General features: G+C 32.8%; 1 protein-coding gene across 1 annotated transcript; it reads right to left on the bottom strand.

Annotated features, from left to right (window-relative positions):
• Positions 1-32432: 32432 nt before the first annotated feature.
• On the bottom strand, positions 32433-54402 carry LOC129225921 (chaoptin-like). The gene is made up of 4 exons (XM_054860453.1): positions 54226-54402; positions 41835-44644; positions 33539-33954; positions 32433-32823 (listed from the first exon to the last, which is right to left on the bottom strand). The coding sequence occupies exons 1-4, from the start codon at positions 54400-54402 to the stop codon at positions 32465-32467; spliced, it is 3762 nt and encodes a 1253-aa protein (XP_054716428.1). The 3' UTR covers positions 32433-32464.
• Positions 54403-72089: the final 17687 nt, after the last annotated feature.

The following is a 72089-nucleotide window of genomic DNA, read 5'->3' as shown; positions in this document are numbered from 1 at the left end:
TCCCGGGGGTTGCAGTCGATAAAAAAGTGGTCGAAGGAAATAGAGTCTTGGCAGACGACAAATCAGACGCTACAGGCTTGCTTGAGGTAGGAATTGGACAGATTGCAGTACCATGTTCATAAAAGAAAACAACTTCAAAAAAAAAAAAAAAAATGTACTCAAATTTAGTTTTATCATTTGTTTGAACTTTATCATAATTCAGTATTACAGATCTGTATTTGGATAAGTTCGTGCGTGCATTATTGGCCGAGAGTTATTCAATAAGGTGCGAATTTCTCGCATAGTTTGCTCCATTGATTGCATTGATTGAAGCGGAACAAGCACGTAAGATTCGTGACGGTTAACAGTGTCACGGTTGTTGCGAATGTCGAAAGGCTCCTGTGTGTCATCATCACTGCAATGAAATTGTGAACATAAATGAATTGGCGAAAATAAATTTCCTTAAAAGGAAAATCGATCGTTAGCATAAAGGCAATAAATTTCGTCCTAACATAGTTTCAGCTTTTAGAATCTTGTATTCAGTAAGTTACTATCCTATAGCCAGGGCTAAGGCAGAAATACATGAAATACACCGCCAGCTCAGTCAATTCCAGCCGAGGACTGCAGTTTCGTGCTCATCAGCCCAGCATAGGAAGTGACTGAGCTGTAGGTGGAAAACCTCCTAAGGAAGCCAAGAGTGCCATGCAAACTAGTAGCTAATACAGAATTAGCACTGATCAGATGAGTGACCGAAGCAATGGTTCGGTTCAACTCTAAAAGTTAGTCAGTTAGGCCTATTGGTGCGTACCCAGGGGTCAGTTTGGCAAAACTGAACCGAACCATTGTTTCAGTCACTCGTCTGGTCAATGCTAGTTCTATATTAGCTATCAGTTTGTTTGGTACTCTTGGCTTCCTGAAGATGTTTTCCACCGCCAGCCATTGACTGAGCGGGCGGTGTATTTCATGTATTTTAGAATCTTGATTTAGCCTTTAGTATCCCTCCACGCTGTTAAAAAGAAAAAAAGTACCCTTGGCGCCCGAAGGGTTTTTCATTCCCTTGGCAGAAGATTCTAGATAATGTTTGTGGCTCATGTCAGTAATTTAAACGTTTCGTGGCAAATAAATAAAACTGCGAGTAAGATTTAAATACAGAAAGAAAATATAAAGGATGAGATGACGCAGCTGGGCGAAAGGGTGAACTCCCCCTTAAAGCCCTCTCTGCAACACTCAAGAAAAATGTCTTTGCGCCATCGTATGTAGAAAAACTTCAAAATGTACTTCTAAACGTTCTTTGGTGAAAAATTTCAGTTGTTTCCTAAATTTTTAATGAGCAAAAAGAATATGCTTTGCTTGAGCAATAATAAGACAAAAAATTAAGGACGAGGAATATATTCCACTTCTGCTTCAAAGTCATAAAAGAAATAACAAATTCTTAAAATGTCAGAATATTTTTTTTCTTTGTTATTAATGATGAGATAAAAAGATACTTACCAGTTACGCTTCCATCGCCTGTAGAGGTAAGCAAAGGTGGCCGTTCCGGCAAGAAGCCCGGCCGAAAGCAAAGCAGCTTTAAAGTAGTGCATTATCTGAAAATATATAAATGTTACTTTATGTATATTTCAACCAAAAAAAAAAATGCTCATGCAATAAGAATGTGATCTATTCAGCAAAAACGTAGTCGTTTACCCCTTCCCCAAAAGAACATTATTTTTCAATTCGTCACTTATTTTAATGCTTACCTTTTTAGAAATGTAAAAAGTAATTTTAAACGTAGCTAATTAGCACGAAGAGATAGTCATAAAATAATATATCATGCACTACTTGCTAATTTTTTCTGAACATTTAACAAATTTCTTTAATAAGTGTTAGTGTACGCCTTTATTACAGTTCAAAAATACGGCATTTACTTTATTGTTTAAAAATGAAAAGCCAACACCTAGTTTTAGATTCCACCACGTGGGAAAACAGCACCTAAAAATTCAATGTAGCTATATTTTTAAAATAGTGAATAAATTAATTTCATTGTTTCTGTAATTATCGGAGTGTTCAGATAATTTTCAGGAGTTAATTTTTATAGCCGGAGATCTGCAAATTTTTATTCATTTCAAGTTAATAGAAAAATAAATTGTGGACCTAACCCTGCTTCCTCTTTCGTCAATTAAATTGAGTTGGAAAAAATCAAAGCATGGGTATTATTTTAATGGTATTGCTTTATGCAACTTTAAATGACAAAAATTAAATAGTATCCATAGCGTCATTTCCCAACAGAAACAAATATGATCTGGACCGCACACTACTTCATTGTGCGACTATTAAATTATTTATGTTTTTTTTTTTTTGATAACTCAAAATAAAAAAAAAAGAAAAGAAAAAGAAAAAAAGGTGCTTGTATTCATGTACATGCGTAATAACTAAACGTAGGAGAATAACGTGTGTAAAGAAAAACAAATGTAATATAATAATGCCTTAGAGGGAGCAAAAGAAATATTGTAGTTTCTCCCTTAGTCTTCCCCTCGTGATCCAATACAAAAAAATCCTTTAGAAATTTATTCCTTCAAATTTCAACTTTTCATTCAATGAGGCGCTAAATACCGAAAATAACACCAAAATGAATTCAGATTCAAAACGTCATTTTTGTCGCCAAGTTGGCGACAGAAACTTGGCGACCCATAACTTGGCGATATGTCGACAGCATTATAGTCTACATTGAAATTGATACAAAGGAACTCAAAATTAAGATCGCAGATATTATCCATGCGGTTAGTTTGTTATACAAAATGGTTTCAAAAAATAAAATCTTACCTCAATATTCAATTGAAAAATCACAGAGAAATCACTTTTATGTTAGCAACTTGAAAGTTTTTCTCCAAATGACGAAGAACGATTCTTGAGAACGAAATATTGTTGGGGTAATAATTGAATACCATTGTTGTTTCAAGAGTAAAATGTTTATTATATTGTTCATTTTATCCAACAATGGGAATACAACTATTTGTTGGTGAGGTTTTGCTAAAATTTAAGAAATAAATGAAAAAAATTTATTTTAAAACATATTTTTAAACATTTAAAAACACCTTTAGATGTCAAAATTTTCAAAAATTGAAAGGAAAAACATGCTCCACTGTTTCCTCAATTTTAAACATTGCTTACAAACACAGTTTTTAAATCTTAACCGCCACACAGTGCGGCATAGTGGGCAAAAATCCACCGAATACGCGGGTTATGAGCTGGGATCTTCTATTATGGCTGAAAATGCGGCAAAATTCTTCGACTATTTCGTACTGGTGCTACAATTTTGAATTTCTTAACCCCCTAAGCGCTGCAGAGCTCAGAATGGACCCAAGTCGCGATTTTGAAAACTAAAAAGTATGACCACATTTTTTCCCTGATATGTGGCTCAATGCTTAGTATAAATCGAGGAATTGGATGATAAAACACAACTTTTTTGATCGCTGCCGGGTGTTTAGAAATTTATTTCCACCGTATAAGTCATTAAAAACATCATTTTTCAGGTTTTTCGGTTGAAAAAATGGGTTTTAACGGCCTTTACACATCTCCCGCGCAAAAACAAATATATATTTAAATTCTAAACCACAAGTTTTCAATAATTTTCCAAAGTTCAAAAGGTAAAAACCTCCCTAAAACACCAAAAAATCGCTCAAAGTCCGAATTTCAGCTCGAGATCCTACCATTGCCTGTATTTGGATAAAGACCTTTTCATTTAGAATTTCCGAATGCTTTTGATGTTTTTAAGAAAATTTAATGTATTAAAGTAACAGTTGAGCAAATGTGTATACGCAAAATTAGTATGTTTGTCAGTTTCCCCGGAATAATCGTAATATTTGAATTGTAACAGGTATGTTCACTCTTTTACGTAAGTGTTTTGTTGGAATTCTAACTTAAAATGTAAAAACACATGTTAAAATTTTAATGTGTTTTAAACTAAACAACTAATGCTCAGATGAACCCTTTTAGCCCCAGTTTTGTTCCTAACAACATCATTTATAGGTTATAATACAGCTGAATTTAAGGTAGGGCTGAAAGGATTAATGAAATTATATAATTTTACTTGACTCTATTTAATTTAAAAAACAAATATTTACAAATATATGTCCATTAGCTTTCACTTTAGAAGTATGAAAAACAGTAAAGACATGTTATTGTAACTTAATAATAAAGTTTTATTGAATTTCTATTAAAATTTATGTTGTTTTGTTGGTTTTACACGCAGAAACAAATTTTTAAAAAATGTAATTGACATAATTTGTTTAAATACTTATTTATGTAACAGAGGACAAAAAGAGTGCACATTCCTGGTACAATTCAAATATTATGATTATTCCGAGGAAACAGACAAACATGCTAATTTTGCGTCTACACATTTGCTCAACTGTTACTTTAATACATTAAATTTTCTTAAAAAAATCAAAAGCATTCGGAAATTCTAAATGAAAAGGTCTTTATTCGAACACAGGCGATTTATTCTCAAACATATAAATGTATACATGTAAAATAAGCTGTTTGCCGCTATTGCACAGATGTATTCTCGTGGACAATGGTAGGATCTCGAGCTGAAATTCGGACTTAGAGCAATTTTTCGGTGTTTTAGGGAGGTTTACCTTTTGAACTTTGAAAAATGATTGAAAACTTGTGGTTTAGAATTTAAATATACATTTGTTCTTGCGCGGGAGATGTGTAAAGGCCGTTAAAACCCATTTTTTCAACAGAAAAACCTGAAAAATGATGTTTTTAATGACTTATACGGTGGAAATAAGCATTTCTAAACACCCGGCAGCGATCAAAAGTTGTGTTTTATCATCCAATTCCTCGATTTATACTAAGCTTGAGCCTGTGAAGTATTATGTTGCAAACCGCAAATTCACACGACAATTTTTTGGTTTTCTATTAATTTTTTAAATGTATCAAGGATTTTTCGGACACCCGGTATAAAGCCACATAGTGTCATAACAAATACGGCACCCACTCCGTCTCTAATGAGTCGCTACATTTGGTTCAAACATTTTGCAAAATTGCTACATTTGGATATCTTTGACTAAATTTTGAAACTAATGCTTTTATGATTTCGTTTAAATATTTTTCAGAGATTTGCAGGGTGCAATGCCGTTATTGAGAAAAATTTCGGCACCAAGAATACCCTCCTAATCATGGTATTAAATGAGTTTTAAAAATACAGGGTTCATACACTCCTTTTGTGAAACGATCAATTCGTTAGAAATCAAGCTGATCCTTCTCTTATACACTAGTGGTAGAGCCCGTACAAATGGAGAGTGGCTTCAAAGCGTGAAGGTTTTTGGTTTTTGAAGCTAATTTGATACTGGTTTAAGCATTGAAGGATGGAGTGAAGATAAGGGTAAGAGGCGATTATCAGGGAGTTTAACCAGGTAGAAAAGTGGAAGACTCGATCGGCATTTTTCAAACGACAGTCCACTCATCAGGCACACCAGGCACATGTGTCGCCACCATTAGCATCCCCGTCAGTAGAGTCAACCTTTTAGTTGATTCAACTCATCGGGACATTGCCAAACTTTTGCACTACACACGAGTAAACTAGTCGAGTACACTCGGTTCAGTTTTAGCGTCATGAAGCAGCTTTTTGAATAAATTCGGCCAATTAGAATAAAAGTTGATTCAGCTATATTGTCTCGTGTGGACAGAACGAAAAAAGTCAGTCAACTAGTTGACATGCCATTTTTTCGAAATGTTGTTGCAACTAACCAGTTGTGTATGGAAGGCATAAATGTTGTTAATTGTTAGCGTAACCAAACTGCCAATGGGAATGGATCCAACTCATGCGCATTGGATAACTTGAAATACCTTTAAAATTAATTTGAGAGTTAAGTGAGACGGATGGCAATCGTCTTTTCTTGGGGGATGGACACCAATATAGTAGGGCAAGTGGGGGTTCAAGCCCTTAATAATTAGAAATTTCTTGCTTTTAGAATTTTTTTTTTTTTTTTGCAAAAATGTAAAAAACATTTATTTTCCAGCCATTAGTGAATAAGTTATAAAAAAAACCGTCAAATTTTAATAATTCTAATCTGTACTGAAATCGGTTTCTATGAAGAAAATGTCCTGTAGACCATAGGGAAAATATCTGAGCACCCCCTCTTAAAATTTTGCATATGGGCGCCCTTGTCTAGGGGTCAGAGTAAACTGACAGCGCACGGGGAGATTCTGGGCTCGAGTCCCGACTCAGGCACGGATGTACTTTCTCTCCTGTCCTTGTCCTTTCTTCGTGTTAATATGTTGGTCTGTGAATACTTTTCTACCCTATTAACGAGTCCTTATGTCATGTGTGTACTGTGGGATTCAGATTTCATACCAAATTACGGTACATTTGGAGAAATGTAGCAGCGCACCTCAAATCGACATCCAAACTGGCTCAAGAGGACAACAATAAAACAGTGAGATGAACGAAGTTTAACATTGAAAAAATTAAGATTTATTTGAAGCAGTTAAGAGAGTTTTAAACTCTGAAGATTAGTTCAAAACATAGTATCACTGCACAAAAACGGAAAAATGGAGTACACGAGGTGTGACAATAAAATAACCGGACTACGCTTGCGCTAGCCGTTAGTTTTGCTATGGACCAGTAGAATGTGGATCAGTAGTGTACTATAGATGACTTATATCAACGCCTCCTATATCTGGGGAGATATACCTCCTATACCAGATATAGGGGGCGTTGCTTAGATACTTCCAGTGTGGGGCACGTTATTCCGTCACTTCTATGTAGTTTTGTTTATTTCACATTCCTGTTTGAATAAAACGTTAGGTCGAAGTGCCACGAGTTCGAAAAGCTTAAAAATCGAATAGCGCATAAATTTAAAATTCCACGTGCAATTAAAAAGAAACTCCACCTGAATTTGTGAAATTGTTAAAAGAGGTGTTTGGCATGTCCCGCAATTCAATATTTGAAAGGCGCAACAAGTTCCCAAGAGCTATAGATGTTGTTGAAGAGGAGAAACGTTCCAACCGAGCTGTGACAACAATAGCGGATGAAAACCTATAAAAAAAGTATATGAAATGTATGAAATGCATTCATTAATAAATCGGGGGGCACTGCAGTGCCCCCACCAAGTCGAGCGCGAAGCAAACACTGCCGTACCATCCTTTACTGGAACCATTTCTCTGCATTTTCAGGCCCCTATTTGAGAACCTTCTGATGAGACCAGAACGCAGAAATTTTCGTCATCCAGTAAGCTATAATCACATACTTAAAATCCGAAATTTCAAGTCTGTAGGTCATTTAGTTCCGAAGTTAAGCGAAAGCAAAGTTTCGCATTTATGACACTCACTCACTTATGATCATCAAAATAGAACTAGTACTTCCCATAAACTCAGAGAGGTGAAATTTGGTACAGAGTTAGGGTTTAATGGCCACATAAAGGGAAAACTATAAAAACTAGGATAATCGAAGATCTGGAGTGACCCTGATTAGAAAACACAAGAGCCCAACCAAACTATTAGAGATCGACATACCGCCTTTACAAAAAATATTCAACTTGGTTGGCCGCTTCATTTGATGTCAAAAATCGAAAGTCTGAAGTATCTAATGAAGAACCCTCAGCTGCTCTCAGCTGTATTCGAGATATGGTAATGCCCCCGTCTACTATTGGTACATTAAAAAATCGACTGTCATTGCAAAAGTCCAGCGTAGTGGGACACATCTTCTAATTTAATTTAGCCTAACTTTAGTCTACTCGAATATTACACAAATTAAATGTTTCTACAAAAAGAAGTGAAATCCCACCAAAAACATTCTGTAAAAAACTAGCCAAGTCTCGATGGAGCTGTTTGTTTACCTCTAAAAAGTAATGAAATCTAGACAAACTCATGACAAGTCGAAGGTTCCTTACTGCGATTTCTTTATTGTTATAGTTAATGTTGTGTGACTTGGCCGTTAAAGGGTACACAAGGGTACAAAACCAGGTGCTCCATGACACGATTGCACCAATCTGTCGCGAGAAGAGTTACCCATTGACGATGGAAAATTGCCACTTGGAAAACGTGTAAACAAAATTGACTTGTACCCACAAACGTATAAAGAATGTTTAACGGCCAAGTCACACAACATTAACTATAACAATAAAGAAATCGCAGTAAGGAACCTTCGACTTGTCATGACTTAGTCAAAATTTCATTACTTTTTAGAGATAAACAAACAGCTCCATCGAGACTTGGCTAGTTTTTTACAGAATGTTTTTGGTGGGATGTTTTTTCCCCCTAAATATTTAAGTACTTGGGATGACATTTAAGTGCCGAACGCAGTTTTTAACATTTACTGTATTGATCTCATACGAGGTTCGTTCTCTTGATTCCCACCTCCCCCTCTTTTTAAAAATTTGGAAATCTTTTCAAGATTGCTCGACAATTTTAATGGGGTGGTTTCCTTCAGCCAGAAGTATTATTTTTAGTCATTGAAATAAATAGAATGAGCAAAAAAAGAAAAAAAATACATGGACCTAGAAAATTCTTTTATTTTCCAAACAGTTTTTTTTAATTATTTTTTTTTAATGTCCGAGTTTTCAAACAAGGCGTGGTCTTTATGACGTCACAAATGATGCACTTTGCCGCATCTTTCTACTACGTTTCCACGTTATGATAACCAAGCAGCGAATTAAAATTGCGCTCTACGCTTGCTATCAACCATATCGTTGCCAATGCACGTGAGTAAAGATGCGAATTAAATATTTTGGACCACAAATGGCAACACTGAATTGCGTTTCATCATTTGTGATGTCATCGGCAGAAGCGTTAAACGATGAAAGAGCACCGTTTTAAGTAATTTTTTAAAAATATTAAACTTAAAGAAATTATTTAAAAAATGTCAGTTTCTATGTTTTTAAGCATGCTCTTTCCGAAAAAAATACTTTTAAAATTTTGGAAACGATCCCATTGTTCGGTAATATTTTTTCAATCATTTAAAGGTAGACGCTTATCCTTCACTCATAAAATTTGTTTGTAATACATTTCGTTGAAAAAGTCAAAAAATAAATAAATAAATAAAATAAAAATAACATTACTAACAGAATCATTGTTCGCCACTTGCGCAACTTGAAAAATGGCAAAAGCTTTGGTATTGATACATATTTTTTATTCGCGCTTGCTTATTCAAGTGTCTGAAAAATTATAATTTTCTTTTCAAAGTTTAACATGGTCTAAAAAGAGACTTACAGCTTTCACGTGTTCTCGATAGTGAAGAAAATAAATGTGAATAATTTTTGTTTAAATTTTTATGCAAAGAATTGCGGAATTCTGAGGCGTTTTGTTCAAATTTATTAAATCTCAAATACATATCAACTTAAGCTGATTAATTTTATTCAAATTGACTATTAAAAGTTTCATTCAAAAATGTATTTCAAATTTTGTAACTCAGATTGTTGTTCAATTTCTGGTAAACTTTGAACGAAAAAACATTAACAACATTTTGAAGAAAGTATGACTCGAACGTAATTTAATGAGAGACTTTCAGACATTACAGAGAGACTTTCCGCTTTATTATTAGTATAGATATAGAAGAAAGTAACAAAGGCGCATATATCAAAAATTTGATTTTTTTATGGATGCGTTAGAAGTTTCAAATAATCTACAGGAACAACTTAAAAACAAGAATCAATTTTACCATACTTCACTATTTTAAGATTTAATTAGGAGGATAGCTTAAGAGGTCACGTAGCTTCCAGAACTATCTTCTTAAGACAAATTTTGCAGCACAACGGTGCATGGGCGCCCATATGCAATATTTTGAGTGGGGGACTCAGATATTTTCCCCAATGTTTAGCAGGATATTTCCCCCATAGACTCCGATTTGAGGACAGATTAGAAATATTAAACTTTGACATTTTTAATAAATTATTCAGTAATGGCTGGAAAAGAAATGTTTTTACATTTTTGCAAAGAAAAAAGTACTAAAAGCAAAGAAGTTTAAAAATCTACCGGGGAGGTTGGTGGGCTTGAGTCCCCCTGCCCCCTATATGGGCGCCCTTGCAACAGTGCATTTACGATTTTCTTAAACATACACAAACTATCGCTTTACTGCGATACATTTGTTTAAGTGTATAAATAAAGTTGAGCGAAATTGCCATAGACCTATCGGAAATAACAGTAAATGTTCTCAAAAAAGGTATGAATTTGCTTTTTTTAAAAGGTCTGGTCTTTACATGCTGAACATGTCATTGTCATATAGTCATTTAGAGTAAATTTTTAGGCCACTATTTTTCTATTTCTAACTTCTCCACTCCTATTTTAGTAGCGTTATTACTTTTTTAGGCACAACACAAAATAAGAAACTCCTGTAAAAGTTTATGAGAAAAGATTTATGATATGTATCTTAAAGATTTATAACATTGATCTTAACCTGAAGGTATTTTGTTAATACCATCTCATTCAACTATTTCTTATTTTTGAATGGTTATTTATAACGTATTTTAAATCGTTATTTTTGTGGCATCGAGCCTAGTTAGTATAAAATTCTTTTTTCTCCATTGAATGTATTCAAATATACGAAATAATAATAATCAAACACGATTAAAATATATTTTTAAGCTTTTCGAAAAATTTTGAATTATGTGAAGTTGTGTCTTTGAATCATGTGAGAAATATTTTTAAACATAAACAGTTTAAATAAAAGTGTTATAGCTATGATAGGCTAAATCAGTTAAAAATTCTAAATGTTTAAAAACTTCCTAATTCTTCAGTTGCATCCGAAGATTTCTATAGTTATCGTATTGCATTAAATATAGGCTTCCAAAAGTTAAGAATAGATCGGTAAATACATCGCTCAAACACACACACCACTGCAGAAAATTGGAGCTTCTCCATTAGTGACGGAGTATTAGGTTTAGGGATCCGTCGCCGCAACGATTTAATTTTACCCCTTGTCTTGCACATGTAGGAGGCTAGTGGAGGGACAGGGCAGAAATGAGGCTCGATAACATAAAACTGAGGTGAAACTTGCTCTTAACTGTGAAATTCAAAAAGCTTAAAATTCACTTGGAAAAAATGTGTTCTGTAAAAAATATGGGGTCGATGTGGTTCTATTTTGTCTATCACTCTTCAGAGGGTATTCTAGTTTAGAGGTTCGATTTTGAGGCGATTTTGCGGGCGTAGTAAAAATAAAATGCAACCATTCTCTTTATCAATTTTTTATCAGCTTTTTATTGATACTTGAGAAGTATAAAGATGCATAATATTGGGGAAAAAATTCAAAATTGAAATCAGTAGAAGCCGGCAAAGTGGGGACTCAGGAAAAAAGGTTTTTACTGGTGGACAATATTCCAATCCTCCTGGTTATCTGAAACATGAAATTAAGGTAGATTCTTATTAAACATGGATGTAAAATTATCTGGACGTAACCGATTTGGGAAAAAAAAAAATTTTGCACAAAACTGCGTCTTTTTGAAAAAAAAAAAAAAAGGAAATTTGGCTCATTTTTTCAACTTTGGTAATTTTTTAAAAATAGTAAAAAAAAAAAAAGACAGAAACCCCTACGTGGAGACACTTTTTATAGTATTAATAAAGTCTGCCGAGTTTCGAATAAATCGGTGCACTAGAACTTTAAATATCTTGTCAACCATGGTGAAAAAAAAAAGTTTCGAGAAAAACGCGTTTAAAGTTTGCAGTCGCATTTTGGGCAGTCTGAGTGGTTTAATGGTACGCTGTACTCATATTTTTCTGAACAGCCATCCCTGCCTTGTACATTGTTTCGTCCTATACCTCAAAAGCTGCATTTTTGGCAGATCTTTCAGCCATAAGAGCAGTTCTGCCTTCTTTTGAATCTTTGGAAGCTCGTACCTCATTGATCTCGTTTGCTGGCCTTTTCTTTATCTTAAACTAACTATAACTCCGAAATCCTCTTAGAGGCTTATTCTTAAAGATCTAAACTTTGAAAATATGAAAAGAAAAAAAAAATGTTTTCATTTTTTTTTTTTTTTTTTTTTTTTGAATTTCTAGACTAGACTCCCCTCCTTGAGATAAGAATTTGAGAAATATGCTCTTTCTGTAGCCATTGTGTTGTCAATTCAGATTGGCTTCCGGAAATTACATTTTTTTGACATGCTTAGCGTTTGGTCAATGGGTATATTATGAGTAAAAAGAGTGTAATTACTTTTATGTCAAGTAAGTCCTTACGATTTGCGACATTCCAATTCTAAATATTCCTATGTCTAGGATCAGTCAGTTTTATCTCCACGCTTGCATCGGTTATTCCGGAAGATGAGCAGAAATCGATGAAAAGAGGGGAAAAAAAGAAAGAAACATTCTACACAAAGTCGTTCTCACATCCTCAAGGCGTAAAAAATAACGATACGAGCCATTGACTGTTTCCATGATCGTTTGCATAGAAAATAACTGAAAAAAAGTGTTTTTTCCTCGATTCTTCTTTTGGATTTGGTGTGCTTGAGACTGTTAAAAAGACGACTCCCGTTTCATTTGTTGGATTTGCACTTTATTTTAATGATTTATTTAAATATTGCTTTTTGGAGAATGCACTTGCAATGAAGTACACTCTTCTCATATTCATGAGTACGGGAGATTTTTGAGTAATTTTCGTAAATACATTTCCATGTTACACATTCACAGCAATAAAAAACAGTTCTTTTGATTTCCCTAATGGCATTGCTATTCCATCATAGGTAAGAACTTAGTTTGTGTTTTATTGAAATATGTTTCTTTTTTTTTTTCGTTTTTGTTTTAGAAAGAGGGCGGGGGGGGGGGGGCAGTACGTTTAATCAAGGCTAGTGTTTTGAGATCCATTCTTAAGCAAGAAGAGGAATTAAAAACATTTTTAATGCAACAGGTATTTGAAACAGATTGAAATAGTTCATCAAATTGGACATTGTGCACCATGAGCGCAACATATTGGGCAATGGTAACCCGATTGGTCAGGCACTGGGCTCATGGGTGAAGAGTCATGATTTCGATACTAGTTCCGTAAAAACCATTTTTGTATGCTACTGGTAGTAGATGGACGTGAAATCTTTCGGGATCGCTCCTTCAAAAGTTATCATTATAATTCAAAAACACTGGATCAGTCCTCTCACAATACATGTCATATATCTTACTTCACCACGGTATGTCAGGTTCAGATATTAAGGGAGGAACTCCAAACTGTGCTGATGCTTAGTGTGGGACCTTCCCTGGTGCCACGCACTACGTCTGCAGATCACTGCCTACCTTCGAACCAAACGATACGGGGGGGGGGGGGGGGCTTTCCGTGAACCCATTGTCTGATACTTAAAGCTACGCGCTAATATGTGAGGTGAGGTGGATAAAAGTACTGGATCTTTCTTCCATGGTCACATCCAATTAAAAGTCTTAAAATAGAGAACATTTTCTAAGTAAAGGGATAGCGACAACTCAATCGCTGACTAGTGCTATTACGTCGACTCCAGATAGTAAATTGCTGATATTAGAACAAAAATATCCCCGAGCAAGAAAACTTTTTAGAAGAGCACTTTTTCTTGGAATAGTCTTTTCTTTTCTTTTCTTTTTTTTTTTTTGTTTCTAAAAGTATTCTTTTCGAATTTCACGATCTCACAATGCAATTTAGCAGAACATAGAAAATGTCATGCCTCGGCATAAAACCTTTCATTGAGGTTTTTGGCAAGAATCCGATTTTTACCCTGATGGAGATTTTTTCTGAAAGTGGTTAGTAAATACTTGCGACCTATAGTGGGTTGACTTTTTGGTCCATGAAAACGAGGTATAAAAGCTTAAGGTTGGGAAAATGAATCCTTCAGACAAAAGTGACGCTGCAGGATGTGAAGTGTGATTGCCAAAATGTGAAAATTCAAAGACAGGGGAAGAAGTGGTATTTGATGTTGAATCAAAAACAAAAGTACAGAGGGCAATAAACACTTTCAAAGAAGCACTAATCTCTAAAAGTATTTTTACGTCTCAAGAAGTATTTCCTAAAAATTCACGATTGCAAAAAGCAACCTTTATATTCAATATGGATTGCAAAATTATATCTCTCAAAAAAAAAAAAAATACTCACTTTTATTCGTGTAAGAACCAAATTCTTAAAAACCTAAAACGAATCAAGTTTTTTTTTTTTTTTTAAATTAATGCTGACGTAGTAATATGTTTGCCTTTATTGCGTCAGCGCCATATTGTATGAATTCTACGTGAGAAGTGGAAACGTTACTTGTAAGGCAGTAGGGAAAAGCCCGCGGGGTGCTTAAAAAACACTGCATGTTATAAAAAGAACAACTTTGTGATGTCAAATGTCAATGTCTTTGTGATTGTCTTTGTCAAATACGCCTGGAAACAACTGTGTACTGTACGTACTATTGTGGGGCGTTATTTATTTTATACCAAGACCCTCCAATCCCTATAGTAAATCAAGAATTTAAAAAGAAATACCGATAGTTTTGAAGCAATGTATAAAACGAATGGTTTTGAAGAAATAAATAAGAAAAATATTACTTCAAGAAAAATATTTGCTTCAAAAAAGAAAAAAAGAAAAAAAAAGAAAACATACATTTTACTTATCATAATGTCTTCAGGAGTAGTTTAGTCTTATTTTCCAAAAAAAATATTGAGAGTGTTTGCAAAACTGTACCTAACTACCAGTTTAGATATTTTTCTCGAAGTTAAAGCAGCAGATGGTATTTTGTTCACAATATCACATTGCATATTGCATAAAATTATGTGGTAAGTAACAAAAACTTAGCCATATAACCTAAAGGCATGTCTTTTATCTGTAAAAATAGTAAAATCAGCAAAAACTTTTGCGGAAAAAAAAAGTAAATTGAAATATTTGAAAAAACGGATAAATGAAGCCTTCGATAGAAAAAAAGTGCTAGAAGCCATTTTGTGTTTTTAATTTTTATTGATTTCAATGCAAAAAATCTACAATGATAGGTAATAAAATTTAATGAAACACTTTGTGTCCCATGAATTGCTCATATGGTGTTTTCGATTGAGCATTTTCTTCATCAGTATCTACTCCAGTCATACTACTATCTTAAAAGTTACTGATAGCTAAATCTAACTATGTGAACTCCCTATCATCAGGTTTTCGTCACCCAAAATTCTAGAAAATATTCTTGATCAGCTACTCTATATGCAAATGATTTTTCGTAACGAAAATGACCAATACTCCAATGGAACCTAAGGCTTTTTATGCGATCTAAAGCTAGCGATAAAGACCAAGTTCGTAAATGGCTTTTTTCATTAGTTTCTTTGAGGATGGTTCCTTGTTTCGGAATGGCATAGCTAAGAAGTTTTATACAACATGTCGGAGTTGAGCTTTGTTGGGTCTTAACTGTATCACTTCAAAAGAAAATTTCCGATAATGATAAAAGTTGTGAAGAACTTCTTTAAGAATTTTGCATTATCGTTGCTTAAATGTGTGGTACTTACTCTAAACTCATCATACTTGGACGTAATAGTTATCACAAAACATTTACAGCCCATTTCAAAAGTTTTCAATGAAGATATTTCAAAATTTCTAAAGAAAAGTATAAGAAAAAAACCCTCAAAACGATATTTTTTGTTTTCTGCCAACGTATTGATTAGTCATACGCACAAAATAATATAAGTTCGTTTTTCACATCAAACGATTGGGATGTGTTTTGCTTGTACGTTATTGTTTCGTCTATGTTTAAAATAAAAGTCTTAGGTAGGTTAAAGGAAATAATAAAGTCAAGAAAAATATTGACTGATTAGTTAAGTTCTTATCGATGTTGTCAAAATAATAAATGGAGATTACTAAGCGGAAGGAGGAGCAACATCAAACTGACTAACGGGGTTAGAGACAGGGAATATAGTTAAGTAAGGAATACTGGAGAATGTCTAAGAACTTTTAAAGTTTTTTTTTTCTTCCGTAAATGCGTAAAACACAAGTTTTTTTTTTTTTTTAAGTTTGGAATGATCTGCATAGTATATTAGAAATAAAGTCGTATTTTTGTTTTGATGCTCTTATGCATTGTGTATTTTTTTTACACATTTTTTGGAGCAGAATGCAATACTAACAGAGTAATTGAATCTGAGATTTCTCAAGTATAACCAGTGTTGCAGTTGAAAGAGCGATCTAGACGGCACGCGCTATATATCGTCGTACGCTCTCCAATACAGCACTAAGTATAACCTCATATCAGCTGTACACTTACGACAAACCTCCTTCTAGAAAGTACACACCAACCGCCATATGCTCTCCAATACGGCACTAAAGTATAACCTCATATCAATTGTAACTTTCAAATAACCTCATACTAGAAAGTACTTGCCGTATACCGCCGTGCACTGTTCAATACAGCACAAAGTATAACCTCATATCAGTTGTAACTTACGGTTAACCTCATACTAGAAGGTACACACCTTATACCGCCGTATGCTCTTCAATACAGCACAAAGTATAACCTCATATCAGTTTTGCCTTACGGCTAACCTCATACTAGAAGGTACACGCTTTATACCGCCGTATGCTCTCCAATACACCGCTAAGTTTAACCTCATAACCGTTGTAGCTTAAAGCTAACCTCACCTTATAGAGTTGCTTGCACTATTGCAACGACATTTTCCGAGCTAAGCCTATACAGCAAAAGATAAAACTCAGTATTTCCATATAAGCGTCTAACTTTAAAAAGAAAAAAGATCATTATCGATTACCAATATCTAACTATTACTTAAGAGCTAGATGATTCCACTTCATGCTTTCTTTTGACCTGGTGTTCTTTGTACGTATTTTTCTGCTAAGTCCTACAACACAAATAATTAGAAAATATAAATTAAACCTGCACCACACCACGCAATGTAACAATTGAGCTAAAAAAAAAAAAGTCTAGTTATCATCACAGATTTCTGAATTAAGGCTCAAGTTTCTCATTTCCACGATCATGCAACCAGAACTAATAAACATGCAAATGAACGAAGTTCTTTTCTTAAGTGTTGCATAATTAGTAAGATTACTGTATAAACGTTGTCAATGATGTTAAAGTTCTCAGTCTTTATCTGCATTTTTAACACTTCATTCTTCTTATTAAGCTAAGTATTAGTTTCTTGTTACAAGAGATTATTTTCTTAATAAAACATTAAAGAAAATCAAAACAAATGTGTTGAAAATTAACTATTAAAAGTCTTTGAGCCGGGTTTAGACGAGGTGCTGAGAACCTTTTTTTCAATTTTTGTCATAAAATAAGCTTAAGTTTAAGGAATATTTTAGTTTATCGACCTTCGAGCCCCCCCCTCCCCTTTTTTTTGAGGAATTATTTTAGATCTTTATTAAAAAACAGAATTAGCATAAAAGAATATCCCGGTTTTAAACATTTATATTTCATAAATTATTACACTTAGCACTATAAATGATACATAGAAATAAAGATAAACTGTGAAAGCATTTTTTTCACTCAAAATGTTCGATGTGTGCGTCTTTCGTAACGTTACGCACTTCTATAACATGCATTTTGGAGTGTTTCAATGTCGTAATGATACACATTTGCGATCTTTCATTTATTGCAATGGTGGTGTATAAACACTGTCTTTGACGAAACCTCATTAAAAAAAGCAATGGGTTAGGTTTGGGGATATGGCTGGCCAACATACAATCTTGGACAGTTTATCTTTATTTTTATGTATCATCTACAACTGCAAAAGTTTATGAAATATAAAATTTTAAAACCGGGTTATTCATTTATGCTAACAATGTACTTTAGGAGACACTACACAAAATTTTCATTTTTATATGATTATCATTTTCACTTATTTTTTTCATTGTGTGCATTATATTTTAGTTCAATATTGGTTTATTCTTACCACCAAAAATTTGTTGTGGTAAAGCCTTTATCAATTTTACACTGGCTGACAAGAAGTACAGAAAAGTTTTCCCACATTTTCAAAACTAAACAAGTTCGAATGTTACTCACAATGTGTCACAACCTAGGTCTTTTCTTCACAGCTGAAGAAATTCAATGTTCTTACTTTTGTACGAAACGTAGGTATAATTGAGTTCCACGAATTTGATCCCTTATTGATTTGGAGCCTAAGTGCAACTGAACGTGGGGACCAATAGAAAATAGCCATCTTGGGAAGCAAGATTTCATTAGAAGAGCATGAAAACTCTGTTACAGTGCTTGATGAAATAAAGAGAAACCGTACTGGCATTCTTTTGGGATCAACGGTTTTATCCAAAGGAAAAAAAATCATTGTATGACTCAACATTGAGAAGTGTTTTAAATACTAATTCTGTTGATAAATATTTTGTTCAATATAGAAATGATGTGTAATGAAATTAAACAAGAAGTTCTGTCCAGAACTAAACTAGCCTACTTTCTGGTATACCAATATCAACTTTCTAGTAACTGATTAATATTCTCAAAATTAACTAAAATTGCAAATTATTTCGAACATAACATTTTAAACTGATTTCTACAAATAAAGTTTGCCTTACCCACCTAAAGAAATAGATGCGTTAAAAATAAATAACCTTTTAAACAAAGCAACTAATATATTATTTTCCATTTAAAAAAATCTTTAATCGCTTTCAAAAATAATTAAAAATAATAAGCTCATTAAATTAAGTACATCAAAACAATTATATATATATATATTTATATATATATATATATATATATATATATATCTTTTGGTTTTCCATTGTTGCCAAGAATTATTTTAAGAAAAGAAAAATTGTACTTTCAAAAAATAAACAAACAATAAAGTGTCAAATGTCAAATAATTTTCATTATTTAAAAAACAATGTCTGGCGCTTATCTTTATGTTAACATAAAGGATTGCAAATTTCTCCGTCAAAAACTGAATACATAAATAAAACTTTCGAGTGAAACTAAAAACTAATTATTCAACAATAATTATTTCACAGTAAAGACCATAACTGCGGAGTCCGAGTCAGAATCGGGGGTCGAATATTTTTAATTTAAGGACTTTTTTGATCACTTTCTTGCAAAGTCCGCAACTCTTCCAATGTTTGCGGAGTCGGAGTCGAAATGTTTTTTGGGATAAAAGAGTCAGGAGTCGAAGACGTTAAATTTTCAAGAGTAGGAGTCAGTCCTTTTCCATCCGTTTCTAAATTTTTGCCAATGCTACGGAGTCAGAATCGGAGGTGTGGAGTATCTTTGAAACCTCGGTTTAAAACAGAAATTCAGCATTATAACTGATTACACAACGTTTCATTTGTCCAATAGTTAAATAAGTTCATTTACTAGTTTGCTTTCACCACATCTTATTCCCTTCTCTCCAAATGAAATAAGATCTATCAATAAAACTATGTACGCCATAAAATGCTTTAAATTGCAAGGAATGAGATGGGCTGTGCTTGTCATCCGCATGTCATCTGAGTCCATCCCACTTAAAATCCTAAACACAAGATCAACGGGCAAATGTCCAAGAGGAAGGCCGAAAAATACATGGCTGGATTGTTCGGAAGGAGACTTCAGAACTATCAAATCCTCAAATTGGGGAGAAATCAAACAAAAAAGAGATCCAACTGGAAGAAACTTATGAAAAAGGCCAATACTCACAATGGGTTGTCGAGCCAGTAATGATGCTGATGATCAATAAAACTGATGTTCTTGTCTAGTTTATAATACTGTGATTTAAATGGTGTAAAGAACTTTGGAAATGAAATTGTGCTTAACACGTTGAAAACCACTTACTGGTGAGGCTTGAATTGGAAGTTTATCATGTTCACCGGATAGCGTTTAACGGATTATCTGTTCGAGTACATTAGTGAGATTACCCTAATCGGTCATAATAATTTTTTTCTTTTCAAATAACTTTTTTTTTAAATTTTTTAAAGGCATTTTGAAATATAACTTCCGTTTCGTTCGCACATTAAAAAAATGCGTCATCGTAATATATCTGTGGAACATAAAGTGAAACTATTATGCTTAGAAATATATTCAAAAAATTTAACAGAAAACACTAATACCCGCATAAAATTGAATAAAGTAGTTAAATCTTCACCTTGTGTTGAGCAAATAACATCATAAAAGTGATACAACATAAAAACATCCCCTACCTATTTCATCCATTTAATATGAATTTTAATGTCGCATGCTCAACTTTTCCGCCTTCTCGTGAGCAACGCCTGCTAGTGGTTGCCGTTCTGAGACAACCGCAATTATGCTAATGAATTGAGTTCGAACCATTTACACAGATTTCAGGCGAAATCCAATTTCCCCCTTCTACCCCTTTACCTAATGGATATGCAAATTAACACAATCCCCTCTTTCCGCTTCTTTGAACTTTTACCTTAGGCTGGAAACCAATTCCACGGATAAGAGTTTTGAAATTAAGTCTTCACAGGCGTCTATTTTTCTTCCGCCATTTTCTTTCTTTTTTTTTTAATTCACCGCCAGTATTTAAACTATCTTCAGAATAACGAGTTTTGCTCAGTAGACCGTTATAAATGAAGTCAAACAGACAAGAGGTGTCTGAAGGATCTGATTAAATATTTGACGTTTTAGAATAGATCCAACTAAATAGGAGTTTTTCAAAAAAGGCATTCAATTCCTACTGTGCAAACATATTTTAATTTCTGTGTGGTAAATTCACTTTAGAATAAACTTGCAACATTATGATGTTGTAACTTATTGAGTACGGTAAAAGGTTAAAATGATATTTCATAATTAAATAATTGAATTAATCCAATTCTTTTTGATACTGGGATATTCAAGTATGTTTTCAGCCCGCTAAACGTTCCGATGCTTTGCTCACAACCGATAGCATTTTGTATAATGATTTGGTATCTATAGAAATTCAGTAAAATTTTCATTTTGATTCCTTGTGAAATATTTTTTTTTTTTTTTTACAATCACCATGTGGCACATAAAACAGTGGAATCCGCTTAATTGGACCACCGGTTAGTCGGACCAGCCACTTATTCGGACCAAATCTTAAACAACCAAAACCAAGTCCCATTACACGAGCCAATATTATTCAGATCAAAAATCCGTTTAATCGGACCCAGGAAAATGAAAACAATTTGGGAAAAGTTTATAAACAGTCCGCTTGAAGTGAGTTTCCAAGTGGGTCAACGAACTTAGTAGTTAAGTTTCAATTAAACCCTGTAATATGTACAGGAAAAAAATGGTTTACGAAACTTCCATTGCATGGCGGCATTGTTCCACAGCAAAGATCAAAATTACAGTGAAATTTAAAAAATTTTCAGGTTAGCTAGCACGTTCAATAATGTGAAAATTTGTTCAATAACTTTTTTTAGTTGCAAAATACGTAATTTACTTTTCAATGACCGATTAATACTTTTAGCACTTAATTTTTCACTCTCGCTTCTGGTTATTGCATTTAATTGATACTGACTAGAAGAAATAACTAAAAGCGAATCGGTCTGAACACGTTGTAGAACCAGTGTGAAAAGATTGTTCGCTTCAGTTTAATTTAATTGTGGCGTAAAAATTTCGTTAACAGCAAATTTTCTTCTTTGTATCGAACCAGCCGGTTATTATGACCACAATGGTTCCGTTCCAATGTGGACCTTTTTACCGGAATTGACTGTTTTAGAATTCAACACTGTAAAAACGATTCAGAAACGTTCCTGGAAAATAATAGGCAGTTGATGTGCCCAATTTCTTCCAGTGACATATCTTGAAAAAATGAGGAACGCTTTCCACTAAAAACCAGTAACCTTTCTGAAATTAACCTTGAAACTTTATGAAGAAGTACGAGATCTGCCCTGTTAAAGCCAGTCATGTCTCTATAACCTTCTAGAAAAATTAAGTAAGTTTAGTGTAATTGATTGGAACCTTCCTAATTTACCAAGAAGGCTCCATAAAAATCAGAGCGCCCACGGCCAAAGCTATGCAAGAAGGAACCAAGCATATATCTTGCCTGCAATTCCTGCCTTGCAAGGACTTCAGCTATCCATTGACATTTTCGCTCGCATTGGGAGCTTAGTCAATCTGAACAGGCCGTAGGCAACCTTACGCCGATACACTTAATAAACACGCTCATTCATTCTTTAAACTGATTGCTAAAAATATTTTCCACAACAATGAAAAGTCTGCACGCGTGCAACTTGTAGCGATTCAGGAACCTTTTTTGTGATAATACTTGTTTTTACGGGGAAATAGGCGAAAACGTGTGAAATCCCGAGACGTTCCACGGAAATAACCAGTAACGTTTCGGAATTTTTTTACAGTGAACAAATCAAAAGTATTTTCGGATATTCACATTTTTGTCCATTTAAGACAAGTAACATAAAGGGCCAATTTGAACCAGATGTTTATAAGGTTTTTAAAATATCTTTATATTTTGAAAATTATCTCTTAAAATTTTACTATTTGAATTTTTCAATCTAATTCGCTTTTGTCTTCAAATTTTATGTTATCCATTCAAACGAAGTAATGTATTTTAGGGTTGTTATTCGAACAAAGACAAAATACAGTCGCCTCATCCGACATGCTAAAAATTTTCACACACGTGCTGATTTTTTCATTCTTCTGCAGCCTACTTGCGGGACAGCCTAATTGAACTTTCTTTTTACTATCTCCAGATCATGCATAAAAATAACTTAAACTTTCTTTTTACTATATCCAGATCATGAACAAGTCACAACGTATGATTCCCACAAAACATTCTTAATATAAGCACTTAAAAGTATTTTCGAATATTTTCTTTTTTGCTCATTTTAGACAATTAACACAAAGGGCCAATTTTAACCATATGTTTATAAGGTTTGTCATAATTTTATATTTTCAAAATTATTACTTAAAATTTTATATTATCCATTTAAACAAGGTAAAGTATCTTAGAGTTGTTATTCGAACAAAGACAAAATGAAGTTGCCTCATACTGTGGACACTTGCTGATTTTATATCTCTTCTACAGCTACTTGGTGGGCAGTCTAACAGTTCATTTTCTAATTATCTTCGGCCAGATCATGCACGAATCTGCAACGTCGGCTTCCCACTAATTATTCTACCAAAGATTATAGGAAGACCAGAGTCTGACACGCTACGTGCATGCACGGAATAAGAAAAACTAGGTATAAATACTCTCATTTAAAACTGAAAGGATACAATATTGTGTTATCTTTGTACTTCCGAAAATTATTACGTAGCGAGTTTACATCTCTTTTGAAATTACGTGGAGAGCTCCGCGGAGAACTGTCTTAATATGTATAGCCTGGAGCAAAGGAGGATCAGAGGGGACATGATTCAGTTGTTTAAATTTATCAAAATGAATGATGATAATGGATTAAGTTTTTGCACCGAAAGCAAGACGAGGGGTCATTGTTTTAAGATATTCAGATCTCAGACAAACCCGGAAATAAGGAAAAACTACATCTTTAGTAGGGTTGTGGGCAGTTGGAACAGCTTATCGGAAGAAGTGGTAATGAGCAAGGGGGTGGATAGCTTTAAAAGGGCCATTGTTCTTCATTGGGGACTAATAAATTGACTAGGATCAGCCTAGCTGGGCCAAGAGCTTGTTGCTCGTCGTCACATTTGTATTTTTTTCTTTGCAACAATACGTGGAAAGAAGTGGATTAGCAGACTGGATATTGTAGTGTAACTAAAGGCAACTAAGTTGAGCATTTTTAGTTGAACATTTTGCACAATGTGCCACACATTGCACATTTGTTTAATTAAACTTTATTGGAAAAAATACTTGCTGCATTTATCTTTTAATTCATGTATCACTTGTTGCAATATGTGTATATATATTTTTTAAAGTTTCTACTTCAACATGTAAATATGCTGCAAATGTTGCTTTTTGTCTTAAACGAATTAAACGTAAGCATGTCAAGTATTACTTGGGAGTGCTGCTTTCTCAGTGTATGAAATACAGCTATGTTTTGTGTGTATTTTTCTATATTAATCTAACTTTGAAGCTTCTCGTTGAAAAATAGACATTATGGATAATGACTCACTCTGGCATAACACCATCCGTTTTTGTTCACCCCCTGAACAAGTATTCTGTTTCTGTGAATACTTACAATGGGTGAGTTTTTTTCTAGAACTTCTCTGAATTCTTTAAGGCTGCAAATGAAAAAAAAAACGCATTTTTTAAAGTAATTTAAAAACTAAAGTTTGACAGAGAACTTATTCTCTTTCCTTCACTTTGAGATTGCACAATAACTTTAAAAGAAAAGTTAACAATGAGTAAGGAAATAAAAATTTCAATATCAGGCGTTCGAAGAAATTTCTAAAAATACTATGAAGTGAATATACATTAAACTTACTCGGGGAAAAAAAAACTCTTCACGCTATCAAAAAAGCCTTTTTTTTTCTTTCCAACATAAAACGCTTAAATAAAATGATCTCTAAAACTACACTTTTATCCGACTATTTCCCTGACTGCTTCTTTTTGGGGCTTCGAATTTAAGGTATGAAAAGCCATTATCGAGAAATAGATACAAACTTCAAAAATTGTATTTTGATGTTTTTCTTTAGAATATTGGCTCCGCTTCAAAATATTTAGCTAAATATGTTTTCTTGCCGGAAGTTTGATCAGTTTATTATGAGGATAACAGTTAAAGAGTTAAATTTGATCTCGTTCTTATTATAGTATGTTTATTTTTATGCAGGGAAATGGTGAAGGATTTTGTTATTATTATTACTAATACTTATAAAAGAGTTTTTCTATGGAAATGGCATGCTCTTATCGCTGTAATATGAAAAGAAGACTGCTAACACCGACTAAATATTCTTTAGAAATATTAATAATATTATTATCTAACTGATGCTTAATCCAGATCAGTTAAGCCGAGCAAATTGTTGTAACATTAATGTATTGTATGATTATTTTTGCGTTACATACAGCAGCCATGTTTATGAGGTTCAAATAATTTATTGTTAAATTCCATGCAATATACCAGACAGCCCGGTTATCAGCTCCAGGGACTCTAGTTTCGTTCTTATTAGAACTTCTCTGTTTGGAATAGTGAACAACCAAACTGGAGGCAGATTTCATCTCATTAAAGCTGAGATTGTCAACAAATATCAACAAACTGGTAGGTAAAGTGAATTCATCTCCCCTGCGTGTGCAGCATGGTGCGGTTTTACTCGTGAACTGAAGGCAAAGATTGGGTATTTAGCAGTAAGTTACCGCCCCTGAGCCATGTCTAAGACCAGAACTGCATGCAATATACCATTAGCCCGGTTGTCACATCCAGTGTAGTTTTCTGCCTTAGCCCTGGCTTAGGGGCAGTTAACTTACTGCTAAATACATAAGCTTTGCCTTCAATTTACTAGTCGAACCGCACCATTCTGAACACGCAAGGGAGATAAATTCACTTTATCCACCAGTTTGTTGGCACTCTCAGCTTCAATGAGATGACGTCTTCTTCCAGCTCGGTTATTCGCTATTCCTGACTAAGGACTTCTAATAAGAACGAAACAGCAGTCTCAAAATGTGATAACCGGGCTGTGTAGTACATTGCTTGTGGTTCTGCTTCAACCTTGGCTGGCTGTGTAGTACCTTGCATGAGGTTCTGCTTTAACCTTGGCTTATGGGCGGTAACTTGTTAAATCGCTTCATTAAAATTGAGATATAAAGAAAGATTCAACTTCATAGAGGCAGTGAGAAGCAAAGGGATGTAAGTGGACTTTTTCAAGTTTTAAATAAAACGCGTTTAAAGTTCAGATCCTAGGTAGGCTTTCAATGATTTTTTTTTAAATGTTGCTGTATATCAGCACCTTTCAGAGTTACTAGTACTATATCTTGCTCAATAACAGAGAAGGGGTTCTCCTACCATTTACTAGTTATCTCGATATTTTTTTTTATTTGGCACTTGCTTTATCTTATATGAGGCAGTGAGAAGCATCCCTTTGCTTCTCAGTGCCTCATATAAGATGTTAATTTATAAACTTTAATTGCATTTTTTGCAAATGCAATTGACAAAAACATATTATATTAGTTTTTGCACCCATAAAAGCATTACAATGTTCAAAAATTAATTGTAACTAAATTTTCACACTTATACTACACACGTCATAGGAATACTTGGGAAATTTTCACAATCTACTGCATTTTATTTAGCTTCTAGTAAGCATTTTTTTCGTGGGAAATCTGTTGATAAAGACATCGAACTCGCGATCTAAGAGTTCAGATCTCGAGGTTCGTCACCGTAAAATACTCATCAAGCACATGAAAGTAATTGCACGTTATTTCTGGGGATTCGAGATCGGTCCCCAGAAGTTTCTTTAAGCAAAAGGGAATGGAGATTTCCTTCCCATTTTCGTACAACTTATCCTAAACTGTGGAAGTAAGGATAATTGGTTTAGTATGTTTTGGATGGTAGCTTATGAGCCTCTAGGTATCTTTGAATTGTCAGGACGGATGTACTGGATGCTTGTGGAAAGATGTTTAAAATGTAATGAGTCATTGCCATTAATCATATAATTTTTCATTAAACTTTATATGTATTTGAACGGAATATCAAACCAAAAAGTTGCTCTTGAAATGCATTTAAGGTAACGGCACCAGTAACAGACAAGGGTCCAGTAACAGACAGCCGTAAGTTTGAATTTAAATAATAAGAATTTTAGGCGGGTAAAACTAATGTTGTTGTTGCACACGGCTACGGTACAATCATCTACTGCTATCAGAGTGAATTTTATGAGCCAGTTGGTAGTTACAAAGCAATGGTGGAAGGTTATGCACAGCAACCACGAAGTCTTCCGTTTTTTCATGTTCATTTGAATCTAATAAGTTTTCAGATCTAAAAATAAGGAACTTTGGCACATTTTGAAGAGAAAATGGGAATTTTGTCAATTACCCATCCTTTCATCATCCTATCTGTTACTGGGTATCATCCGAATTGTGGGTGTCTGTTACTGGGGGTTGTACCTTTTTTTCGAAATGGAGCAAATAAAAATAGGAATAACTAATTCAGAGGATGCAGAAGCAGCCAAACGTTAGGTAAGATGTAGTTGCAGGAGAAAAAATAGTTTTATAAATCTAAATACACTAAAAAGTTCAGAAATTTGAGTTAACCTGAGAGCGATGTCTTAAGCATGTCTGTTATTGGTGCCGTTACCCTATTTTGCCGCTTGTTTTTTAGCAATTTTAGTAATACATCATACATTATTTCGACCATTTTATTATTACAGTTGTATTAAATATAAAACTTAGTTTTATTTTAGTAAATATATTTCAGTGAGTCCAATAATTACACTAAAAGTTTATATATATATATTTTTTTCAGTATTTTAATCGGGTACTCCTAACAGTGAAGGAATGACTCTAATTCATTTTTTTCAACATTAATTGCTTAAAATGTTTTTTTCTGAAGCGAATTATAAATAATAAAATTTTTCTATATACAATTCCAGAAAAGAATCTTTTGGACGTACTCATTTACAGGGCTGCAATATTTTTCATTAAAAACTCCAAATAACCCAAAGGAGAATGAGAAAAAGGTTATTCGTTTTTTACTCATAACTGTGAATGTACGTTTTTGAAATACTTAAACATATTTAAAAAATGTTTAATGTTACGTAATACCAAATGCTACAGTTTTTAACGATAGCATAATTAAGCGAAAAACAACTGACATTTAGTTTATTTTACTGAAAAAGCTCAATAAATAACTGCTTATGTATGCATTTACAAAGTTTAATGTTATTGATGAAACAAATCCTCTTTACAACCCTTTATCTAAGCATTACTCAATAATCGTGGATTTCTCACAATTAATATACCTTTGGAACGGTGAGACAATTCTAATTATACATTTGAGTTACAGCCATTTGCACGCATTTTGGATGCAATCCAATTTTCCCCACTTTGCTTCTAAATAATGAAGACGCAAATTAAAGCATTCTCTGAGGTACAACATATCTAAGCACAGGCCTTTGGGCAAAAACCGATTTCAGAGATAAGAGAATCGAAATTAACTCTTCAACAACAATTTTTTCTTCCAAATCTCATCTTGTTTCTAGGTATCCCTTAGCTCAATATATTATTGTAATAAGAAGCTTTTGTGCCACTTATTAAAGCTCGGGAGAAAAATGGTTGACAGCGGACTTTGACGAAGTTTTCTGATTAAGCTCTAGTCTAAACGTATGCAGCAATTACGCTGCGAAGAAATGTTGCGCATTTTTACTAAAAAGAAGGATTATTTTTTACGCGTAAAGCGGAGGTGGTATTTATTCTTGTTAAACAATGCGATGTTAAGCACATTTTATTTGACAAATTAATGAGCTGTAATTACCAAAAATGTCAAAGTTTATATTCCCTTTGAACTTTGTATTGGAAGTTTTAATGCTTCTTAATTCTAAAGTGATAATTAAATTACTTACCTTGGATTTTTTTCGCATTAATTAAGTATTCGAGAGAGACAATGCAATAATGTAATAATTATAAAGACAAATGTCACGATTGTTTTTTTAAGAAAAGTGGTGCTGCTTCTGAGATATGGTTAATGTAGCGGACAGGAAAACCTTTCGCCGAGTTAAAAACATGCAGCGAAACCTTGCTGTATTTATGCGTTGCGAGAGGAGAAGAAAAGAAAAATAATAACTTTAACTTTTAATTTAGAATTCCAGAAATAATAATTTAACAAAGAGGAATAATATATTGTGAGTAAAAAAGGCGCTGCATATTCTGGTGATGTATTATTGTAAATAAATGTATATGTTTATGTTTTTTTAATTCCGCGGTTTAATATTTTTATTTATACAATCTTCTGATTAATTGTTGATGAGCAAAATAATACTACGTCACCAACAAATTGGTGACCCGGATAGAACAAAATTGTTTTCTCAAGACTATCTTGCGGTGATTCTTGCGGTGGAATTTCAAATGTTCCAGTACTCCATATGGGTATGCATTCATATTCATCACTGTACTTTTATTTGAAATGAATGATTATTTCCTGTAATAACTTTCATCCAACATTTTTCATCACATTTTTCGTTCTGAACTTTCTCCTCTATTTTTGAACTTTTATACACGCTAAAATAAATCGCAATGAATGATAATAATGAAACTGCACCTGCCGCAAGAAATACAAATAATGAAACTATTTCTGCCGTAACAATAAAAGAGCTGCGACGTGTTTTAGCTATGCTAAATTTTTACAGAAGATTTATTCCACACGCTGCTGAAACTCCAGCTATTCTGAACGAATATTTAAAAGGTGCTAGTAAAAATGATAAACGTAAAATAGAATGGACAGAAGCATCATTAGCTGCTTATCTCAAAACAAAAAACGACTTAGCTGAAGCAACTACTCTCGCGTTTCCTTCGCATTCAGCGTTGCTTGCTATCGTTGCAGATGCATCTGACATAGGGATGGGAGCTGCGTTACAGCAGTTTCAACAACACTCTTGCTTCGATAAGATGGGGTTGCTTCCTTCAGTCAAAAGTAGTACTCTTAGTCATTGCAATTGATAGAATTAGCAAAAAAAAACATGGACCCAGAAAATACTTTGATTTTCCCGACGCTTGATTTTTAATTAATTTTTTAAAATGTCCGATTTTTCAACCAAGGCTTTGTCTTGATGACGTCACAAATGATGCTCTTTGGCGCATCTTTCCGCAGTGTTTCTACGTTATGATTCTCAAGAAGTGAATTAAAAATGCTCTCTACGCTTACTATCAATCATATCGTTGTCAATCCACATGAGTAAAGATGCGAAGTAAATATTTTGCTCTGTGAATGGCAATACTGAATGGCATTACATCATTTGTAATGTCATCGGCAGAAACGTAAATTTAAGTAATTTTTTTAAAGTATTTAACTTAAATAAATTTAAAAAAAAGTTAGATCCTATGTTTTTAAGCATTCTCTTTTAGAAAAAAATACTTTTAAATTTTGGAAATTACCCATTCAATGTCAACACGCTTTGGAGCAAACTGCTCATATAGAACCACCATTGGAATTTAATTATTAAACAAGAACATCCTTTGGTAGATCAATGATGTTCTACTTATATTCTTTAATTTAATAATGTATACTATTTTTGAACAAAATTTTGAATTTGTGTCCGGCATTGAACAAACATTTGTCTGAACTGTTTGTTTTAATGTTATCACAGGAAGATAGTTTCATACTAAATAATGATTTTTATCCTTAAATATACAATTAAAAATTTGCTTTTTACCTAGAAAACTTGTCTTTATAAAACAAAAATGATGAATAAGAAGAGAATGCATTTTTTTGTCGCCCATTTTTGGTAGCAATAACTTTAAAGGGGGTTGAGCAATAAAGCTTTTTTTCCCGTAACTTGTGACTGCTACACCTTAAAAGTCCAAAAACGTCAATTTTTTCAATTTCTTTTATCATTTAAAAAACTTCTCCGTTTTTTCTGTTTAAAAAGACGCTTGAATCTAGTTTCTAGCTTAATTAGACGAAAGATATAATTTTTTGTTGCGTTTATTTAACTAATATTATATTTAAATTTAAAACTTTTTTCGTGTTTTACTCCATGATTCAATTTTTCCCGTTTTTTTGCATTCAAACTCTTATAAGTCAAGGAGTGATCAAGATAAAGTAATGAAATTTGGAGCATATCCTTTTCCAATATTTTACTTTAATTTTTTATTCGACGAATTTAAAAAAAAATGTTTTCTTCAAAAATTGTTTTCTTCAAAAAATGGTTTTTTGAACAAAAAAAAGTATCTTAGAGTATTTTTAAGTTTTAATGAATTGATATTTTTTACGTCGAATAAAGTTAAAGTTTAGACATTTGTGTATAGTTTTTGGAAAAAAAATTGAAAATTGGTCAAGAATATTTCGAGTTTTAGCGATTTAAAGCAACCCCAATTAAAAACAAATATTTAATTACAAAATAAATAAATATTTCTGTTATGATTTTGGTTTTTTTCATAGATGGTGAATCAGCGTAAAAAATTTCAAAACTCTAAATTGTTTAATAAAATATTTTTCAAAATGTGTCCTGGACGATTAAAGAATATTTTCTTTACTTTTTCTTCACGTGGCAGTTCAATGCAGAAAAATTAAATCTTCAAATCCTACGTAGAAGTAGAAAACAAAAAAAACAACCTTTTGAAGCTCCAAGGAACTGCTTTAAACAGTTTGCTCTTGAGTGTCTTACAAAAAACAATTTACTGCACATAAAGCAATGTAAGCTTTTAGATTTCACATTTGCCTAACGTTTTCTTTATATCATAACTATGCATTTCTTTTTGTTATGTTGCTCTGCATTTTATCAAAACATTAAGCTCATTTTCTCGTTTATTACTTAATCGGATTATGACAATCCTTTAGTTAACTGTGTCTCTTTCTAAAGATGCTGGTGAACGCTTCATAAAATTGAAGTAATAATAAGACAACAAAAGATCATGCTCATCAGTAGAGCTGTATTCTTAATAACTATGAGTAAAATTTTACAATCCAAACTGGCATATTAGAACTTTTTGTACACATGTGAGACAGTGTGAAGCAAAGGGACTTAAGTGGATATTTTCAAGTTTGAACCTCAGGCTTAAAAAAAATTAATAAATAAAAATAATAATAATCAGTGAAATTTTGCGGCAGATTGCAAAAAAATAACCAAAAAGTAAATATTTTAAATCCCCCGATTACATTAAAAACCATTAAAAACAAAGCAATAATTTTACTTTTTCATATTCGAGAAACAAAATGGCAACAAATCTTTCGTCTCAATGATTTTTTTAATGCGATAAATTTTAATAAAAGCATTGTTGCGGTAAGTTGAGATGAAGCAGTGAATAATAATTTGAATGCGGGAACCCTTCGAAAAATAGGAATTTTATGAAATAGGAATTTTATGTCGAAATCTAAGTGTCATAATTAAGTTTATAATTGATATCTCTGCTAATTAATATCGGAGGATTATGTTTAATAGCCCAACATAAAGACGTTTACGAATCCATCGATACCGGATTTAATGGTCAGTTCACTGTTGTTCGGGAGAAGTAACTCGGACATAGATGACTACACAGATACTTAGGTACATACATAGATACATACGCTCAGTTTTTAATTATATAAGATTTTTTATACACCTATGCCTTGTTATTATTGCAATGAGAGTTTTGTGAATTGTGTTGCTAGATCAACTGTTTTCGTTTTAAAGTTGCTTATGATTATGGTTTGACTTTAAATGTGTGAATTTGAACCTGCATAGTATTTTTGTTTCTTTTTTAAATTTCTAATTTATTTAAGACTCTATACTGCAGATAGTAGTTTTCTTCTAATTGTTCTATGACAATTTAGCTCCTTTAGGTTGATATTGACTTCAAAGGTTCACGTAAAAAACACCCCTGCCTGTTAATACAGATAAAAATGTCAATCGTGAAAACCGTACCATATCTTCCAAAACTCAAACAGGAACAAAGTAAGAGTTAATGAATCAGCATTTTTTTACGTGCAGCAAAATGTGTCGATTTCATGTTTTTGCTCTGATCATAACTAATTACCAATACTGTCATTTACAGATGCATTTTTATTTATTTTCCGCAATTGAACAAACAACAAACACTTTATACAAAGCAATTTTATTTCTATGAAATTAATTACATATAAATAATAAATATTCTATTTGAACTACCTAATTAAATATGTGTTCAGTTCAGTCCATATTTGAGCGAAATAAAAGTAACTGGAAGAAAGTGCCACCATTACGACAATTAATGGATTTACGTAGTTTATCAGAAGATGCGATGACCTATTGACCTTGACTTCACAGTCCACGTCAGTAGAACGCAATTCGACTATTGCGAGACTAATGTTTGTGCCTGTCACGGAGCAGGTGGCTTTTCTTGAGACGCTGTTAACGTAAAGAGCCGCCTCCACATTTAGCATATGGACGTGGAACGTTTCTCGCAGCCAACGTCTCAGCCACCTTCCCAGCCACAACAATTCGCAACTGCAGTTCCATGGGTTGTCCTCTAGCAGAACTCCTCCTAATAAATATATAGTTAGTTATATTGGCAGAAGAAATAATACTGTGCATTGATATTCATCCAACTTATGACATATAGTTACACTAGGGAACAGTAATTTCATTGACTTAGGTAGTTGCCTTGTTTTTGAATTAACTTTTGGTCCCAGAGGCATATAAACGACCTTTACATTGCTAAAAACCATGTACGAATTTGGAAATTACTGATTGGCGGTCACGTGAAAACGTCATCCATATCCTTTATTTTTTGTCTTGGAAGATCTTATTATTGTTTCATTTCAAAACAAGATATTCCTTACGTTAATTGAGGGGGTGGGAATTAAAAGCAGTAACTGCATTTACTGTTAGAAAATGTTAAAAATTCCCTAAAAAAATTCCCTGGTAGCAGGAAAAAGAATTTTGATCTTAGCAAAAATCAATGCATTTTAAGGTTTAAAATAAAGAGTGGTAGTATTATTTTTTGAAATAATTGCGTTAACTTTAAATACTTTGTTACATAGCTAATCTTAATTTTTGCGATATTATCTAAACTTTGAGCCCTTAAAGCAATTTTAATACGTTGCGTACATATAACTTTTCAATGTATCATTTTTATAGTTAATGGAACCAGATTAGAGGGCGAGACAGGCAAAAATTAGATTTTTTTAACGACTTTTAAACTCCACCCTAATAAACACACAAGAACGAAAAAATGAATAAAAAATTAGGCTGTTTACCTGATATGTGTTGCGTTTGAAGCACATCAGGCCCATCTCTCGCTATTGCAGCTAAAACACCAGGGCCCATTGTGGCTAGCTGATTATTCCTCAAATCCAGAGTCAAATACCTGACATCCGGCAAGTATCGCAATAATCCATCAGGAAATTTATTCACGGTGGTTCCACAAATCCGGATAGTTAGCTCATGCGTGGAAAGACCGGAAAACGCGTCAGGCAGTATCCTCTGAAGATTCAGACCTGTGATGACTAGTTCTCGCAGTTTGGTGCCGAAAGCTCCTTGCACTTGGTGGGATAGTGTTGATTCCTCTACGTTTATTGTGACTTTTCTAAGAGCAGGAGCCTGAGAGAGTAGATCTTGAAGACGGAAAGATCTCACAGATGCATAGGAGTCGGTCTTTACTGTGATTAGAAATCTGCAAAAATGATAAATGAATGTTTATATATATATATATATATATATATATATATATATATATATATATAGGGTGTTCCGTTTTAACCTGCAATACCTTTATTTTTGCAACCGTTCGTCCTAGATGAATACTTCTATTTGCAAAAATGTTCAGAATCTGATGCAGAGTTAAGATATTGAAGGTTTGAAGTAAAAATTAAAAAAAATACAAAATTTAACTTTTTATGCGGGCCCCAGGTCCCCTAACTTATATTTATTGAAATAATTTCCATTGAAAAATAATTCCAACACAAAAAGTTTGAAATTAGTATGACCAATGTTCACCGAGATATGAAACGCAGCGTTTTGTGACTTACACCACTTTTCACTCGTCGTCAATAACAGCTTTTGGGGGGAAATATAGCGACTAACAAGTTTTAAAATTATATGTGTGCATAGAGTGTGGTTTTTCAAATTGTTCGAGATTTTGTTGTGCTTTTTGCGTATCACGGCACAACATTTGCACTTATTTTTGAATAACAATGAAAAATATGAATAATTTGTTTTTCTAACTTTGACGACCTGTCATGCTTCTGAAAGGGCGATAAGTTAAAATCTCATCTTCTGTAGGGTCCCTTAAAACTTTTAACTGGAATACCTCCTCGAGTTTTTTTCTCACAAATGTCAAGATTTTTGTGTCAGTAATAGTTTTCAATGAAGATTATTTCTCTAAATATTAGTTAAAGGACCTATAGAGCCCGTATAAAAAGTTGATTTTTTTTTTTTTTTTTTTTTTTGACTCATTCTAACGATTGCGGACATAAAGGTCTTGCAGGTTAAAACGGAACACCCTATATATATATATATATATATATATATATATATATATATATATATATGTAGTTTTCAAAATAATGGAAACACTTGAGATTTATAAAGAATTCTTTATTTGTATGGTGTAGGATCACCTTTGACATGCATTACAGCTTGGATTCGCCGAGAAATCGATTCATTGAATGGTGTGTGTGTTGAATAGTGTTCAGAGGAATTTTGTACCATTCTTCATGGAGATATTGTGAAAGCTCTGGGAGAGACGTTAGTGGAGGATAACGATTACTCGAAAATAGACCATAACGGATCAATTATAATAAGGTCAGGTGACAGTGCTGGCCAAGGCAGATGTTTGAATTCACCCCCGTGTTCCTCAAACCACGATTGGAGAAGTCTCGCTGCATGAATTGGAGCATTATCAGCTTGGGAAACTCCATCTCCTTCAAGAAACAAAGTTTGCATCATAGGATGGATCTGGTCAGCTGAAATGTGTCTATACTTCTCCCCAGTGATCCTTCTTTTTAGGGTTTCGACTGGTCCGGCAAAAACCCACGACTTGACTGCCCATATCATGACAGTTCCTAGTCCATGCTTGACCATTGGAAGGAGAGAATAACAATCATACGCTTGTGTTGGTGTCTTCCAAACTCGTACCCGTCCTGTAGTAGGAAAAAGTGCTGAAGACATTTTGTCAGACCGTGTTACTCTCTTCCACTTATCAATCAACCAGAATTTGTGAGTGTAGCACCGCAGTAAACGACGTTTAGCATCAACATTTGTGACAAGTGTTTTGGGAATCGCTGTTCTTCCGTAAATGTTTGGTTTATAAAGTTGCCTTCTAACTGTAATCACTCATTTTGGTGAATCGATCTGTGGTCACTTTTGCTGCTGTTGTTCGCTTTTTGGACCTTACAATCCGCTTTGGACCGCTTCAATACCCGTTGACCTCTTTCACTGAGCTTCTCTTTCCGCCCTCTATTTTGCTTTACCGAGCTTATCACCGCACTGTGTGTACGCTATCATGACTTTAGATACTGCATCTCTAGAAGCGCCAAAATGTTGAGCTGTTTCAGTTACACTTGCTCCAGCTAGAGGCGCTCCAAAAATTTGACCTCTTTTAAAATTTGAGAGATCCGACATTTCGCGCGATTGAAAAAAAGTCAAGCCTTCCAGAACTTCAATTAAGCCACCACATACAACCAGGATTCATTCAATGCTCTTTATAAAAAAAATCAGACACCTAGTTTTATTATTTATTGCTTACGAAGCGCATTCAAAATGGTCACTTTTATTCCCAGGTGTTGCCATTGCTTTTGATAACTACCTGTATATATATATATATATATATATATATATATATATATATATATATATATATATATATATATATACTAGCTTTTACCCGCGGCTCCGCTCACGTTGATGTATTTTTTTTCAATCGATTCAAGTTAATGGTCAACACAGGGAGAAGTCAAATTGTTACCAAAAAATGGTTTCTCCCCAGTTTCGCCGACATTTAAAATGATCTCCCCTTTTTAATATATAAAAAGGTGTTTTGAAAACTGAAAATCAAGGGAGGGGGGGGGGAATGAAATGTCGGCGAAACTGGGAAGACACCCAAAAAATCACACAACATAAATCCAGTGGCGTAACTAGGGAGTGGCGGAGGGGGCGGTCCGCCCGGGGCGGCAAATTTTTGGGGGCAGCGATTTGACTCCTTTGATGTGAAAAAAATTCCAAACAAGGTAATCATACTTTAAATTTATAAAAAGGGGCAAAAAAAAAAAAAAAAACTTTGAAACGTAAAGTTTTGGTATGATTACGAGAAGAGTACTACGACACAAAATATGTGTTGTTCTTGTGAACATAAGAGAGCTAAGAGAGCATATAATTCTTTATTTTTCTCTCCCTTTTCCTTAAGTTACAGATTGAAGAAGCGGCAGTGATAACTCATGGGACTAAGAGGAGGATCACCATAGATAGCCGAATTGTGTTCATCTGAAGAGCCCCCGATCCCCACACCCTTTCTTAAGTCTCCAAAGATTCGTAAAGTTTGTAGTGTTCAACTTCAATTTCTAAAATTGTCGGAACAGAGAGGATTTTAACTGGTTCGTCTCCTTAACTTGATTAACATGACCTAAAAGGTCGGTTTTTGGGGAAGAGAGTTCATTTTCAAACGATTTCCCGCTGGGAACTTTCAATCTTCCTTTTTTCAATCAAAGATGAGATTTGTAATGTTTTAAAACGGGAGAGCTCTCGTGTCTCCCACTTATTTCCCTGTTATCAACGAAGATAGCTTTGAAATTCCTATTAGATAGCAAAATATTCCAGGCGGAGCTCCCAAATCTTTCTTTCCTTAACGCCTCACAACATAGTATAATTGTACATTTTTAGAGATCTTCAATTTTGAAAAAAATACCGCGAGATAGCATCCACATCCTCTTCGAACATCTCACCATGTAACTTAAATTGCGCCTTTAAAGCTTTAAGAACAAAAAAAATCTGAGGAGAGTACTCAAACACTAAACCCTATCTCTTCCCCTAAAACATGATCAAAGATATCCCAAAGATAGCCTGTTTTAGAACTTTAATTTCGAGCATTTTTGAGGAAGATCCTTAAAACATCTAACTCACCTAATCTGTTTAAAGATAGCCGAAAATTTTGCATTTAAAAATTTTTTCCTAGAAAGATATGCAAAACCCTCATTTCAACTAACGTCTCCAAAAGAAGCCTATTATTGCGTTTTTAAAACTTCAATTTCAAAAAATTTCCGACGAATGAGCCTCCCCTCAAACTTCCTCACAGATAGCTTAAAATTTGGTTTTCGGAAATTTCCACAGGAGCTTCCGGAACATTCCTTCTGAAAAATAGCCTACAACGCATTTCAATTTCAGGAGAGAGCCTCCTCCACCTTCTTTCTCCTAACGTTACCAAACAAATCCTCAAGTCGTCTTTCCAGGACGGGACTTTTGAAAAGTTCCAGGATCGCGTACATCACTTCACAACGTTTTTGGGGACATTATGTTAAACCACCCTCTAAGATCCACGAAGACATCCAACATTTGCGTTTTTGACGCCCCTCTCTGTTTCGGTGATAATACATATTTAAAGAGAGGTTCGGAGCTTCCCCATTACCTTAACGTAGCTAAAAAGATAGCCTAAAATGGATTTTAGTTTAAAAAATATTTCGAATGGGAACCCCGCGGAACTAAACTAAACGAACATGGAACTAAAAAGCTCATAACTCGTTTTTTATTCTACTTAGAAATTTTAAACAGGTGCCGTCTTCAGCAGAGAAATCAGAGCTTTCGGTGGACACATAATGTTAATTTGTGCAAGTATTTTTTCATCCTCATATTAGAGAATTTATACAAAAATTGGGTTTTATCGTTCCCCTAGGGGGGGGGGGGAGATTTGCCCCACCCATAACGGGGTGAAAACTACCCTATGAGTTATTCTGATGCATAAACTATATTATTGTAAAGTTTCATCAAAATGCATTCAGTAGTTTTTACGTGAAAGAGTAACAAACATCCATACATCCATACAGACAAACTTATTCCGCATATATAATAGTAGTAAGAAATAGAGTGGCTCCCAAAAGTGATAGTACACTTTGAAATGTTTTAGTAAAACCAAAATAACGCGAAACTGAATTCGAATATGAATTTCAATATTTTTTTATATCATTCCTATGTCATTCTTAATAAAACCCTGTATGTTTTTCAAATTATTGACGGATATTATTTTTGAAATGGGTCAAAAAACGAAGATACAGAGAAATAATACGCCACAAAAGTCATCGTACACTCAAATGTTTTCGAATAAATTCATGATTAAAATTATCATATGTCGTTTTTTTATTATTTTTGCATTGTGTTGATCCTTAAAAGTCATATGACTTTATTTTTTTGTTTATTTATTCCTTATTATTGTGATTATTACTTTAAAATGGCTAGTATTCGTAAAAAAATACTAACACCGTTCGAAGTTTGAATTTTTCCCTCACAGTAGTGGTAAATTGATTTGAAATGTCTCTAAATTAGTTAATTTATGCCATTCTATAGTAAAGTGCTTTATAAAATACTTTGAAGAAAAGAATCGGACGCAAAACAAGGTAAGAAAAGGTCCATCGGCAAAGTTGACAAAGCGTGATCGGAGATTTACAGTTAAAATATTTATGAAAAATACACATTTGAGTACTGTAAAAGTTTCTGCAGAGTTAAATGAAACTTTTTACATTTAATTTTCACCTAAAATTGTTCTCTGATTAGTTGAATTAAATGGGACCTCTTCCCGCAGAAATTTTCTTGGCCATGCGAAAAACAGAAAGCTTACGCTTTTCGTCGCAAAATCAAGGATAAATAAGCTTAAAACGTTTTGGAATTACGTCTTACTTACAAATAAAAATAAATTCAACATTTTTGGTTAAATTGTTGTGTAGTTGTAAATAGAAGAAAAAAATTAGGAACTTAATCTTAAGAACTTAGTTGGACCAGTTAATCAGTACGGTGAAGGTGTTCCTGTGTGAGGGTGCATATCAGCATCAGGACTTGGTAGTTTGGAATTTTTTGATGAAATAATGAATCCTGCTGTTCATTTAAATATTTTAAAAACCAATTTTAAATTCTTAGCAAAAAATTGGTTATTGGAAACAACTTTGTTTTTTATCAAGATAACGATAAGAAGCACACGGTTTTCAACGTTTACCTCTAGTGCCTCAAAAATTGTCCTAAAGTTTTGAAAATATCCCTTCAATCTCCAGATTTGAACTTAATGTAACATATTTAGAGATATTTGGAGGCTAGGTTAAGAAAATACGGCTTTGAAACAAAAATAGAGCTAGGAACAGTAAGACTCGAAGTGTAGTTGAACACTTACTCAGAAATTACGCCAAAAAAAAATAAATAAATAAATAAAAACGAATGAAATCTATTTCTACACGTTTAAAAGGTGTTGTTGATACTGCATGATATTATACTAAATAATAACTTAATAAAAAGTTAGATTATTCAATAATATATAGACATTTTTAAAAGTATACGAAGACTTTTTTGACCTAAAATTTCTGGCACTTTTTGGTTTTTAATTTTTATGAAATTAAGTTTTAATATTTTTTTAAAAAAATTCATGTAGTTTTGTTGAAAATTGATCATAGCTCTTATAATTAAATATTTATTCCGAAATATTAGTTCTTACCAATGGATAGGGTCCTATTTCAATGAAAGTCGCAGATGTACGAACTCTTTTAGGAGCCACTGTATATATATATATTTATGCGGACTTTAATTGAAAGAATCAATCTCTTTTTAATAAAAATAAAAGAACTTTTGTTATTAACTTAAGTAATATTTTAAAGTTTTTTTAAAAACTATTGGAAGTATACTGCCATGGAAAGTAAAGGGCAGTATCTGTGGAAATGAGTTTCTAAGATATCTGAAGAAATGCATTTTAGATTCCATACCAACGACAGGAAATCTTTGAAATTTGACGCTTTTTTCGTGTTTTATTTTCAGCGGAAACCTAATAATAAGTTTGTACAGTAAAGCTAAAAAACAATATGTGATGAAGGGAAAAAAATGCAGTTACTGACCTCTAACTTTACACGGCAGTGAAATCCAACAGCTTAATCAAAGACATAATAAATTTGTCTTGTATAAGGTGGATGCGCCAATCATTATTTAGGCCATGTAAACAAATAAAACTCTCCTCCTCTTGACGAATTTTAAAAGAAAAATGTTGCATACGGACATTTTTTCCATTGATTTGATAACCTAGAAAAGTATATTGTGGGTAATAAGGCCATGGCTAGCCTTATTAGAAGTCCGGAGTATCGAGAGGAGGACTATCCTGTGCTGCATATGCTGCAAGTATGTGCGCGAAAGGTGTGCAGGAGTGTGTCCAAATAACAAAACGTAATGAATTATCAACTCCCGAATGTAACGAGTGATGTTTCTTCTTTTTATTGAAGTAAACATGGAATTTCTGATAATGTTTTTGAGTTCATCAAATGAGGCAGTGAGAAGCAAAGGGATGTAAGTGAAAAAATTAAAAATTTGGAGATAACCAGTACAAATGGTAGGTCAACCCCTCCTCTGTCTTAAGGAAAGAGATAGTACTAGTAAGTGCTGCTGTATAACATGATTTAGAAAACAATTTCAATGACTTATTCAACCTACGTAGGATGTTATCTTAAAAGTCGTTTTACTCAAAACTTGAAAATGTCCCTTTACATCCCTTTGCTTCTCACTGATTCAAATGTGGTTTAACATGTATTTCTTGCCCAGAGTTGGCCTTGAAAGTCATGTTTCTTATATTATATAATTGCCTTTCTTTGATGTTAAAACTGCGGAAAAACCTAATTAAAACTTACATTTTCTCATGGATTTATTTCGTTATTTATTTTTTTGAGTTACCTGGTCAATGCGTAAAAAATGGAGCCAACTTAATCATAAATAAGTGAGATATAAAGCCTTGACCTTTAATGGGTCTTTGTACGGCACACTTAACTTATAAACCAAACCTTCGTACGTTTTGCTTATTAGTTTACGTTTTAATTTGGGTTGGTTGCGGGAAGTGGATCACTGGAGTAAGTGAATCATTCTCCTAAAACTGAAATATGCAGATGATTTTTGTACTTTTTTTACATTGATAATGTCATAGTTCATCACACTGATTGGTTTTGCATACATTTGGGTTTTGTAGAATTCCCCCCCCCCCCGTTTAGTTATTATTATTTTTTATGATCATTAGACTTTCATGTATAGTTTAACTTAAAGTGCATACTGCAACAAGAATTTTTTAATAAAATAATATTAATATAACTCTTTAAGAGAAGTGGTCCCACTTACCCCATAAATTTTCGCTATAAGGAGCAAAAGGGTCCGCTCACTATGGAGTAAGTGAGTTCCCCCTCCCATAATAGTGAGCATTTAAAATTTAAAAGCAACTCTGATGAAATATTTGAGTTAATGAAATAAAAGACAACAATTATGACTTAGTAAGAATTGAGTGTTCAGCTACAAAAAACGATAATGCAGTATGATTGAGATCAAAACAATGAAACTTACTTCAAATTATAAAGTGTTCTAGGATCCAACCTTTTGAGCAACAATCCACTGATGTCCAAATGTTGTAACTTTTCCAATCCAGAAAAGCTATTGACGCCTAAGACTTCAACCGGATTGCGGGATATGTCTAAAGAAACCAACTTCTTAGTTTTTCTCCACAAATGCAGCGGAACATCTTGCAGCAAGTTTCCGGACAAATCCAAATAATGAATGTGATCAGTTATGCTGAATACTTCTTGAGATAGATTGTAAATGTAGTTATCCTTTAGATCTAAGTACTTTAGCTGCGGCAGTGGTAGAGAGGTTATGGATATGAGACTAGTATTACGCATGTGTAGAGACGATAATGTGGTTAGAGAACTGAAAGGTTCGTCATTTGCAATTGCTTTTAAGGGGTTATGTGATAAGTCCAACTCCAGTAAATTGTTCAAATGGTGAAAGCTCTTTTCATGAAGGAAAGATATGTGGTTGGAAGACAAATTCAAGGCTTGAAGTTTGTTAAGTCTCGAAAAACTGTCAACAGATATATTCTCGATGAGGTTCAAAGATAGATCCAAGTGTCTTAAAGTATCTCGGACTGAGGCCAAGCTTCTTGTTGGCGTTTGAGTGAAATAGTTTTTCGAAAAGTTCAATCTTTCCAGGCTTGTAGATGAAAATATATTTTCATCTACTTCTGAGATAGCATTATAACTAAGATCTAGGATTCGCAAGTGCTTCATATGTCTGAATGTGTCAGCGTCTACATATGATATGTTGTTATGATCAAGTTTCAGAATTTGAACATTTGGACAGCACACCAAATCAGACGAGTTCAAGCTCCGGAAGTCATTGAAAGACAGATGCAAGACTTGTAAACTTGACAACTCAACTGGTGGAAGAGCAGAAATGAAATTATTGGACAAAAATAAATGAAGCAAATATCTTGATATAGTTTCAAAGAAACAATCGGGTATCACAGAAATTTGATTGCATGTTAAATCTAGAATTCGTACTTTTGCGTACGTTGGCATTGAATCGTTTACGTTAGCTAAGTATTTTATGGCATTGTTTGAAAGGTTCAAGTATAGCGGAGGTGTTTCGCCTTGAATCATTTCAAATGAAAATGACTCTAAACGATTATCTTGAAGGAAGAGGTTCGACAATCGTGTAAGGTTGCTGAACGCTGAACTTCCTATTGATACTAGTTCATTATTAGATATTACTAGAGTGTGCAGATATTTGCAGTTGTTAAATGAATAGCTTTCAATGTTGGAAATTTTGTTCCCAAATAAAACAACAGTTGACAAATGTAAAATATTATCAAATGTACCACTTTCGATGAGCTTTAAATCATTATTACTGATGTGGACGGCACTAAGATACGTATGCTTTGAGGCTACAAAAAAATCCGGAGAAATGTCTACCATTTCATTGTTGCTAATATCTAAATGACGCAGTTTAGATAATGCATTGACGCTCGTGGAAGATAATCTAGATATGTTATTATGATCCAACTGCAGCCACTCAAGATGACTCAAACTACTGATGAACAACTCCAAAGGATGGTTGGATTGAGAAAACGCCGAGCTTAAATCAAGTACTTCCAAAGTTTTTCTAAGAGGCGAAAATACATTTTGATCTAAGTACATCAAATTGTTGAAAGACAATTTTAGCTCTTTCAGCTTCGTGAGATGAGCAAAAGCACCTCCAGATAAATACGTCATTTTGTTGTTTGCTAAACTCAGTGTTGTTAAGCTTTGTCCCCATCCTTCGAAATCGTCACGGTAAACTTTCTGAATCCGGTTATCCTGTAAACTGAGGCGCATGAGCTTTGTCAAAGGCTTTAATGTATTTTTAGGAACATGCTGCAACATGTTACCAGATAGGTCCAAAATTTCTAAGCTGTTCCTAGAGCCGTGTAAATCTCCTCTACCGAGGCCTTTTAATAAGTTCGATTTTAACGACAAGTACAACAAGGCATTGAGATCGTTAACAGCAGTTGGAAACTGTTCCATCAAGTTAAAACTTAAATCTAAAGTCGTCAATGTAGTTTCCAAACCTGCAAAAGCATCAGAATGGATGTTACTTATACGATTATTTGCTAACATTAATCTTTCGAGTTTTGTTCCTTTAAAACTTCTAGCTGATAAGCTACGTATGAAATTGAAATCAAGATGAAGTTCTTTAATGGTGAATGATCCGTTGAAAACACATTCGGTGATATGGGTCAGCAGGTTATTGCTGAGGTCCATTTTGTCCAAGTGGGTTACATGCAGATGGAAAGGACAAGGTAGTCTGTGGAAAAGATTTCCGGATATGTCAAGGAACCGCAAATTTTTTAGAGCATAAATAGAATGCAGAGGCACTTTTTTCAGAATATTATTGGCAAGAGACAGTGATCGAAGGGAGTGGGGGAAACAGTGACTTCCAACATCGTGGATGAAATTTCCGTCCAGATCCAAGACATTAAGGTTGATGAGTTTCACGAAGGCACCTTCCTGAATGCTTGCGATGTAGTTGGACCCCAGAAACAAGGTATTCAACGTTACTCTGCTGTTGAGGTGAGACCACTTGACACCATGGATATCTTCAATGTGGTTTCCTTGTAGATTGAGCCACTGAAGATTATTGAGGTGACTCAGGACGGACAATGGAAATTGCCTAAGTTGGTTGTGGCTCAAATCAAGGGTTGTTAAGATGTTTTCTAATCCGTTAAATGCACCAGGAGACAAAATAATTATATTGTTCTGCATTAAGTGTAAGGATGCTACACTTGTGCCTTCGAATGACTTGCTGGGAAGCACTTCAAGTCCCGTACGTATCATTGTAACCTGGGAAAAAATTCAATATCAATAGTTATGCCACAAAAATTCAAGTTACTACGTTTTTTTTACATATTTCTTTAATTTTAATTTTCTTTTTGTGCATCTTACCCGAAACCCGTGTGTGATAACTACATTTAAAGTCATTGATTTAGAAAATCAAGTAGAGGAAAACCTTACATTCAAGATGAAAAAAATCTTTACAAAATTCGTTTTTTTATTTTTCGTTTTAAAAAATAAAAGAGATTTCCCCCTTTCAAAAAATATGTAATTAACATGTTTCCTGTCAATAGAAACCCACAAAATACGAAGGTAAAAACACGTGACGATGAGGAAAACTGCAAGAGTCCAAAATGTTTTAGCCAGTTTTCTCGAAATGTGCTTTTTTGATGCTTACCAGGAAACCACACGATCAAGGATATTTAAAAAAAAAAAAAAAAAAATTGGTAGCATTTGAAAGAGCATAATAAAACATGTTTATGGACAGAATACTAAGTGCCTTCGTGACCCCGTTATCGAAATATGAGGTCTTGAAATCTTCCAAAATTTTGAGTAAAATCTCCAAATTTAGAGTTTCGTTAAAAAATGGAAGTTGCGGCGAGAATTCAAAATCTGCATCTGACAATACATCTTATTGCCATTTTCGGTCATCACCAAAGAACGTGAAAGATGTTTAACGTTAGTTCTTTACTCAAGGATAACTACCGGGGGGGGGGGGGGGGGTCAGTCGCGGCACTGTGCCATTATTGAAATATTTAGCGGCTTGTTTTCAGGGGCACTTTTCTCTCTTCTGGGGTGAGGGCTTTTGTTTCTGTGGGGTCTTGTAATTAATGGGGAGGGGAGAGTAGCTCTGTCGCTCTTGGAGAAAATAGGCACTCCTTCATTACTTGTATGTGTTAATGTTAAAAACCACTTTCAAGCTTATGAAGTGAAAAGTAAAGGTTTTTCTCCAGAGTAACGGCAATTTTAAAACTAGATTAAACTTAAGTTTTATCTTATTATTGATGATAAAAGCAGGCCCACCACTTGAGGAGGTCAGAAGGTGGGAATTAATCCCTCTGGTATTAGAAAAAAGTATTTACATGTGCATGTAATGGTGTAGAATGGTAGGGGGAGGGGACGTGGGATAACACTGTCACTCGAAATATTTTTTTTTTTTTTTTTTGTAAAACCAATGCAAATATAACGTAAATAAATTTCGAATCCCCCTCCTCCCCTTATTTTTTGGCGAGTCCCCTAAATCCTAGGGTGAGTTCCCCTAAGCGTTGTTTTCAGAAATGTGTATGTTGATGTGGTTTGTTGCTGCCGTGGAAAGGCAAAGCGTAGTATCTGCAGATTTTTCAGTTTTTCCCTTTTTTGTCATCTTTTACACTTTAGCTTTAGTATACAAGCTTGCTTATTTGGTTTGCTTTAAAAATTAATCACAGAAAGTACGTCATATTCCAACGTGTCTCCTGATGGAATCCAAAGTATCTCTTTTTCCGAATATCTCAGAACTTCATTTCGACGATACTGCGCTTTAATTTCCCATGGCAGAATTGACCCTTTTCCCAATCAAATTTTGAAGCGACAGACAGGATAAAAGTATACAGTGGCTCCCAAAAGTGTTTGTACACCTTGAAATTCTGTAGTAAAACCAAAATAACGCAAAACCGAATTCGGATATGAAGTCCTTTTTTTTCACACCATTCCTATGCCATTCTGAATAAAACCCAGTAGTTTTTTTTTTTTTTTTTTCAATATATTGCCAGATTTTATTTTTGAAATTTGTGAAAAAACGAAGAGACAGAGAAAAGACACGCCACAAAAGTTATCGTACACTGAAATATTTTCGAATAAATTCATAATTATTATCATACGTGTTTCATTATCATATGTGTTTTTTTATTATTTTTGCATTGTAATGATACTATAAAGTCATTTGCCTTTAAGTTTTTGTGTATTTATTCCCTAATATTCTGCTTATTATTTTAAAATGGCAGGAATGCGTAGAAAGCAACAAACACGATTCGAAATTTGATTTTTTTCCCCTCACAATAGCCGTAAATTGGTTTGAAATGTCTCTTAATTGGTTAATTTATACCATTCTATAGTAAAGTGCTTGATAAAGTGCTTTAAAGACAAGAATCGGATGTAAAACAAGGTAAGAAAAAGTCAACTGGCAAAGTTAACAAAGCGTGATCGGAGGTTTATAGTTAAAAAAAACATGAAAAATACACATTTCAGAACTGAAAAACTTTCTGCAGAATTGATTGAAACATTTTACGTTTAATTTTTACCAAAAATTGTTCGCCAAGGTTTCTGATTAGCTGGATTAAATGGGACCTCTTCCCGCAGAAATTTTCTTGTTCGCGCGAAAAACAGTAAGCTTACTCTTTCTGTCGTAAAATCAATGATAAATAAGCTCAAAACGTTTTGGAACAACGTCTTACTTATAGATGAAAATAAATTCAACATTTTGGGTTAAATTGTTGTATAATTGTAATTGGAAGAAAAAAATAAGGAATATAATCTTAAGAACTTAGTTGTATCAGTTAATCAGGACGGTGAAGGTGTTTTTGTCTGAGGGTGCATCTCAGCATCAGGAGCTGGAAATTTGGAATTTTTTAGTGAAATAATGAATTATGCTGTTCATTTAAATATTTTAAAAACAATTTTAAACTAAAAACCCAAAATTTGGAAATCGGAAACAACTTTGTTTTTTTTTATCAAGATAACGATAAGAAGCACACGTACGCGTTTGGTGCCTTAAAATTTGTCCTTAAGCTTAGAAATATCTCCTCAATCGCCAGATTTAAACTTAATGGAACATATTTGGAGATATCTGATGGCTAGATTACGAAAATACACCATTGAAACGAAAAGCGAACTAGAAACAGTAAGACTCGTAGTGCGGCTGAACACTTACTCAGAAATTGCACAAAAAAAAAGAAAGAAAAAACAATGAAATCTATTCCCAGACGTTCAAAAGGTGTTGTTACTACATGATATTCTACTAAATAATAATTTAAGAAAAAATTAAATTATTTACTATATTTTTGACATTTTTTCAAAGTGTACAAAGACTTGTGAGATAAAATTTCCGGCAATTTTCGGTTTTTGATTTAAAAAAAAAAAGTTTTATTGTTTTATTAAAACATTTCATGTAGTTTTGTTAAAAATTGATCATAGATCTTATAATAAAATACCTATTCCGAAATATTAATTCTAACCAATGGATAAGGACCTATTTCATTAAAAGTCGAAGGTGGACGAACACTTTTTGGAGCCACTGTATTTAAGCATTTTAGTGCATTTTCGGTATATTTCACTTAATTACTTAAAGTGTTGATTACTATTGGAGAAATACGTTTTAAATATTTCTTAATATAGTACTTATAAGTATGAATTATAAGTATTTCTTTTCGGTTTTGCGAAAAACTAATTTGTATACTTTAGGCAATATAAATTTAAAAAAAAGACCCCCGCAATTCAAAAATTTTTGATCTACAGATTGATATTAAATACATACAAGAGCTAAAGTGAAATAAAAATGAAAGAAGCCTGTCGAAGGGAAAAAAAATATGCGTGACCCCTGGCAAATATGATACGGATTAAAATAAAGATTAAAATATAGAAAATTATGGCACCAGGAACAATTCATGAACTTAAATCCTGTACAGAACGGTCAACCTCTTGAAAAAAAAAAAAAAAAAAACCGCAAAAGTGTTTCAAGTGGAGGTGGCTGAGTTTGTGTTAACTCAGACTTGTAACAGGCATATTTTATTATGTTCGAGGATCGTGGTGCACTAACCTGGAAAAGAGTAAGACATTGTAATTTGTTTAAAGCATAACTTGTAAAAGTTTTCTAGTATTTTTAAAAAGGAATAAATTACATGTAATATGTTGCACATTTATGTTACAGCTGCTTCCAGCTGTAGTGACCGATTTTGTTAGGACGAAAAGGGTTTTTATAACAAACTCCAACTATGATAATATTTTTTAAGAATAAAAATAACTATATCCCTCTATTCATAGTGTATTTTCCGATATCCATGATTTTGAAATCCATGTTATAGACATTTACTATCCGTTGTTTTCTTTTTAAATTTTTATTTATTTATTTATTTTTGTTTTTCGATTTTTAAATTAAAAATTTAATATTTTTCCTTACAATTGTGAGGCGATAAAATTTCACGTATCGATAAAAACTTTTTCAAAAAATAAGAACTGATACCACTACACATGACCATTTCATTTCAACATCAAAGACTATTCAATTTATTTTCTATATATAAGATCAAATTAGCCTACTTTTGTACATGTTCATATTAGTTATCCTTGATTGTTAAGAAATACTTACAACATATTTCATTAATAAGAATTAACGCTTAAATTTGTTAATCAAAGCGCACTTAAAATACTGTTCAATTCTGAAATGTATTGTATTACTATCACGAATTAAATGACAAAATTTACGTTTAATTTTGTTATCAAAGTTGTCGCCCCTTTTTATAAAGCTTTCTACTTTCCACTTCATAGGCTTGATGGTAATTCTTTAATTTAACACACACAAGTAAAGGATTAATGCAAAACATCTTTCAAACGTATTGCAGATGACCAAAAGTGGAAAAGAGATGCCTTGCAAGATGCAGACGATGAAATCACGCGGTGTTTTCAATTTTTTGCCAAGTCTTTAAATTTGGCGACTTTTCTTGCGATTTTGGCAGACTTTAAGACCTTGCAGACTCTCGGAAACCAGGGGACAAGGTCACACAATTAATGGGTCAAAAAAATCTAAATATGCTCTTTCGAATGCGAACATTTTGAACCTTTTTCACTATTACTTAAGTCGTGTGGTTCCCTGGTTAGATACACTTTATAGAAGTTCTAATATTAGTATAAGTTTGAAATTTGGCACAATTGTTTATAGTACCCACATGCACTAACCACATGCTAGTACCACATGCTAGTAAACATTAAAGTTTTGGAAATTTTGTTTAGTATTTTTTGTAAGAATGCATTTCGATGATGACAATTTTTAACATTTTTGAATGTTCAATTCTGAATTCTTTTTCAAAAAATTCAATTGGTAAATATAAATTAAAATGAGTTTATCAACATCAATTGCTTGATTTTAAAGATACATATAAAATTTCAAGGTAAAATTTTTTGTCATTTGTGAAAAAAGTGTGCCTAGCTGCATATCGATTATTGTGTTCTCAAAAAATTATATCTCAGTTCAGGCAATGTTTAAAAATATTTTTTTAAGAAAGTAAAACTTTTAGTTGACAATAACATGCTCCGAATAGTAGCAAAAACAATAGAAAAAACGTCACTTTGAAATTGTAATTATTTTGTAAAAAAATATGCAGGTTTAAAAGAAAACCCGTTTTCATGAATTTGTCTAGCCAAGAACGTCTTGGTCCCAGGAAAAAATACTAATCCAATTAAACTACGCAATTTATTATCTTGCATTTATTTAAATAGAGCCGAATTAATGAAAAGAATATGAAACTATGTGAACGATTACCGCACAGTTGTGGTTATAAGTTTTAAAGGTCAAGAGAATAAAAATGAAATATAGGTTTTATATTCGTTTGATTTAGAATATTATGCACTTTAAGCATCGACGCGTTAAACAAAAACAAATATTTTCAAGCTGTGCTGGAAAATAATTAAATACTTTTTTTAGAAATAAAATACACGAAAAAGTAAATAGCTTTAGTGAATGGTACTAATCCTCTAATAAATTCGACCAGCTGGTTATTTTCATAAACTCCTCTTTTTCCCAAACTATTTTTTGAAAATGCTATTCTAAAATGAAGTTTTTAAAATAATTTAATAAATTGGCTATATTTTTTTTGCTTTTGAATTTTGCTCCGATAAAGTTTTCTTAAGCGAATTATTTTTCCTGAAAGAAGTTTTGTAAATTCAATGTCTAGACAGAAATTTTACGCTGATGATTTAAATTCTGCAATAATTGAGTTATGGTATTAATTCTGCAAAGTGGAAAAAAAGAGATTTGTTCAGAAAGCGTTTTACTGGATCATTCGATTTATTTTCTGATTTTAAATTTACATTAAAAAATGCAGTAGGTATAAATATTATTGACTAGTTTTTAACCATTAAACATTCTTATATTGCAATAGCTAATTTTAAAAGCAAGCTAAAGTTTCCAAATTCCAGTATAAGAGAATATATAATAAGTTTCATTAATATAAGAGTTGAGTGTGCTAAAACAAATATTTTTTTTCTTTTGAAAACTTAAAACAAAGATGATAGCTAATGTCTTTGTTTTGCGCTTTAAACCTTAGAGAAGGAATTAAAATGGAGGGAGCAAGTCCAATCATCGGCTTAGCAAAAGCTGACCCAAAGACACCAAGTCACGTGACTCAACAACGACGAATGGTTGGCGTGTTTTGCGTGAGACAAGCGAAAGAAACCTAATTTTTGCCCCCCAATGCTTAACCTTAAAATATATCACATAACTTGAGGTATCGGTTTCATGAATGAAAGTTTTCACTCCCTCCATTTTATCTCTTCTCAATGCTTTAAACTCGGAATACAACAATAATTTCTGCCAGTGCGGAAATTATTATCTTATTCAAATCTTGTCAGATTAACTTAATCACTGCTAACATACTGTCTGCTCACAATTGCTATGGAATTGGCAAACGTCCAGTTAAGACAAGTCTATATAAATGAGGGGGGAAAGTAAAAATTTGATGTGCGTGTTTCTCGCATTTCAATCTGACTCTGCTTAATTTAGAGACTATTACGCATCTGCAAAAGCTAGCATCCCTTAAACTAATAGTTTTGTTTATATTCGCCTGTAAATCGAATGTTGGCCTTTCTATATCATCTGCGGACAGACAGTATGACATGACGGGGATCTGAACTTAAGTAAAAAATGAACAGGCTAGAATTTCTGGATAAGTAATTTTTCAAGGTTTATTTAGTGAACGAAAAACCAAGAAAACATATTACGAGTAAATTTTGACACAGAAATTAAGTGGTTGATCGAATGTAGAACCAATTTACGTGTAGCAGACAAAGTTAACCAATGAACTACCTTAGGCAAAGGTCGTGAGAAAATAACTTAAAAGTTTACTTTCTATGCCCATATTAATGGAATAGTTGTCATCTGATAAGTCTTACTGTATATCTAATAATTAAAAATATATATTAAGAGGAATCTATATTTAAAGAATAAGTCTTAAAATCCTGTTCCAAAAACGCTCAGAGTTTTAAGTAGGACCAGTTTGTATATAAAGGGCTCCCTTGCCAAATCCTTTAGGATTCTGCTTTGTGAAGACTTCACTTACATAACGAAAGGTTTTTGAAAATCGTCAGCATTTCCAATCGCAAAATTACTTAAGGTGCCATCTTTGCTACTGTTAAATTACGACAAACAGACACATGCTGAAAATCTAAACAAACCAGGTTAATTTTATTTATTCTATTCTGTGGAGCCACATGCTTGCACCAATAGCTGCTCAAAAATATTATTTTTGAGTTTCCTCTGCTAAAACAAAAATATTTTTCCCCCACCAATATTCTATATTGTATAACTGACGCCTTTTACGTTTTAGGCTTAAAATGAACTTTTTTTTTTCCGTTGTTACGATTTTCCCGCCAGGCACGATTTTTTATACAATTCGTCATCCGTTTACTTCCGCTTCTGTACACTCGGTACTTCTTCTGAACTATACGGTTCCATCGCTAATGGATATTTTCAGACCTCATTCTGCAGTATATTCCATTCAGGACTGGCACTTTTACCGTATTACCCCATTCATTCGACAATTACAGTCCAGTTGCATCCGAGTTGGTTCAAGCAAACACCTTTCGCAAAAACCAGCTTAGTTTTTAACAGGCTTACCAAATTCATGGTACCTGTTTTAATGTCATAAAGTAATTAACTCGATTGTTTTGCAAAACATCGGATGAAGGTTTGAAAATGTTGAGTTACACAAATGAAGAAATTATTATTAGCATTTCTTAAAATTTTAGCAATTATGTCAGTCATTCGAGCTATGAAACACTACAGCATACTTTTATTATCAATATAGTTCAAAAAAAAAAAAGAAAAAGAAAAAAGAAAAAAAAAACTGTCTGAAAAAAGTTTTCTTTATATTTTTGATAAAGTACAGCATTAACCAAATAAAATGATTTTAAATGAAGAAATGAGAGTGATTTGTTCGAAGCGTTTTTACGTTTTTTTTAAAAGTTCTTCAAGTTTTGATTGTCCAATATAAAATCCTTGCATTTTTTTTTTCTGTATCAATAAATTTTAAATGAAATTAGTATAACATAATGATTATCATGTGTTTGTTAAGGAACCGAAACTAAAAAAGGATGTTTTACTTTATGATTTTAAGGGAATCAGCTTTGTTTTTCGGGCCACATATAAACTTGCAACATTTTCAATTTTCTTTCGATCTTTTCATATTTTTGAAACATAAAAAATGCTACTTTTTCTGCTACAAAACAAGATTTTCCCTGATACGAAAGTGCTTTTTTATTGCTACAAAATGTGATTTCTCCAGCTTCAAAAACTGCGACAAATTTGCCCGAATGAGGGCAACCACTTCACAATACGGTTCATTAGTGAACAATTGATTAGTGAAAAATCACGTTGCAATATATAATGTGCTGCTTACCCATGCGAAATAACTCGACTTTGATTGTTGTTACTAATATCTTTTGAGATATCCAAGTTGTTACTAGTATCTTTTGAGATATCCAAGTTCCTTTTAACCAATAGGAAATAAAGCAAAACGCAGCGAGTGCGTTGGAAGTGAGCCTCCTATGTAGGCCAGACTTGGATTTTGGCCTCGACAGCTGGAGGGAAGCACCATCTATCACCCACTGCATACTCCCGGAAAAGTGCTGAAGGGGAGGGGGAGGAATCAGCAGTAATTCCTCACTCGTGGTTACGAGTCATCCGCATGTATTCGATGGATAATTGACAGAGTCAGGCTCCAAATCCGGAACGTTCCGATCCCGTGTTCGATTCCAAATCCACTACGCTGTCCCACTCCTTCTTTCTTTGGTGATTGAAATTATGTCGCAATAAAACTGATAAATTTGATAGATTTTTGAAATTCGAAATCGGTCGATGAGGAGTTAGGTGTTAAATAATTTTTGCTCTCTAAATTTATGAGGGTACTAATGGCACCCGTACGGCTTTGTCCGTAGTAAAAAATTAAAAGTTCTTTTGATTCGCCTGTATATTTACAAATAATGTGTGGTGAATTTCTCTCCAATTGGCTTGCCCATCTTACGGTTCCACGTTATGATAACTTGGTAATTTACTCGTCCATCTTATGATAATTTTGCTCGGTAAAATGTTCTTAAAATTGGAATAGAAAAAGAACAAAATTGAATTTCCAAAAAATCACTTCGAGATGCACACCCTATGCTACAATATAATTCTGTGCCAAATATCATGAAAATCGGCCTAACGGTCTTGGTGCTATGCGCGTCACAGAGATCCTACAGACAGACAGACAGAGATCCGGACAGAGAGAGAGAGAGAGACAGAGATTCAGCTTTATTATTAGTAAGTAAAGATAAAGATTTAGCAGCTGTTTTTGCTGACGTACTTGATATATAGTTTCTGTAGGTAAATTTGGGAAAGCTGAAAATGGTACTCCTCGGCATATGACTTCATGGTGGGATCTTCTACAAGTGCACAAGCGGTTAAAGCTGCATACCTCATTGCAGTGAATTCCATACAAACCTAAGATTATAATCGTCAGAGTCGACAGGAGTATTGCCATCTGAAAACAAAACCAAAAATGTGTTAAGGATCCTAGTTTTGCACTAAAAATTGTTTATTTGCTGTGAGAGGTTTACAAAGGCTTCTTGAAATACATGCTGAAAAATGAGCGATTGAGCTGATGCTTCTGCTTGTGACAAGTACTCTCCTAATAATGTACCCAAAATGCTTTTTGTCGAATAAACATTGTTGCTATTGTCCGACTGCGAAAATAAGGCACCTGTCAGTCCTTTATATTTACTAGTTTAGGGAGATTTTTGCGCTATGCATGCATTATTTCAACACGTGTTATAAGGGAAGAAATAATTCTTTGACTATATGTAACCAAAAAAAAAGGCAATAATGTATCAAGCCATTCCAAACTAACGGTTTGCAGCATTTATTGTATTACTTTGCAATTTATTTCAATTGCGATTGCAGTAAATATCTTGAGTGAAATAATTTAATTATTAATTTATCGTTTGCAGATTGAAGTTTGTTGATGTTTAATTCTGTTAATTGATGTACGTATTTTTGATGATTAATGCTTAAGCTTTTTAGAATCAGTTCAATTGAAAAGAAAATTTGCTCCAAATATGTTTTCATTATATGTTTATTTATAACTGAAATTCTTAAGTTTTAGCAATAACTGCATTCAAATCACAAAAAGTAAAAATCACATGCTTTACGTTCTTTATTGCTACCCAACTCCAGCCGTTAGAGCAGGGGTTAGCAGATGGAGGGAGCTCACTCATTGGTTTAGCAAAAGCTGACCCAAAGACCCCAAGTCACGTGACTCAACAACGACAACTGGTTGGCACGCTTCGCGCGAAATAAGCGAAAAAAACTTATTTCTTTGAATGCCTCGCTTTAAAATCTATCACGTGACTTGGTGTCTTGTCTTCACAAAGTAAAGTCTTCACTTCCTCCATTATATCTCTTCTCAGTGTTCTAGCCAATTTCGATTCAAATTAACTCGAAGAGGCGGTGTAGTCTCTAACCAATGGCTACTGAAAGAGATTAAAGCAAGACCCGCCCACTTTTGTAGGATGTGACCTGCTTTGACGTCACAAAATTGAAATGTTTTAACTCTTGGACAAATTTCTGAAATCCCAGTTAGTTGATATATTCAAGCTTTAAAATTAGGAATTCTGTTCTTTAGTTTTCCTCTGCGAAGCGTTCCTTTATGTAAATGGACACTTCTGAAATAAGTCGTGGGCAAGTGCCATCTCCTCACAGCCAAACTTTCCTTTCTGCGCGCCCTCTAAGTAAGTACTTATATTTCTATCATGTATTTAGTCAGTTACTTAGAATTTTCTTGTATGTAGTATAATATCGGTGAAAAGAGTCACTTTGTCACATGTCAGACATACTTAAGTATAGTGTTATAATCTTCTACAATCGCTTTTACTTTTATTATACATAAATAAATCCAGAGTGGTTAAGTATTTCAAAAATAACTAAACATTGTTTTGGTTGCTTTTTATTCACTGCAAAGCGGTAGAATATTTTATGTGCGGCTTATTAACTAGTGGCTACGAAAAAAGTGCCGTTGACTAGTATAGTGAGTTTACTAAGTTCTGTTTTAAATGTTTTGAATTTTCTGTCTTGTAATACACAAAGATGATTCCTGACTTTTGTATATTACCTATTGTTCAAAAATGCTCTTAGTGACTTTGTTACTACGTTCTACACAATCTAATATCTCAGCATCAGCGTCACATACATGTTATTAGACAAACTGACGCAGTTAGCTCGATGACTTTGAAGATGTCATAAAGAAAATTGATAAATATCATATTTTATTATTTAACTACATCTTTCCTTTTATAATGCAATTTCAATGAACTGCATATTAAAACTAAATAACTGACAGCCGTACTTCAATTCTTTCTATAACTGTTGAAAAGAGTTGTTTCTTATTTGTTACTAGTTTTTGATGGAAAAAAAATCGAAATTTTTTTTTCATTTTTTTAAAAAGCTATGTTAATAGCTGAATTGAGCATAAAAACAACCTTCTGTTAAAAAATTAAGTGTTAATTCTTATTTTCTTACTACTTTGAGCTGTTTTTACTTTTTTTTGAGCTTTAAGCTGTCCCGATATAATTCAAAGTTTCAGGCATTGGTCCCTTTGTCAATAAGCTTAATCAAGCATTGATGTATTACATGATTTTTTTAGGCAAATGTGCAGATATATGTATGTTCTCCTCAATTAAGAAGAACAATTCTATACAATGGCTCGAAATGAGAACCCAGGACTCTGATACTATTTCTCTGTCTCATAAAAAAGCAGTCAAGTATTCATAATCATTTAGTTTACTCAACTCAAATCATAAATGTTTAAGTTGTCTACTATACATAAAATTAGTTTAAACCACTTAGACATGATTCAAACTTTACACCAGTATTGCAGTAACTCGAATTTTAAAACATGCTCTCCTAATTTAAGATTCGCGCATGTAACATTTTATTCAGTTGGAGATAACAAGCGTGATGGCTAACATAATTTAAGACACATTATTTGCGGCGACGACACAAAGACAAAATTATTAGTCACATGTGGTTGCTACACGCAATGATGACCTCTTTCTCCTTGTATATTTTTCTTGGTCGACCTAAAATAAGATACATGTTGAAAGTAAACATTTAATTAAAAAAGAAATTTGAAAATAGAATTGAACTAATGCTTTTGCTTAGCGTAATCAATGTTTTTGACAGATTTGTTTTTCCTCCGTTCTATCTCCTTTTGCTACAAAAAAAAAAAAAAAAAATCTCTTTATGATCCCAAAAACACGTGTGTAGAAAAAAATTTTAATTTTTGTTTTTCATAAAATGCTTTTTTAAATTTAAATTAAACTTCTTAAAACCATATGTAAAATGAACTTATTATACTTTACGACGAATTTGTAGAAGTATATCATAACTTTAGTCTGTTATATGCATGCATATAAGACAGGTTTTGTCCTACAAACACAAGAGATTCCTTGTCGCCCCGAAACACTCAAAGCGTAGAAAAGAAACCCAACCTATCATTATATGAACTGTAGATTTTCTTTTTAAATTTACAATGACTCTATGGGAAAAGTAAATTTGTAGTAAGAGACTAGTTCAAGTTTTTACCCCTAAGAAAAAAGGTGCGCAAGAAAGCACAGCAGGAAACGTCGACCGAAAAAAACTTGCTTTTATACACTGCATTTGTTTATTCAGAGTGGCGACAGGAATTTTGAAAAAAAGTTCCCTGACTTTTCTCTGATTTCCCTGATTAAGTTCACCAAATTTCCCTGATTTACGTTACCAATGATAATGGTTTTCTTTCTTTGTTTTACTTGAAATCCATTGTATGTTTGTATAAAATGCAGTATTTTAAACGTTTTAAGTTGTGTAAAGTTGTTGAACTAAAGATATATTTTAAAAAGATGCTACTTTTTTAACAAAATTGGTTAAAAAAACATATCAAGTTAAGTTTTTTGGAAAAAAAACCCCTACCAAACAGTATATTAAATTTTTCTACATGGAAAGATTATAGGAATTTTTTTAAAAAATATTTTACTTCCAGGAACCACTTAGCATAAGAATTTTAAGAAACTATTAAAATCACTCTGAAAAACATGTGTGTATTTCTGATAGAACTAAAATGTAATTGAATTTATTTTGAACTAAATTTTCAAACAGTATAATAATTGTTGCAAGAATAAAAAGTAATAGTGAAAGCATAGAAGTAATGTAGTTATTCTTATATAACTAATTGACATATTTATGCAAAACAGATGAAACCATTTGACATCCATTCAAAGGGAGTTTTTCTCTAATCAAGAACATAGGTTTTAATGAATGAATACAGCATTTTAACAATACAAAATAAAGATATTTACTTAAGTACACAAGTTAACTCTATTTCAAAGAAAGAAAAGAAAACAGAAAAAAAAGCACTTTGTTAATTTCAAAACATATAAAAGAAGACTACAACTTGGTTATAAATTAAAAGAATCATTAAAGTCTGAAGAAAAGAAAACCTTTATAATCTGCGGCGGCAACAAATAGTATAATGGCAAAAAACAGTTTTTTTTACTGAAAGTTCAATTTTAGCAATTAAATTAAAATTGCGAAGAAGTAATAACTTTTAAGCTTTTATCAGTAATCATTCAAAAACCAAAGATTTCTTCTTGAAATCGTAATTACAGTAGGATTATTACTTCAAGACAATGGAATAAAGACAAAGGAGCTAAGGCATTAACGAAGGTTTCCTCTTTGCCTGTATGGTTGTTTATTTTACGTAGCCTTGAAAGCGTGAAAGGAAACTTCAAGCTAGGTAAAATAAACAACCTAACAGACACTAATGCAATCTTAGGAAGTTCATCCTGTGGTTAATAAGTAAGATTCAATACTTTGAGAAAAAAAAGATGCACCAATATGCAGCAGTGTATAATCGCACCTCATTAATTTCCCTTTTTTGCAACAGATAATAGGCGGAAAATGCGTAGGGAATTAGAATACTTAATTTTGTAACGCAAAAAAAAAAAAAAAAAAAACTTCATAAAATCAATTTTCCTTGATTTTTTGATATTTTTTCAAAATTCCCTGATATTTCCCTGATTTCTCCCTGATTAATAAAGTTCCCTGACTTTTCCCTGATCTCCCTGATTTCCCTGATCTGTCGCCACCCTGTATATTTTGCTTCTCATTTGCATCAACGATGTGTTCAAAATGTGTTATAGCATGTTCAACAGTAATGCAAAAGGTTTCTCCATCCAATGCATCTGCTTGGCAATGGGAGTTTTAATAATAAACAAGCATAGAAATTCGCAACTGTGCGCAACAAAATTAAAATTTATACTTTCCAATTGAAAATACATTTCCCCTGAATTCACAGAATATGTATACAAAGTTACATCGATACTTATATTTGAAAGATCTGCGTAGGACTAAACAAGGTAACTTTAATTATGAATACCAAGTAATTGCGATTTAAATGGATAAAAAAGAGCATACATAATTGTTACTTAGTTTATAATACATTTCATCCGAAAAAAAGTCCCTTAGAATGTTTTTTTTTAAACTTAATTGTTGTTGTAACTTTTCGTTACTACCTCTTCACTTAGCAACAGTGGGACACTGGATTGTCATTAGAAATTAAAAGCAAAAGCTTTAGTTTATTTTAAGTAAGAATTCCTAATGCGTATCCTTAACATTTATATTCATATGTTCGATCAAATCAAAAACATATGTAAAATGCTGGAAATGTATGCATACACGGCAACAATGGGACAACGAATGGAGACAATCCTGGACAGGACATTGCAATACGGAGCAAATTGGCGTTGGAGAGATTTTGGTGGGTGATAGTGCGCATGGCAAAATGACTTTTATTCCTTTGCTTCAACTTCTACTACTGTTTTCTTCTTGAATTTTAATAGTCAGTTACCTCCCCCCCCCTTCAAACTTTAAAAAGAAGTTTTATCTTAATTTAAAATAAGAATGTTTAATATTTTTTTAACCTTGACATTTTTATTCATATAAAGGGTGTCCCAAAATTAACGCAAGATTTGAATTTGCCGCCATTTTTGCAATAAATGGTTGGCAACCCTGAAAAAAGAACAATTTGACAGCTGAGAGTTTAGGGTAATCAAAAATGGAGCGTTATACGATACAATAACGCGCTTTCATTATTAAACAATTGTTTCAAAAATAATGAAAGTTGAGGCTGGTCAAGCAGTTACTGTTATTGGCGCTCGGTATCGCAACACGGTAATGCACGGGTGGTTGTGGGCTTGTTGACATAGACCTTTGAATTCAAATAACCCCATAAGAAGAAATTTAAAAATGTTAAATCACACGATCAAGGGTGCCAATTCTGATCACCGAAATGAGAGAGTAAGCGACTAGGAAATGCCTTATGCAGTAATTGAAATGTTTCACTCTCTCTAGCTGTATGGTACAATAACACCCCGTTTTTATTAACCCTAAACTCTCAACTGTCAAATTATTCTTTTTTCTTGGCTGCCTGCAATTTATGGAAAAAATGGTGGCAAATTCAAATCTTGCGTTAATTTTGGGACACCCTTTATATTCTCTAAGCTTAAGGTGCGTTTCAATTATCTCAATTGTTGAAGCCTCTTATTTTAATTTAAGTTAAAGTAAGAATACCGTATGGTTTTGCACTAAAACATTTTTATTCACTATATAACAAAGAACTTTTACAAAATAAGTGCGCCTAGTGAGTAATGGGATAGTAATTTTTCACGGGTATTTTGTATTCTCTCAAATAGCAACAGGCACTCTTTGATAATAATTAAATCTTTATTTTTAAAATTCAAGCATGGAAGTGGATACCTAAATGTAAAAGGTCTCTAAATGGATTTCAAAGAAAACAAACTTTTGTTACTATCTTCCCCTTTAGTTTGAAATTTGGTTCTTATGTGCAGTATAGAATTTTATAAAACAGAAATAATACCCCTGCACGAAATGCAACTACATTGAATATACACGTAATGTTTCATTTAAGTTATTGCACATTTAATAGTTATTTCGTTCAGTATAAATGAAAGTTTTGACGCAATTCGGATAGCATATTTGTTGGATTCCATGCAGGATTATGTAGTTTTATTGTCACAATATAGCTCATAACAAAACGTACCTTTTAGGGTAGCATGAAAAATGCCTACCCGCTGGTCGCATTCTATTGTCATATCCATTCTTCTCTATCTCTAAAATTTGACTTCATATCACCTGAAAAGAATTAATTAAAAATGACGAAATCAGGCACTACATATTACAGGCGTAAGTAATAATTAATATGCATGATAAAATGAATTTATTCGTACTAGGGAAATAAAGGGTACTAAGTCACAAAAATAAAATAAATGGGAGGTAAGTTTAAAATGTCTTCCGTTATGACTTGTATTATTGGAGTGTCATTTAGAGGCATCTAAAATTAAAATTTCTCGATCAAAATCTTAGCGCTTTTTGACTCTGAATAGAATGTTAAAAGTTAAGTTAGATGTTGCTTAAATCCTAATTTTTGAACCATGGACCTTGTTCCCTTCCACGCCATTCACTTTTGAACATGATATTTACTGGTAATATTTTCATGATTATTACTTACTAATGTATAGCATAATAGTTTTAAACAGAAAAAGTACAGTATGTGACCCCAAATCCGGAATGCTTAAGACCGCAAGAGCGCCTAATTTCAGGGTTTTCTGGATTTTGGATTCTAACTCAAAAAATAGTGAATTTCCTCCTTTTGTGAGGCATTTGTTACATTTTTCCTGGTTTTTTTAACAATCTGAATAAAAGTGTACTTAATTATGCTAAAACAGAAGTCAGAGATAATTTGCAGCGGCGTGTAGTTCGCAAATGTTGCGTTTTAATTTTATGCAATATGTCAATCGATACAATAAATAAATCATATTTTCACTGAAAATAATTTTGTCTTTTTGTTCAACAGACTTTGTTTTGCATACTTATGAGAATAAAATAAGGAATTGTCATTAGCCCAAATATGAATCTTAAAAGATTGCTGCACAATTTGGTTGTTTCTATCAGTCAAAAGTACTACATTTAGTCACTGAAGTTGATAGAATGAGCCAAAAAAAAAAAACATGTAACAAGGAAAAAAGTAATTAAAAATTTAACGTTTTGAAATTAATTTTTTTAACTGTCCGATTTTTCAAACAAGGCATGGTCCTTATGACGTCACAAGTGATGAACTTTGGCGTGCTATACCACTGGAACACTGAATGCTTACGTTTGCTGTATACCAAGTTCACAGCTTATGATAATTAAGAAGCAAATTAAATATTGCGCTCTACGCTTGCTATCAACCATATCGTTGTCACTACATATGATCAAAAAAGCGAATTAAATATTGCGCTCTGCGCTAATGGAATTAGTGAATGGCATTTCATCACTTTTGTTGTCATGTGCAGAAGCGTAAAATTCTGAGCACCGAAAAAATAATTGCTAAAAAACATTAAACTTTGCCAAATTATTTTTAAAATGGTCAAATCCTATACTTTAAGCATGTTTTTTCAGAAAAAATACTTTTAAAATTTCGGAAACGACACCACATTACAGCACAACACTTATTTACATAAAACACGCGGCATCAAAAAAACTTTCAATAAAAGCTGAACTGGAAGTACTGTGCATTAAACAAGTAAATAACTGCCGAATGTCAACAATTTTAAACTTTTAAATCTGAAAAAAGTAAGGAATTTTTTTTGGGGGGGGTAGGTCTAAAAAAAGTTTTTTTGTTGATTTGAAATAGTTAAAAGAAAAAGTTTTTGGTTTCGGGTCTTCCGTATTTTGCGCTTCTGAAATTGGGGGTCACATACTGTAGTTGGTATTTAGTAATTTCGTAATATAGACGCAATTTTTACTTGCAACTTTCGCACCATAAAAAGTTTCATTTCTACATAAGAACAGAACTTCTACACTGATCTTTTCGTATTGCTTTAAACCTATTTTAATTGAGGATTATCCAATTTTAATGATTCAGCTGAGGTAGTAAAATCTTAATTAAATTCAACTTATGACTTATTTCTTAGTTCTATAAGTATAGTGCACGAAAAAAAGCAGTGAATTTAAGGACGGATTGAATTATGTACTTGAATTAATTTTAATGATTTAAAACATAAGCAATTCAAATGCCATGATATCAGAAAAGTATTTTCTACATAATCTTCATTTTACTTTGAAGATTTTGCTGCAGTACAGTATGATACGCAAAAATAATTAAAAAAAAAAAAACATGAAGAAGACTAAAGAAAAAGAAATAAAGAAAAAGAAGGAAAGAAAAAAAAACAGGGAAAAAAGAGAAAATTTTAACAACCTTTGAATGAAGTGAAGTTAGCTAAATTCTTGACAGTGAATTATGCAAATCCGAGGGATATAGTTCAAAACACAGTTTGTATAGCAAATTATTTTTGCATGTAAAATCCTATTTTACTATATTAAAAGTGCAGTCAGCAATGAAACTACTTTTAACTATTTGATCGTAACATTTAACCACCTCTATAAGCAATTTTAAAACAAATATATTAAAGTAGTTTTTAAAAAATAAATCAATATAACATAATAATTTTGAATGTCGAAGAAGTACAGTTTTTTTCCCGGTTATAAGTGTAATGAGTTTTTTCTTTTTCTTAAATTTCGCTCAAAGTTTTTTTTTTTTTTTTGGAGGGGGGGGGAGGAGCTAAGGGCATTTTAATTTAAAAGTGATTTTGATTTTATAGTATCCTATTCATCATCTACTTTTTCCTTGTAAACAAAACAGTAATCATATTTTTGCCTGTTTAATTGCATAAAAGAAAAAAAAGTTGCCATCAACTTTTTTTTTCGTTAGTGAATTAAATAATATCAAACAAAGCTCCTTCTTCTGTCACTTGATGGTCTTAAATAAATTTTACATCAGATATTAATGATGGGAACAAAACAACTTAAAAAGATATCTTTAATAAAAAAGCTTAAACAGCCATAAAATGATTTAATTTTGAGGTAAAATATCTCTTTCAAGCTTGGAAGGGGATTTGCCGTTTCAACGCTATCTATTTTAATGCTACGAAGTTGATGATCTTTTGTAAATAGACAGCTAGTGAGTAGGTCAAAGTTGTCCCTAACACCGATTAGCGACTCTCAACATTCGAGCGTTGGCGTCAGCGGTCATCTTCAACTATACAATTTTAAATCTGAGGTTAAAGGGAAGGACATTTTCTTTGCCCTCCTGTATTTAGAGTAAAATGCTCAATGACCGACAGCGGAACTTATGGGCTTACAGATTTCACAAGAATATACCCCCGCATTACTCGGTGGGTCTTTTTGACTTCAGGCACCAATCCAGCATCTTGTGATCACAAGTCCCATGTCCCAAAGACGATGCTTCCTCCGGTTCACATATGATACACAATATGTATATAATTTTATATTGAATATATTTTTGTACTAAGTAGAAAACATAGAAAAACATTGCTTATTCAAGTGAAAAAATGCACAGATTTGCACTAGTACGCCATATATTCATTTTTGTAAGATTATTATATTATGTACGTTTACATAATATGTATATATATGTGTTTGTCACTGTGTGATAAAGCTTGGTTTTCACTTGATTTAATGCTCTGTGATGCCGACTCAAAATTTTTCAATAACCTCAAAAATCAACTATAATAAATACATAAATACAATACCAATGTTGTGAAATAAAATTCCATATGTAGCAATTTGTATTGAATCGTAAATGGTAATTTAAAACTAAATGAATTAAATAAAAAAAGGTCACTGTTTTGAAAATGTTAATAGTGCTTTGCATTGGTTATTTGATGTGTATTCTAAATTTACAGGGCGTTTAAAAAGATTAATGAATTCTCATTTTGCTTTTTACTTCTGTATTAACTGTCTGCTTTTTATATCTAAATTTATTATTTTGCATTTCTTTTGCTTAATTCGCTTCGTAAAAAACTACTTCACACATTATGCTTGCAATTGGATGTAATTTTGCAATGGAATTTTAAACCACAGGTTTTACCCCAAGTTTTAGCTATTTTTGTTAATTAGAATAAATCTAAACTACTAAATATTTTGAAAACAACTCTTTTTTATTTAAAGAAAAATAAATTACGATGCCAACTAATTTTAATCTTCTTTTAACACAAAAGAATATAGTGGGGGATGGAATGCGTGTACCTAAAATATGATAAGAATAATCCGAAAACTGAATAGGGTCATCATGTTCCAAAATAAAAGCTGATTTGCTTTCTCTAGATATCAAAACTTTCTTCATATAGCTTTGACATAAAACCCGTACTTTGCCGAATATAATCTTTTGTAATCCTCTTTGCGCTGCAGAAAATTTTCAACTCTGAATGATACCCCAACTTTTAAAATATTATCAACAGCTATAACATATAACTTTCCGCATATGACCGTATTAGTTTGCTTTGCTGGGAGAAGCAGTTTTACGAACACATAAACTATGGTTCGCCGGCGGAATAATCCGCTTTTTGTTTGGCGTAGACAATGGGTATTTTTATCGGTGAAAAAGGTATAAGTTTCCGGTTTATTATATTTTTAATATGAAATGCAAATACAATTATAATGAGAATAACAGATAAATCTCGACGTTTCATCCTTTTTGAGATAGTTTCGAGATTTTTGCAGTAATGTTTAAGCATTAGATTTATTTATTGATATATTTTTTTAGAAAATGTTTTGGGCATAAGTTTGTTTTAAAGCTTTATTTACAACATTTTAAATTGTTTTCAAAGTTTGTACTTTTTTTTCCATTGGCAAGTTTAGTCGGCAATCAATAACCGTACATAAATATTGTCATTACAATTAATCAATAATATTAATGTGACACAGAAAATAGTTTTAAGCAATCAAAGTTGCGTAGGTTTTTTTAACTATTTCGTAGTTGTATTCAGTAAGTTACCGCCCTATATCCAGGGCTAAGGCAGAAATACATGAAATACACCACCAGCTCAGTCAATTCCAGCCGAGGAGTGCAGTTTCGTGCTTATTAGCACTCATCAGCCCGCCATAGGAGTGACTGAGCTGTAGGTGGAAAACCTCATAAGGAAGTCAAGAGTGCCAAACAAACTGGTAGCTAATACAGAATTAGCACAGACCAGACGAGTGACCGAAGTAATGGTTCGGGTCAACTTGTAGATTGAAGACAAGGCAACGATATTTTCAGTAAATTACTGCACTATATATGCCTTCAATCTACGAGTTGAACCGAACCATTGCTTCGGTCACTCGTCTGGTCTGTGCTAATTCTGTATTAGCTACCAGTTTGTTTGGACCTCTTGGCTTCCTTAAGAGGTTTTCCACCTCCAGCTCAGTCACTCCTATGCCGGGTTGATGAGTACTAATAAGCACGAAACTGCAATCCTCAGCTGGAATTGACTGAGCTGGTGGTGTATTTCATGTATTTCGTAGTTGGTTTTCCACTCCTGTTTTGTTAAGAAATTCAAACGTATGTAAATATGCTATTGCCTCGAGGAAGGCCATGAGTTACAATTTAAGTCAGAAGCCTTGTGGTGGCACGATAGCATTGACACCATCAGTAGGTAAATCAGTGCGAAATCTTTCTCTAACTGTACATTGATTTGTATATTGATAGAACTGTGACACGTACCCTGTAAAGGGAAATCTGTTTTACCCTACTGGATTGGTACGGTGTGATCGCCCCGTCGTGTACCAGTCGTTTCTACCATACCAGAACATGGTCGTAGATATTACAAAATTTAGAAATTTCCTAGAAACTCCGGTTGCCCGGTTTCTTATTTGTAGGCCTGAAAGCAACATTACTATAGGTTAAAACCAAAAGCATTTGCCGTAATGTAATCGCATATTTAAAACCAATCAAAAGATCGCATGCTGCTGCGTAAGATGGAATTCACCTCCAGCTTTTGAAATAATTATAACTAAGTTTTAAGTGTTAAAGTTCGGACACGATAGGTTTTTCCTAACACAAAGCATTAAGGGGTTACATTAGCTTCTAAACATTTTTTTAAAGTTTCAGTAAATTGTATTACTCTTTGAAACCTTAACATGCGCACTTCGTTTGCAAACAATAATTTATTTTCAAAAATTAAAAATATTGCCCACTTTTTTAAAAATTCAAAAAATTTTAAGAACATTTCATTTTTTTTTAAATCCCTAAGGTTTTTTTGTTTTACCACTTATTTAAGAAACGTTTTTTTACTAAACAATCACAATAATCTTCTATAAAACTCTGCATTCATTTGCTTATATATTTATTAGAAAATTTTTGTTGTTGGTTACGTAAAAAATTGCGAAAATTTCTTTTAAAAATTTGTTTTTTTTTTTTTTTTTTGTTTTTTTTTTTTTAAATGTATAACATGCTCTAAACATTTTAGTAATGCATAAAATGCTTATCCAATAAACAGTTTTGTTAAATATATTATCCTGACAGCAAAAGGTATTACTTTAAAGCTGTATCTTTAATGCGAAAAAAACCTTAGGGATTCCTATAACATGAAAACACACACACAAAAAAAAAAAAAAAAAAAAAAAAAAAAAAAACGATCATCGAGAAAAGAAATTTTAAGTTTTTCTTTTGCACACATAGCGAGCATGACCCAGAGCCTTTCATAACTTTTTAAATATTTGAACTAAAGCTTTGAAACTTTTCTCCAGCGTTTGAAATAGTTTTAAAGTAAACAAATTTTTTTTTTTGATCGTACAATCGTTTTTTAGGCACTGTAACCCCTCAACAATTTTTTTTCTGCTATAGTTAACTGTGCGACGGGTTCTTCAAAGTTCTACCTATTGTCTATACTAATAATATAAAGCAGTAGGGTTTATTTGTTTGAACGCTCGAATCTGAGGAACTACTGGTTCAAATTGGAAAATTCTTTTTGTGTTGAATAGTCCATTCCTTGAGGAAGGTTATAGGCTATATAACAACACGCTATGACTAATAGGAGTGGAACAGCTATAGAAAAACGTTATGAAAACGGGAAAATTTAAAAAATAATATAAAATGCTTGGAACCTGAAGATGCGGGCTTCACAATCCAATAAGCGTAGGTTCGAATCAGCCATGAGACAGATCTCGAGGGAATTTTTCAGAGAAAATTCTAAACGATTCTAAAATTGATTCGTAATATATATATATATATATATATATATATATATATATATATATATATATATATATATATATATATATATATATATATATATATATATATATATATATATATATATATACGTATCATTGCCTTATTTTTCTTATTAATTATTAAATAATAATATAAAGCTGAACAGTTTTTTTGTTTGAATGCACTAATCTCAGGAACTACTGGTTCGAATTAAAAAATTCTTTTTGTGTTGAATATTCCATTTATTGAGGAAGGCTATAGGCTAAATAACATCACGCTATCACTAATAGGAGTGCAGCAGCAATAGAAAATAATATGAAAACGGGAAAATTTATATCTATACTAATATTATAAAGCTGAAGAGTTTGTTTGTTTGAACGCGCTTATCTCAGGAACTACTGGTTCGAATTAAAAAATAATTTTTGTGTTGAATAGTCCATTTATTGAGGAAGGCTATAGGCTATTTTTTTTAAAATCAGATTGACCGAAATGTTTGTAATTGCAAATTAAATAATTAATTGATTGTTTAGTTCTATGAATTCCTAATAGATGGCAGGCAAGTTAACTGTTTGAGAGGGCGCTGGCCGACAGTGTCGATAGCTGCGAGGAACCATGACCATGCTACGCTGTTGTAATCAGCGAACAGATTTTTGGATGCATTTTTTTTCAATGTTTCCAGGTACATAATTTGATTTTTTAGGATTTTTCTATTGGGTTTTGTTTTCCTTCTTTCTTCAACGTTTGTTTTTGTTCTTGTAGTTGAAGGCAGTTACTTGTCTAAGTAAATAATTTCATTTGTCGGATTATTCAATTGTGATTGTTCTTTATAACGTTTTTGTTCTTATTCTGTGTTTATGTGGCGAAACACTTCAAATTGCAGGGGAAAAACAGATTCACTGTGTAAAAGGCAGGGTTACGGTAGTGTGATTTGCTTAGCGCGTTAAGCGATGAACTGTGTAGTTGAAGGATTACTTTGAGTTTTATAGCTACCGTTAATATTTTTTGTGTTTCGGCGAATAGTATTAAATTCCCAAAATACTTTAAAAGGTCTTTTGAAAAGGTGTGTACGCATTTTAGTTGAAGAAAAATAATCATTTCACATCAGAAGGGGGGTGGGGGCGTGAATTTTTTTTTTGTTCAACTGACTTCCTTTAACTTTTTAGCACGAGCAGTTCCGTGCGGGTACTGCTAGTAAATGATACAAATGATGCTGCGTTCAAGTTTATCCGCTTTGTCACGGGTATTCTCTCTTTCGCTACCAGCACTTTTCGTAAACATTATTATTATTATTTTTTACGTAATTCAATTGTTTTCTCAGCAAACTTCATTAAAAGGCAATTTATTGATTTTTGTTGCCATTCAAAAAGGTGCTATGTTATACTACTCATTCAGGTTTTTAATTGTCATTTGCGTTTAAACTATTTGAATGTTTTTATTTATGTTTCATTTAATATTAAGATTTTACACATTTCTTACTTCATAGATACTTTGGTTTTAGGTGTATTTGGGTATAACTTGTAATGTTTTTTTATAATGAAGAACTAAATTAATTTTTTTAATACTAAATTTTAAAAAATAAATAAAAAACAGAATAATTACATCTTATACATGTTTTTTTCCTATTTCATTTTTCAAAGATAAAATATAAAAAGGAAGTTAAAATTTTTAGAATACTGTTGATGTTTATTCCCTAGTGTAATAAACTATACGAACGAAATTCAAAAGAAGAAAAAACACACTTTTTCTAAAGCAAAAATAAGACTTCAAAATTGCAGTCCCGGACTGCTAAAACTAATTTGTCATACAATCTGGGTGCCAAATGTGCAATAATAGGATAACCTTGTTTTGAAATGGGAATAAAATGTTTTCATTGTTTTTGAATGCTTAAGTTGTGTAGATGTTTTACCGTTAGATACCACTGTGCCAGATGTGAAGAATTTGAGTAATTTAAGATGGTGTCCAAGATGGCGCTCAAAGTTGAAAATTTTGATTTGAAGCGATATTCTCATTTGGTATATATTTCCTTTTAAATGTTTTTAGGTCAGTGAGTCAGAATAGAACGTCATTTTTGCTTAATAGCTAATGAAACCATGAATACTTAAAAATGGTATTGAACTAGATTCACACAGTTATAATGTCTTCTTATAAGATATCAAAAATCAAAATAAGTCAAAAAATGGTAATTTAGTGAATAATTAAAAACTAAAACATTAACAGCGTGCAGTAAGATGAAAAGTCAAAGTAGAATTACGCAACATATGTAGTTCCTCATCACAAATCTCGAGAGATTTATCTGGCTCTAACAAAACATTTTTTGTTCGCAAGATCGTATACATGTTTTCTCTGTATTTATTTTTTTAATTTTTAGTTATTCAAAGATACTTAATATAAGAATTAAAAATGTGAGATTAAAGCCTGTTAATTCTGATCTTCTTCGAATAAATTTCATTGAAAAGTGCATTTAAAGGACGTACAAAATATAAGCATTTTCTAAACTTAATTACAATAAGGGTCTTTTTTAATGAACTCAAAATCTCTAATAGTACTTCGAGAGATATTAAATTTCAATTAAATTATCCATGACAAAAAATTACAGAAATAAAAAATATTTTTTGAACCGAAAATTGCAGAATGTGCAGATAGTTTTTTTTTTCTTTCGAAGCAGAAAAACATGCTTAGTAAAATTCAAAATATATTTATTCTTCAACGTAGGTGAACAAAATTTCAAGATTTATTTAGCAAATTAAAAGAATGTTAATAGAGCTTTTTTCTATGAAACATGCTGAAAATGACATTATTGATGTTGAAAATGATAATTGAAGTGGAAATTTGAGAGTTTTGTTCACAGGCACATGAAAAAATAAAACACTAGTTCGATGAGAAGAAAAAGAACATTATTATTTTGAATTTAAGCTTTGAGTATTATTTGTGACCATCCTTTATTTATTTTAGTTTGCCAATGAAGCAGTCAAAAATTTATTATTTGATTAAACATTGACGACGGTAAGAAATATTATGGACGGTTATTATTAACTAAATTTTTAGTGTTTTGCTTTTTATACAAACAAATAAGCTGCAATCTAGTTTTCTTTGATATATAAATATCTTATTTTCATCTTTATTAATATTTTTTTGTTGTGTTTAGTAATGATTAAAGAAACTTTTTCCGATAAAGTATAACGGTTGAAAACTTTTTATGCTGAGTTTCATACATTATGCCTGGATGTTTTGTCAGGAATTAGATCAGAATTCGTTATAAAATAAAGTTACTCGTAGTATCAGGGTTTGAGAGATACACTAATAATATCTCCTTTAGTTCTGCCTTAACTTGCAAGCTCGTAAGCAGCATGATCTATTTTCAGTTAATGTAGTTCAACTTAATGTCGTGCGCTTGTACCTCAACCAGTAGGCAAACCAATGCACAGACCATCATTTGCGGTTATCTTATATTGATTTATCAAACCATTTAGAAAATCGTCCATCAAGATATGAGGGGTGAAAATTGCTTCTACTTGAACGAAGCTATCGCCTGTTTGGTGATATTTTGAAAGTTGAAAGTTTAACCCTAACTCCAGTGTGTGTGGATTAACTCTAAACTCTTTCAGATAGCGTTCAATGTTGACCACTTTTTCGATTCTTCACTCGCCAGAAATGAGTCTTGCCAGTAAAACAGTTAAGTTACCGGATACAGTTCAGCCTTCTCTCAATAAAGCCTTTCCCTGCATGTTAAATAATAGAAACTAGTCGACCCGTGCGGAACTCCGCACTATACTTCGAATCGTTTCATAAGGCATTTCGATCTTTAAAAATTTCAAAAAAAGAATATTATGAAGAAAAACCAAAAAAAGTAAACGGAAAAAAGTAAGCGCACAAGAGAAGGCATGTAATTTGAAGACATCAGTAACAAAACCTCGTTAAATACAACGTTGTGATAATTTGATCATCGCTCCCCTTTTGGTTGTACGTATTTTCAATGCAAATATAAATATCATCAAAAGTGTGGCTGAGTGACACGTGAAAAATCAGCAATTTTGCATGTGAAAAAACAGGTTGTGGCAAATACAGTCCTGCCCATAAGA

The sequence above is a fragment of the Uloborus diversus genome, chromosome 7 (assembly GCF_026930045.1).
Source record: "Uloborus diversus isolate 005 chromosome 7, Udiv.v.3.1, whole genome shotgun sequence".
NCBI lineage: Eukaryota > Metazoa > Arthropoda > Arachnida > Araneae > Uloboridae > Uloborus > Uloborus diversus.
The sequence above is the reverse complement of the archived record's forward strand: the minus strand, read 5'-3'. Positions and strand labels throughout refer to the sequence as shown.

What these genes read in the sequence shown, in the direction of transcription:
- LOC129225921 (XM_054860453.1), bottom strand. Translation starts at nt 54,402, where the DNA reads ATGGCAATACTCCTGTCGACTCTGACGATTATAATCTTAGGTTTGTAT. An exon ending in AGAACACTTTATAATTTGAA is followed by an intron (nt 33,955 to 41,834) that starts GTAAGTTTCATT and finishes TCATTTTTGCAG; the next exon opens with ATTTCTAATCACAGTAAAGA. An exon ending in TCAAACGCAACACATATCAG is followed by an intron (nt 32,824 to 33,538) that starts GTAAACAGCCTA and finishes TATATTTATTAG; the next exon opens with GAGGAGTTCTGCTAGAGGAC.